At 38.4% G+C, this 72,089-nt stretch overlaps 1 protein-coding gene across 2 annotated transcripts; it reads right to left on the reverse strand.

The window, feature by feature from the left end:
- Positions 1-5,260: 5,260 nt before the first annotated feature.
- LOC149151593 (voltage-dependent chloride channel 1, chloroplastic-like) lies at positions 5,261-37,857 on the reverse strand. 2 transcript variants are annotated; one of them, XM_089445960.1, is made up of 4 exons: positions 36,947-37,852; positions 6,516-6,683; positions 6,081-6,287; positions 5,261-5,981 (listed from the first exon to the last, which is right to left on the reverse strand). In XM_089445960.1, the coding sequence occupies exons 1-4, from the start codon at positions 37,625-37,627 to the stop codon at positions 5,793-5,795; spliced, it is 1,245 nt and encodes a 414-aa protein (XP_089302086.1). In that variant the 5' UTR covers positions 37,628-37,852; the 3' UTR covers positions 5,261-5,792. The 2 variants fall into 2 exon arrangements, with proteins under 2 accessions (XP_089302086.1, XP_089302087.1); XM_089445961.1 differs by lacking the exon at positions 6,081-6,287 and having other exon boundaries at positions 36,947-37,857.
- Positions 37,858-72,089: the final 34,232 nt, after the last annotated feature.

Genomic DNA, 72,089 nt, shown 5'->3' on the forward strand with positions numbered 1-72,089 from the left:
TGAGATCTGAGAGTTACCCAGTTGAGATTGGAGTTCAAGGGGAGTGTATTATCAGTTGTATAATCATCCAAATTTTACAAGTGGTGCATGCATTCAGAGGAAGAGCCTAAAGGAACAACACAATCCAATGGAGTAAATTTCCTATTAAATAGGGGCCTAATTTGTCATTGAACAACGCAGGGAAATAGGGGCTTGGAGGCTCGAAATTTTGGCTAAGTATTGGCCAAGGTCAGTCAATGAAGCAGGGATAGAAAATACTTGTGCAGGTTAAGCTCAAGGTTGAGCAGAGCATATTTTATTCATCCAGATTTTTTCATTAATGCAATACAGATAGTAAGGGGTTTTGAGCAATTATTTTCCCCTAGATAAATCTCTGAGCATATCTGATTGAATCTTGTCTCATGTTTATGTTTTGATTTCTCTATCGATTAATTGTTTCCGTTAATGAGTAGAGTAGATTCAGTCTTTTGTTTTAGCAAATTCCATAAGCAGTTTGAATCTACAAAGAATTTCTACAGGACGGTAGAAAATTACTTATATGTTGAAAAGATTTATAGGGTCAAGTCTTCAAATGTACAATGATATCTCTCATGCAAAGTTTATGTGTTAGTTGATCTTCCAAAGGTTAGTTGTCATTAAGGAAAGAGTTGTTAGTTTATTAAATTGTTTCTTGAGTCAAATTAATCACGAGTATTTTTGTAATGGTTTGTTGTAAACCAAAAACTAGTTTGTAATGACAAAAGGTGGTTTGTGGTTGGCCAAAACCACTTGATGAAATTATTGGTTCATGGTAAGTTGAACCACTCTGACATTAAAGGTGAGCCAGGAAAACCTTGAATATGATGGAATGGTGATGGGCCTCTAAAATAGGTACATTATAAGGCTCATCAATCCACTCTAAGCACATAAAACTATGTTTGAATCCACATTTTGCACTTAATGGTATATTTTCTAACTTAATGGGTTTCTAGAAGAATTCAACGTGGCTTTCATATTTTATGTGTCTTAACATGTTTATATGCGGGCTTTACAGATATATTAAGCAGAGTTCAGAGATCCAACACTAGAGAGATTTTAGAGACTTGTTCCCTGCAATAGAAAGACTTAAACTCAGTTGGCTAAGTGCATTTAATTCCCACTCTTGTTGCTCCAAGTTGGGTCTAAAACAAGATTCCCTTTTTTAGGAATTTTGGAGGTTGCTCCCCACTTAATGTATAAATAAGAGGCTCGAATTAGTCTAATTATAATATGACACAAGGAAGAAGTAGAAAGCAAGATTAAACTTTTTGTATTCTCAAGAAAGTTTTCCAGTCTTGTAATGTAAGAACATTTTTTTAGTTAATGAAAGCAATGTTTTATTCCAGCTCTTAGCTTGGTTTTCCTCTAAGGACTCTGGGCACCCTTGGGTTGGACCCACCCTAGGAGCTTCAAAGCCCTCCTATAGTTTTGTTGGGATTATGCTTGGCATTCGTCTTGTTCAGCTCCTAAAACTAGCAATTCAAGAAGTTACATTTTAATGGTTTTTGTGCATGGTTAAGTAGGAGGTTCTTCGAGCAACTCTTCATTATAAGTTATTTATGCAAGTTGTCATCAATTGTAGCACTTACTAATCCAATTTCAAATCTTTCTCAATTCCATTTCTCTTATTGTTATAGGTTCTGTAGTTCACTATTTTGTTGTACAATTGGTTTCACAACTACAAGAGACAAACACTTGGTGTCATGATGGTAAGCTCGAATCAAGTTGCCTTGAGCTTTGATTAGTTGGATCACATCATTTTCTAGCATTACCACCTATTTTCCTCACCTTAGATTCACATTCTAATTATTTTGCAAGCTCATTCAACTCTTCCTATAGCAGCCTGTAAAGAGTCCCCTTTTCTCCCCTAGCATTGCAATAAACATTTGGTTTGACCTCCTTGGTGTATTACAGCACATCTAGGACATAGATGATGAAACTTTGACGTATAGAGACCTCACAAAGTTGCCCTTAGATGTCTTTGCCAATTATTTTTTGTGTTATTTTCTTCAACTCAAGGTGTAGATTTTCAATTATTTATTTCTAGCAAGTGTGTTTTTTCATTCTTGCAAGTAGCAGCATAGAAGTGTGTGCCATTTCCTTTTCAGCAATTTATTTATACCAATCTACTTTTCTATAGCATAGCTTAGCCTTTTCATTCATTGCAAGTATCATAAATGTGTGTGACATTTTCTTTTTTGCAATTCATTTCTGCAAATCTACTTTCCTATAGCATACCTTAGTGCAACAACATAACTTTGTCTTTGTGAATCTAACCTTCATCCCAATATTTCCCACATGCATAAGAATTGAAAAAAGTAGTGTCTAATGCACATACAGTGTTAAACCCTCTTAATTTTGTATGAACCTCGGGTTGATAATTAAAGTTGAGATCCTTGGAGGTTGCAGCATTGTTGCAACAATATTGAGGGCCATCAAATGGTTGAAAAGCAATCCATAGAAAACCCATGGGAAGGTCAAAGGCAAGTTAAAGAAATCATTGATATGAAGATGAGGCAATCCAAAGGAATGACTCAAAATTTAGAGTATTGTAGCACAAGAAGACAATTGAATATATTGATGGAGATAAAGAACAATGAAGATGATGCAGAGTGCAAAAGACTAAAGATGGAGACAACTCAAGGCATCTGTATTGAATCAAAAGTGTTCAATAATGTAGAGTATGAAGGAATAATTCATACTTATGTTATGATAAAATTATTATAATGAAAGTAAACCTACTCTAGAAGTCTATGTATGAGGACAATGAGAGAAGTTATCGATGAAGATCATATAAAATCGACTGATATATTTGTGGGAATATTTGTGGAGATAATTCATACTTATGGAATATTTGTGGAATAATGTAGAGTATGAAGGAATAATTCATACTTATGTTATGATAAAATTATTATAATGAAAGTAAACTTACTCTAGAAGTCTATGTATGAGGACAATGAGAGAAGTTATCGACGAAGATCATATAAAATCGACTGATATATTTGTGGGAATATTTGTGGAGATATTGTGTAAATAGTTATGGAGATGGTTGAATCAATTAGCCATATTGGACATTTCATTGTAGGCACTTCCATGCTATATTTTGAGGTCTCATGTATTGTATTGATGTGAGGGTGTGTTGTATCATTATTGTGAATTACTCCATTGTGAGTTTTAGAGTATCATTTGTTTTTATGTCATTTTCTATGTGTAAATATTTGTTCATGGTTGCTAATAATATCAACAATACTACATTAATTTTGCAGGCTATCATATGCCGATACCATACTCATAAACTAAAACCTAAATCCTGAGTATATTAAAACTTTAAAAGTCGATCAAAACAATAGATTTGAACAACTTTAATATGCTAACACACGTTGCTTAAAATAAGAACAATGGAAATATGCTAAATAAAACCACTCAAATCCGCATCTATAATCTACAACTGCTATGAAAAAATAAATAATACATATGCCAAATAAATATTGCTGACCACCACAGAGATGCACCCCTTCTCCTTTTTACATTAAGAAAGAAATACAATGAATTTGGACACGTGCAAATAGTGCCCCTTATGACTCAGTCAAATCCTTACCCTAGTCACATCCATTGGTTCACCCTCTCACATGGATAAGTGTGCCTCAACTGGAAGATGCACTAGAGTTTTCAAGCATGCATCTGCTTCTTGAGATATCTGCCCTCTACCTAAAACTGGAAACTCCTCATGCATTAGTGCCCTAACTGTCTAGGGCTCTGTGCCCTCTTAACAATAAATCATACATGCTAAGACTAACAAAAGAAAACTCTGAAAATAGAAACCTCGATCTAGAACTTGGACTGCTAAATATCTGCCCTCTACCTAAAACTGGAAACTCCTCATGCATTAGTGCCCTAACTGTCTAGGGCTCTGTGCCCTCTTAACAATAAATCATACATGCTAAGACTAACAAAAGAAAACTCTGAAAATAGAAACCTCGATCTAGAACTTGGACTGCTAAATATAGAACATCTAAACTGGAATTGACAGAATTTGGCACATGCATGCCTTCAACTGTCATTCAACATGTTCATCACTGCTGTAAGGCAAAGCTGAGCATGCCATCTCTACTGTCTTTTCTGTTGCACCATCATTGGGAGAATCACTAGCTGAGCAACAGGGATAAACTAACAGTATGTGCCTGCCTTTCAAAAAACCCATCTGCTCTTGCAAGATGACCCCAAACACTATTGGCTTTAGCTTCATTGCTGTTGTCCTGGCTATCAACTTGTAAATGCAATTGCAAAGTGAGATAGGGCAGCACTGGTCGAAATTGGTCAAGTCATTTTCTTAGGGACGACATGATATCTTTGTATCAAGATGATATCATTTCATTTGATGGTGATAGAAATCCCAAAGCACAGAGCTGGTCACAAGCACAGATTACCAATAAGTAAGAGATTAGATGCACCAGATACTGACAATCCATGATGGACATTGACATCGCATAAACAATAACGAAATGAAAGGTAGATCAGCAACTTTCTGATGAGGACTTTCATGTCTGATAATTGTTGACTTAGATAGGTTGCTAACCATACAGTAGACTACTCTGATGTCCATTAGGAAGTTGTTTTCTTTGTCCTAATGTGCCTCTTTATAGCATATTAAGGCATGTACTTGAGCTGGAGGGTATTCTAGAATTACTTCATGGTACAAAGGATCTCAGTTTGTATCTATTTTCTCTTTTATGTTACAAGTTACAACAGTGTACTATATTCCAATTCAGACAGCTAACTTATCTTGAAGAACTTGTAAAGTTGCTATTAGACGATAGGTCATTTTGGATTTTAAAGAGAAACAGGGTAGAAGGAAGACGAAACCTGGGTGCCTTGTCAACTAGCAGCATCTCAGGAAAGAAAATTCATCATAAGGTTTCCTCACAAGGCAAAACAATATTGTGTGGAAACTTATCTAGTTCAGTTTCCCTCGAGGAATATACAAACGTGGGGTTATTAGTCTCAGTACATTAATATAATATGTATGTTTAAGAAATACACAAATAAGCAAGCTGAAGTACATGGCTAGGTATTTTACTGATCTCTGTTGTTCGTGTATGCACTTAAGTAGTTACCTAAGAAAATTTAAGTTGACGATTAACTGAGACATCAAGTACTATCAAATTGTACAGAAACAAATATATCCAGAAGATCTTGGTGAGACTCACAATATAATATATCTAACCATAATATACAAACATCATTGAGTAAACAAGATAATTAATAATTATATACAAGTCTGGAAAATAGTTTAGCTTTGCCAGCGCCCTCTTTGTGTTGAATCAACTCTATTTGAGTTTTGAGGCAAAGCAAAGACCAGAAATTCAAGCCAGAACTGCATAGTACTTCTATATGCTATTTACAATAGTGGAGCTGATTCTTTATAAATGTTTTTCCTAAATCCATGTATCACCCAAAAATGAAGCTCCACTGAGTTGGGTGACGGATCTAACCTTCACTTAAGAAGTCTTAATTCTGCATTGATAGGTAACTCCTATCCCTAAATGTTTGTCCTGTTTAAAAATTTATAAATTGCTACTACACATTTGTGGTTCATAGTGAGTGAACATAACTTACAGCCATACTTATTTCTGCCCAGAATTTCATTTCTAGGTACCAAAATCTCAGAGCCCTTGAACTTACAATACAGAACCCATAATAAAAATGGCTTATGAGGTGCTTCTTGACATTCCTTCTCGAGCTGTACTTATTTCTGGCATATTTTACAGTTTCATTTATTTTCCTCTGTTCCTCCATCCAGTGCCATTTGAACCAACTCTGTATGAAAGGATCTTTTTCTCTGTGTACATGTTATCATCAATTGAATTATGGAGATTAATCATTTCCCTAATATTGTCATGTGCTAATGTACACATTTGCTGTAATGCAAGCATAGGGAAAGGCTCCTCGATTAAAACTCCAACCTACAGAAGAAGGCACAAGCATCAATGCAGGAAAGAATACACAATAGCCATCAAGTAGTAGCATAAACAAGATTCTCCAAAGGTAAATCAAGGGCGTACTTCTTCAATGCAAAACAAAGATGCTGCACTGACAAATGTAGCTGGTACGACTATCCACTCACATTCATCCCAAAGGATGATAGGAAGAGTGAGATGCCAAAGGACTAGAAATCTTGAAGTCAGCCGAGTATAGGACAATGGAATTGGGATTCCAATGAGCCTTTCACACACACCGATGCTGTCATTGAATTGACATATATGTGAATCCTGTCCAGTTCACGTTGGAGTACAGCAGATATAAATGTCTAAAACTTTAGTTTGGAAAGAAAATAAATTTCTGGTAAGTTTCACTTTTATCATTTTGCATTCTGCAAGACGCATGCCCACATTGGAAAAATGTCATCAAGAAAATTTAGTTCAAGAATAAAAATGCCATTTATAAGAGTATAGCATGCAATGAATGAAGCTAGAGTTCAAATGCACAATTTTGCTTACCAAAATATTTTGTTTGGAATCAACCAGTTGTAACCGCTCCAAACATTCAGACATTAACTGAAGGATGCAAGAAGGTGGATGCTGCGAACTAAACACAGTTTGTAGGTCGTCTTCTTGGAGCAGGGTTCCTAAATCATGCCTCATATCTGATCCATGAGTAATGTGGCACTGAAAGACAAGAAGATGTTGGTTTCTTTTCTATATACCATAGTTCAGAAAAGAGCTCAAAAAGACAGAACTATAGATAAAACAAGGGAAATGCAGTAATTTTGAGTTTTCCATAGTCATAATGGATTCAGATTCCTGATACAGCAGTACATTCACACATGGTATTACATCTCATACTGTGTTAGCAAATAATAACCCCAGAATATCAAACTTTTGGGCACCATGAATTGCCAATTAATGAACTGTACTAGCTGATAATTTCCACCTGCTAACCATGTAATAAATTCTACTCGGTCTCAGATGAATGTCAAATGTTGAGGAAAATTTCAAACGGAACTAAATTCGAGGCAGCTGCTGTATCAGGAAAGACAGAATAAAAGTTGTGAGAACACATACAGAGATATAACAGCATGTGTGTGACATTAAACTCAAGATAAATATCCACAATTCTCTTGGAATATGGTGAGATAAAGAAACTGGCAATTGACTGAGTCTGCAAGTTCACCCTAATTACCTAGATTGGGATAACATTTGAACAAGAAACCCTAAAATACAAGGAAATTAAAATGTCCAGTAAATGCTGGAAAGCCCCAGAAATACAGTGCTTCAGAAAAACTAATAAATGAGTTATGATTAAGGGGAAGTCTGTAGGGTCGATAGTGATATCTTATTCTAAATGAACAGAGGAAACTTGGCCTCTTCCACCTGAGAAAACAGATAAGGGTAAAGGAAAATTCCACTGTTTGAATAGTTACACAGGCATTCAAAATGCTCATTATTTACATCCAGAGAGCTTGGGTAGTTGGTCATCGTGGAAAGCCTGGGATCAAATATAGACTTCATTGCACAGAATTTACAAATGACTTTTGTTTGATCTATGAGAACTCAGAAACAACCAAACATCTGTTGTGAGAATGCAAGGGGCCCCCGAATCTTCAGGTAATGGATACCTATGGACTATCAAATTCTATTTCTTGTGCCCCTTCATTCGAAACAGATGGATGATTAGGTAGGTAGCTAGAAATATTCATGCAAAACAAAGATTGAGTGGCATTTCTTTCTTCTGGAGAATGCAATGTTTGTTAAAAATAAAAATGGACCCATATGCTCCCACACCATATTACAGTATATTGTGAAAGAAAAAAGGAACATGCAATTACACCGCATGGTGAACACACATATCCAGAAGGTAACTGAGACATTTTTAAATCATTACTAGCAGTATGTGATAGAATAATAACGATTCTATAATGCGGAATAAACACTTAAAAAGAATCGAAAACTTTAATGCCCAATGAATCATACCTCCGGCCATTGATGCTACTCACACTCCGATATCGGACTTTCCGCTACGCTTGAGGCAACCCACTTCCCTTTTGTCTTCCACGTAGCAATTCAGTCCTGAGCTGAAGCAGCTACAGATTAGCAGATACTCACGATATATGTATCTCTTGGCTAAAATTTACTATGAGAGTAAATTTTGTGAGACTTGTTGATAATGTGTCAGGACTTGAAACTTGGCTAGCTTGGGAGTTGACAAAACAAAACAACGCATGAAAACATGGACTCGGCAAAACTGTGCAAAAAGAAAATTTCAAAACATATGAAATTTTGTGCAGGGAAACTAATAATGTGTGGTTCTGAGTGTAAGAAAAACACCGCCCAAAACAACCCAAACGCAAATCGGATAATGCGAAGCAGCACAGATCTGGATGGCGAATTTAGGAAAAAGATATATCTGGAAGGGAAACTTCCCACGAATTGAGACTCTAAATTTCAATGTCAATATTTGATTAATGAACTCCGTAATTAGAAATGCCTCGTGGAGACCAATGCAGTGATGACATATATCTGGCACATCCAAGCTCTACTCGCTCTAGCTTGATGGTGTAAAACTGAAGGGGATTGAGTTAGTGAGCTTGGGGACCAAACAGAAGCATTTATAGCCAAGCTTCCATCAAGCTTCTGTTGGCTATGTGTCAAGTGTTCCACAGATCATGGTAGAGAACTGCAGAGGGAGTAATGGACCACTCCAGGAGCTCCCAACAAGAAATTAATTTCACTGCAATTGGTTTCCGTAATTTAAGGAAATCACTGCAGTTGGTTTCCATAATTTGAGGAAATGACTGCAGTTGGTTTCTAGAATATTGGCAGCCGTTGGGAGAGGGAGCTTAACATTCTCCCACTTGGTACATACTTCCAATCTTAATGTCTCATCTTAAAACCCATTGAAAATCTGTATTAAGTAATAGATACATGAATCATGGCGATAAGTCCTCTAATGACGAGTATTATCTTCCATGTATTACTATGTATTTATTTCTATTATAATTTATGTGGCAACAATTTCTTAATGAATAAACCTTATGTTTATTCTTGGTCCTACACAGATGAATTCTCTCAAATCAAATTAAGGTGCACATAAATATGAGAAAAACATCACAATAATTAAGAATTTCATTAAAATAACATTGTCCATACAATGAGAAACTACATAATGGAACCAAGTCCCATATTCATTACATGATCCTTGAATTTAAACGGTGGCATGCCCTTAGTCAAAGGATCAGCGATCATCAACTCAGTGCTGACGTGCTCAATGACCACTTTCTTTTCTTTAACACGTTCCCTTATAGCTAAATACTTAATGTCGATGTGTTTATTTCGACTCCCACTTTTGTTGTTTTTAGCCATAAAAACAGCAGCTGAATTGTCACAATACATTCTCAATGGCTTAGAGATAGAATCCATAATTCTAAGTCCAGAAATGAAACTCTTAAGCCATATACCATGTAAAGTAGCCTCAAAACAAGAGAAGAACTCGGCTTCCATAGTGGAAGTGGCAATCAAGGTCTGCTTGGCAATCCTCCATGATACAGCTCCACCGGCCATCATAAAAATGTATCCTGATGTTGATTTGCGTGAATCAACACATCCAGCAAAGTCAGAATCTGAGTAGCCAATTACTTCCAAATTGTTCGTTCGTCTATACATAAGCATGTAGTTTTTGGTTCCTTGAAGGTACCTCATTACTTTCTTTGCAGCTCTCCAGTGGTCTAAACCTGGATCACTCTGATATAGTCCCAACATTCCCACAACCAATGCAATGTCAGGTCTTGTGCAAACCTGAGCATACATTAGGCTTCCGACAGCAGAAGCATATGGAATGTTGTTCATTTGTTCCCTTTCAAAGTCGTTCTTCGAGCATTGGTTCAAATTGAACCTATCACCCTTCACAATGGGAGCTACACTTGGTGAACAATCCTTCATCCGAAATCTCTCTAAAATTTTATTAATATAGGTTTCCTGAGACAGACCCAAGATGCCTCGAAATTTGTCTCTATGGATCTTAATGCCAATGACATAAGATGCCTCACCCATATCCTTCATATCGAAATTTTTAGAGAGGAATTGTTTCACCTCATGCAGCAAACCCTTATCATTGGTTGCTAGCAAAATGTCATCCACATATAAAACAAGAAAACAGATTTTACTCCCACTGACTTTCAGGTATATACATTGATCCATAATGTTTTCTACAAAACCGAAAGAAGAAATTAGATTATGGAATTTCAAATACCATTGGCGGGATGCTTGTTTCAAACTGTATAATGATTTCTTGAGCTTGCAAACCAATTGCTGACAATCACTAGAGGGGAATCCTTCAGGTTGTTTCATGTAAACCTCTTCCTCTAGATATCCATTGAGAAATGTCGTTTTCACATCCATTTATTGCAACTCCAAGTCAAAATGGGCTACTAATGCCATAATAACGCGTAAGGATTCTTTCTTAGATACAGGAGAAAAAGTCTCCGTGTAGTCGATTCCTTCTTTCTGAGTGAATCCCTTAGCAACAAGTCTTGTCTTGGATCTCTCAATGTTGCCCAATGAGTCTTTCTTTGCCTTAAAGACCCATTTACATCCAATGGCTTTTGCACCATTAGGCAACTCAACAAGATCCCAAACTTCGTTACTCTTTATAGAATTCATCTCTTCCTTCATGGCATCATACCATAATTCTGATTCTTTGCAACTCATGGCTTGTGAAAAAGACTCAGGATCATTTTCGGCTCCAATGTTGTAGTCAAATTCTTGCAGATACACAACATAATCATCAGGAATTGCTGATCTCTTTGGTCTAGTAGATCTTCTTAATGTTGTACCATCATCTTCCTGAGAAGTATGTGGTTCAACTCGTTGTTCAAAAGTTCTTGGCAACTCTTGAACTACCTGATCTACTGAAATGCCCTCAGCAGCTTGTGGAACTTCAACAATTGGTTGTTCAACACCAGTTTGTACTTGAGGGGTTCTGTGAACAATAACCAATCTATCACTTGAGGTGAAAGGTTGAGATTCTGAATGATCCTTCACAGAAATTATGTTCCTGGTTTGATCGCTCCCACTGATCAAGTCATTTTCAAGAAACTTTGCATTTCTTGATTCCACAATCCTAGTGTTGTGAGATGGACAATAAAATCTGTAACCTTTAGACCTTTCAGCATATCCAATGAAATAGCCACTAATGGTCCTTGGGTCCAGCTTCTTCTCTTGTGGATTATAAATTCTCACTTCAGACGGGCATCCCCAAACGCGCATATGTCGCAAACTCGGTTTCCAACCTTTCCATAATTCCAATGGCGTTTTAGGAACAGCCTTGGTTGGAACTCGGTTTAATATATACACTGTTGTCTTAAATGCTTCAGTCCACAAGGATTTAGGAAGATTGGAGCTGCTAAGCATACTCTGCACCATGTCCAATAATGTTCGATTTCTTCTTTCTACTACACCATTCTGGTCGGGTGAACCAGGCATGGTGTATTGGGCAACAATCCCATGCTCTTGAAGAAATGTTGCGAATAGCCCAAGTGCTTGTCCATCTTCTGTGTATCTACCATAATATTCTCCATCTCTATCTGATCTCACGATCTTAATTTGCTTGCCGCATGGTTTCTCTACTTCAGCCTTAAAGATCTAACAGGCATCTAATGCTTCATTCTTTTTATGAAGCATGTAGAGATACATATGTCATGAGTAATAATCTATAAAATAGATGAAGTATCTCTAACCGTGTGAGTCCATGTCTGGACTACATATATCAGTATGTATGATCTCTAATATGTGCAAACTCCTATTGGCACCTTTCTTTGACTTGTTGGTTTGCTTTCCCTTTATGCAGTTCACACAAGTCTCAAAATCAGTAAAATCCAAAGTATTAAGTACCCCTTCATTTACTAATCTTTTAATTCTTTCTATGGAGATATGACCTAGTCTCCATGCCATAATTTAGAGGAATCTTCATTAATAACACATCTTTTAGTGCCAGTGTGAACACACATTGAATCATAAGTGCCATTGTTTTGTAAATTAATGCAGTAAAGACCATTAGACAAAATACCATTCCCAACACAATTAGAATTATAAAATAAACCAAACGATGTTTCTGAAAAGTTAAAGGAATATCCAAAAGGTACAAGCCTTGAAACTGAAACCAAGTTTCTAGAAAAACTTGGAACATAAAAGGTCTTTTCTAATTCTAAAACAAAGCCACTACTTAAAGTTAAATAGCATGTTCCTATAGCTTCCACATGCGAGCCCATCTTGTTTCCTGATAAGATGCTTTGCTCACTTCCCACTGGCTTCCTTAGGTTTTGCAAACCCTGCAAGGAATTCGAAATGTGAATTGTTGATCCACAATCAATCCACCAGGTGTTAATATTGACGTTAACCATAATAGATTCATAACAAACAAACGAGATTGGATTACCTTTGTCTGCAAGCCATTTCTGAAATTTGGCACATTCCTTCTTCATGTGTCCCTTCTTTTTACAGAAGAAACACTTGGAATCCTTCTTGATATCGGCTTGGGGAGGTACTTTACCTTTCCCTTTCCGATTGGCTTGAGATTTTCCCTTTCCTTGCGTTGCCAGCATTGCACTTTCTCCCAGTTCCATCACCAGTCTCCCTTCCTCTTGAACACACATGGTCATAAGTTCATTAATTGACCATTTATCCTTATGTGTGTTGTATGAGATTTTGAAGGGTTCGTATTGTTGCAGAAGAGTGTTCAGGATGTAGTGCACCAGGAAGGACTCCGATATTTCAACCTCGAGTTTCTTCAATTGAGCCACAGTGTCCCTCATTTGCATGATGTGCTCGCGTACACCTTTCACACTGGTGAGCCTTAGGGATGAGAACTTCATGATTAGGGTGCTTGCTAGTGCCTTGTCTGAAGTGACGAATTGATCATCAATGGCTTTCAACAAGTCTCGGACCTTTTCATGCTGATCAACGGAACCACGAATACCAGCTGAAATTTTAGTCTTAATGAACATCATGCTTAGGCGATTAGATCGTTCCCATCGTTCATAAAGCGTGATGTCCGCTGCAGTGCTGGTATTAGTGAGTGCTGGTGGTTCATCTTTCCTAATAGCATAGTCTATGTCCATCCACCCCAAATGAAGGAGAACTCTCTCCTTCCAGACCTTATAGTTATCTCCCTTAAGTTCAGGGATATCACGACGAATTTCAGAGAAATTTGCAGGTTGTACAACAACATAAAATTAAAGATCACATGCTTATGTTAAAATTAAGGCCTAAAAATAAAATTTCATGCTTTACCAATGTAAATCATGCTTAAAATTGAATCTAATGACATAAAAATTGTCTGTGGACTAAATTTTCAATTCAAGCAATTTCAATTATTCTTTATGATAGAATTTATCAAATTATTTACTTAATTCATAATCCTAAAGGGTATATTATGATTATAATTTGATATAAATTCTATATTAGATTTGAACTTGATGATAAAACTATTAATTCATAATTCCTGTGGGTAAGTTATGAATAATTTAATATTTTATCCTAATTAATTATATAAATATAATAAAAATTCATGTAGGATAAAATTTATTATATTTAGTATAATTAATTACAACTAATGTCTAATTATTCTTTATGTGATCCTAATCAATAATAATATATAATATTATTCAATTAAAGATGTTGTGGCTATTCTCTAATCAATTAAAAATTATATGGATCACTATACATTATTTCTTTTATGCATAAAAATTAGCTTGATATGAGAATAATGATAATTTGCATAAATAAAACTATAATATTCATGCATAACATTTAACGATGGGTCTCGTATACTCATCAAAAATAGCATGTTTTAATTTATAGCAGAAATAATCAATTCATGCAAATTAAATGTGAGCATAGTTAATAAATTCAGAAAATTCTCAAAATATGGCATTGAGCCAAATCGAGCATGTCTATAAACACCAAGGCAGAGATAAAAATTGCTCTGATACCAAATGATAGAATAATAATGATTCTATAATGCGGAATAAACACTTAAAAACAATCAAAAACTTTAATGCCCAATGAATCATACCTCTGGCCATTGATGCTACTCACACTCCGATATCGGACTTTCCACTACGCTTGAGGCAATCCACTTCCCTTTTGTCTTCCACGTAGCAATTCAGTCCTGCACTGAAGCAGCTACAGATTAGCAGATACTCACGATATATGTATCTCTTGGCTAAAATTTACTATGAGAGTAAATTTTGTGAGACTTGTTGATAATGCGTCAGGACTTGAAACTTGGCTAGCTTGGGAGTTGACAAAACAAAACAACGCATGAAAACATGGACTCGGCAAAACTGTGCAAAAAGAAAATTTCAAAACATATGAAATTTTGTGCAGGGAAACTAATAATGTGTGGTTCTAAGCATAAGAACAACACTGCCCAAAACAACCCAAACGCAAATCGGATAATGCGAAGCAGCACAGATCTGGATGGCAAATTCAGGAGAAAGATATATCTGGAAGGGAAACTGCCCACGAATCGAGACTCTAAATTTCAATGTCAATATTTGATTAATGAACTCCGTAATTAGAAATGCCTCGTGGAGATCAATGCAATGATGACATATATCTAGCACTTCCAAGCTCTTCTCACTCTAGCTTGATGGTGTAAAACTGAAGGGGATTGACTTAGTGAGCTTGGGGACCAAACAGAAGTATTTATAGCCAAGCTTCCATCAAGCTTCTGTTGGCTATGTGTCAAATGTTCCACAGATCATGGTAGAGAACTACAGAGGGAGTAATGGACCACTCCAGGAGCTCCCAACGAGAAATTAATTTAACTGCAATTGGTTTCCATAATTTAAGGAAATGACTGCAGTTGGTTTCCATAATTTAAGGAAATGACTGCAGTTGGTTTCCAGAATGTCGGCGACCGTTGGGAGAGGGAGCTTATCAGTATGTACAAGGAATGACATCTGCCCACAAGGGATATTCCTACCCCACCTCTTACGACGCAACTACATTCCTTTTATAGATTCCTTGGGGCCCACACCTCTATGCCAGTGAAAACACAAGTAACCTTTGGTTATAATGGTTCCATATACTGCCCGTTATGAAGCTTTTTACAAAACTTTAACCATATCGCAATTCTTGCAAAGCTCCTCAATAAATTAAATATGCTACAGTATTACAAAGATATCTTGAAATCACTCCATGTCAAGTTTTTTTTTTTCCAAATCCCCATGTTGTTGTCATCCAATCTCCATGTTCGGCATGTTAAGTTTCTTATTTGTCTTGCACATACACACCAAATGCCCTGAAGATATATTCTATCAACTCCAGCAACTCCCACTGAAGAATCTCTTCCAATAGTTCTACACCAACATCCATGTAAGTCCACTTGCAACAATGGGACGGGTTGCGGGGGGGCGCCCCTGCTCCAAATTCACGCTCTGAGCAGGAGCGACTCGGGAGCTAGCCGAGAGCACACTCCCGAAATTGCTCCATCTTCTAGAGCAATTTTGGGAGATCGCTCTCGGCAAAACAAAATGCTCCCTAGTTTTTCAGGAGCGTTTAGTCTTTTTTGCAAAAAAAATTGCAATAATATTCCATAGGCAATTTTTTTTCAAAGAAACAAATAAGTTTTGAGTAGGGCAGCCTAACGATCAAGCCTATGGCCCTAGTATTGATATGCGATTCATGGTAATGCTAAATTTTTAAAGTAAAAGGATGAAAATGAAGATTAAGGAGAATGTCACTGACATTCTCCTTAATCTTCATTTTCATCCTTTTACTTAAATTTTTAACATTACCATGAAATGGCTCAAGATGTTTGAGAGTGATTCCGACCTCATCGGATTTCATATGAAGAAAGTAGAATTTTAGATTTCATTCAAAAACCAACAAACTTATCAGTTTTTCAAGATTTTAGGATTGAGGGGATTGCAATGTTTCCATTGGATTTTGTCATGTATTAGGGTATGGAACTCGTATTTAATCAAGAGCACCAATCCCTCTATGTACCTTGATGCTAGTGACATTGGTTGTCGAACTCCTCTATCATGACCCTCCTAAAAATGTATGCATCACTCAAACAAAATCTTGACTTGACATGCTATGCTTTTTCTATCTTATGTTAATGCTTAGAGGGTGATATTGATGACAAAGATCCCTATACATATCCAAAGGTAATGACAAAGATACCTCTGGGTATTAATGCTTAGAGGGTGATATTAATGACAAAGCTCCTGATAATCCAACAAGACTAAAAAATTAGACATTTCTCATGGCGGCAAGAGGCCCAAGCATTTAGACATTTCTCGTGGCTGCAAGAGACCCAAGCATTAGCAATAGATAATAGATTTACTTGTCTTTTCTAGTTTCTAGTAGTTTTTATAACTATTGACTCTTTCATATTTATTATGATATTTTTTGCAAACAATATATGACAATTTAAGTTTGAAGTTTGAAGTTGGCAATTATAACTCATTAGTAATGAATTATGAATATGATGCTTCGTGAAAGTTGAAAGTTGTTTCATTTCATTTCATGTTAGACATTATTTGTTGTAATGGTTACACTTGGCTTACAAGTACAACTTTGGTGATCAATGATGACAAATGTTATATATTGAATTTTGTAAGTTTGAAACTTTAAGCTTGATGAATCATGAGACTCAATATGTTGTATGTTACTATGTTACTAACTTGTGGACATGGTTGATGAAGATTATAACTTCTAGATGATTGTTGTTATATGGTTCAATCCATGTTTTTTTATGTTTTTTATATCCAATTCATCATTCTACATGCTTTTGTTGACATATATGCATCAAAATATAAAAAATATAAAAATACATATTATATAAAAAACGCTCCCAGAATCACTCCCAAACCAGGAGCTTGTGAAAATGTCGTTCCCGCTCCCAAGTAACCTTGGGACAAACACCCAACACCCATGCAGTTCCACCTACAATGTCGGGACAGACACCCAAGTTACCAACACCCTATTAAGAAATCTATAGGGCAATAGTTAGAATGATTTCTCTTATACTTGATAACTGCTTATGATGTCTTTTTACTTTTTCTTACTTATTAACTTCTTCTCTTATTATTATGTTGTCCTTATCATCAAATAGCTACCAAAACAAGAAAATCAACAATTACACAAGAACACTAGATATAGGTTGCAAGCTAGGGCCAAAACCTCTCCACTTGAGAGGAAAACCCACAAATCTCTTCTCTTCTTATAGATTCTTCAATTGACGAATTCCAAGACCTCTAGACCAAGACCAATACCCTTCCAAGACCAAGTCCAGCCTCCTTGATGATGTGCTTTCCTTGTCCAAGACAAACCCAGTCAAATCTCTTCCAACAACACAACTTCGACCCCCAGCAACAAAATTTCGGCCTCTACTGCAGGTCTGAAATTTTCGGCCCTCCCAGCAGCAGTTGCTTCCACACGTGTGAGCTTATTTAGGGCTTCCAAGACTTCTTCATACCTTCGCTTGACTTTCTCCTTCTTCTAGGGCTTGAGGATGACCTAATGAGCCTTCCTTCGACCTTCTTTCTACACTTTTTCCAAGTTCGATCCTGCAGCAGCAAAACCCTAACCCAACAGCAGAAACCCTAGCTTCCTTTCTTTGCACGTGTGAAGAGAGAGAGAGAAAATAGCCCAAACACTTAATCTTCATCCTTCTTCTTTCTTCACTAGCCTCTTTCTTCTTCTCCTTCGCTTGCTTAATGAGAGAATGAATTATGTCTCTAGGAGGTCAAGTTCCCTCCTATATATAGGCTTCCAAGGTGGACGAAGTTCCTCAAATTAGGTCGACTTCTTAGCTGGCAGGCCGACTTGGTCTTGGAGGGTATTTTGACACTTTTAAATATAAAAATAATTCTTTTTACAAGTTACAATGTGCCTGGTGGGGTCTTCAACATATGAAAATGAATCTTTTGACTTCTTGACCTAGGAAAAACCCCAAAAGCACTCAATGGGTGCTTGACCTCTAAAACAAGAGACCTTGAGCATGAAACCCATGCTTCAAAATAGCAATAATACTTTTTCTTTCATTTTACAATATACAAGAATCAAAACTACATTCCAAATTTATGAAGATCGTACCTAGTTACACATTTTTCAACACACCCACGCAGTTCCACCTACAACATCGGGACAGACATCCAACACACATTCAAGTAGCCTAAAACATTGTGATAGACACAAGCACATGAAGTCCACCTACAACACTTGACAGACACCCAAAGGGTCAAAATCCATGTGAGGCAACTTGTAACATTGGGATAGACACCAAACAATTGAAACAACCAAATTGCATTCTAATATGTTTCTCTGATACAATGTCTCTGATTTGCTTGTTCTGACACCTTTCCTCACTGTCCTATATTCATTAATTAACATATGAAGGCACCATAATGTAGGCTTATGGAATCATAATTAAATGATTCCAAGGATAATGACACCATAATTTGTAGATGTGGGCTTAAACATGCAAATAGAACTGAACAAATTAAAAACTTAATTGTGAAAATTTCACTACTGAAATCCTATTGCAACAACTGGTATTATTTCTTCTAATTGTTAATTATTTTAAAAATTTATCTGATACGACAAATATCGAAATAAACACACTGCAACCTTCACAAATAAAACCTGCAGAAATAATATTGCTGGAAATTGAGAAAATACTAGCACACACATAAAATTTGACATAATTATTTTTGGACAAATGTCCTCAGAAAAAACCTAACCTGGGAAAACCAGTGCAGTAGTGAAAATTTTAGCACAATCTGTGTTATGAAACCAGCTCAAGAAAAGATAGAAAAGAAAGATCAACGCCTTAGAATTCAGCCTCTTTGAGGGGGCAACCTCCTTTACATTACATAAATGAACAATTCTTGGATGATACAAATGACAAAACCTCCTTTCTATATATAGGAGTCTAAGGAGTCACAATATAATCCAGCTGACCTAACAATAATAATATAAAGCCACAAAAATAACAATAGAGGGATTCTATGGGGCACAGAAATAACAATATGGGGGTAATAGGGGCACAACAATATAAATAAGGGGTATAACTACAATAGTAATGGGGTAATCACTAGTATTATAGGGACCCAACATGCCCCTCTCCTTCAAAAAAGTGTTGTCCTCAACGCTTGAGCAGTTCTGAATACTTCTGCATAAAATTCTCATCCTCCCATGTGGAATCTTCAGCGGATAAGTTCTTCCACTTGATAAGATACTCTGAAATTGATCGATTTCGTAGCTGTCGAGTTCTTGTTTCTGTGACTGCTTCCGGTTCCAATATAATTTTTCCTTCCTCATCAAGTTCTGGCAATATTGTTTGAATTGGGAGCTTGTCGCCTATAACCTTCTTTAAACATGAAACATAGAAAACTGGGTGCAATCGAGAAGCTGCAGGAAGCTCCAATTTGTATGCCATAGTACCAATCTTTTCCAACACCTTGTACGGACCATAATACTTTGGTGATAATTTATTATCCTTCTTAGCTTGCTTTAGGGACATTTGCTTATATGGTTGTAGCCGTAGGAATACCCAATCACCTACATCAAAACTTCTTTCACTGCGATGTTGATCTGCCTGTTGTTTCATTCTATTTTGTGCCAACACGAGGTTATCCTTTAAGAGTTGGAGGACTTGTTGTTGATGTTCGATGTGATGTTCCACTGCCTGAACCTTAGAATTTTCTCTTAAATATGATGTGATTGATGGTGGTTGGTACCCATAAAGTGCCATAAATGGGTTCATTTTTGTTGCTGTATGGAAGGAAGTGTTATACCACCATTCGGCCAGAGGCAACCATTTGACCCATTGTGTCTGTTTATCAGATACAAAGCAACGAAGATATCCTTCCAAACATTTGTTTACTATCTCAATTTGCCCATCAGACTGAGGATGATAAGATGAGCTATGAGCTAACTGAGTACCAAGACAAGAAAATAATTCTGTCCAAAAATTTCCAGTGAAAATGGGATCTCTGTCACTTACAATAATCTTTGGGTTTCCATGTAGCTTTTGAACTGTTTCCATAAATGCAGTAGAAACTGTACTGGCTTTAAATGGATGTGATAATGCACAAAAGTGTGCATACTTGGTAAGTCTGTCAACTACCACCATGATGACACTCTTTCCCTCAGACTTGGGTAAACCTGTGATAAAATCCATTGAAACCTCCTCCCAACGTTGGCTTGGAATGGATAAAGGTTGTAATAGACCCGGTGTCTTAATTGTTTCAACTTTATTTTGTTGGCAAACCAAACATTCCGCCACAAACTTTTGAATATCTGATTTAAGGCCATCCCAAAAAAATTCCTTCTTAACCCTGTGGTAAGTTTTTAAAAATCCTGAGTGCCCTCCTAAGGGAGAAGTGTGCAATTCCAGAAGAATCTTTTGTTTTAGCTGGGAATTCTTACAGAGGTATAAGCGATCTTTGTACCATAACGAATCATTTTGCCAGCTAAATGTATCAGAAGTACTGGAATCTTGTTGTAGCTTTTGAATAAGTGCCCACACTTCTTCGTCATTCTTCCATTCCTCCTTTGCTTCGTTTATCCAATCTGGTTGGATAATAGAAATGGCACACAACAATGCTTCCATATCCTCATCTTTTCTTGAGAGTGCATCTGCCACCACATTTTGCTTCCCTTTTTTGTAGATGATTTCAAAGTCATAACCCAACATCTTTGTGACCCACTTTTGTTGCTCTTCAGAGGATAATCTTTGTTCTAAAAAGTATTTAAGGCTATCATGATCCGTTTTTACCTTGAAGTGTCTTCCCATTAGGTAGGGTCGCCATTTCTTAAGTGCATGGAGTATTGCCAACATTTCCTTCTCATAAATAGCTTTGCTTAAAAACTTTCCCTTGATTGGACGACTTTCAAAAGCAATGGGTCTTTCATCTTGCATTAGAACAGCACCAATTCCATTTCCTGAAGCATCACATTCCACAATAAAGGTTTTTGTGAAGTCCGGTGTAGCTAAGACCGGTGCTTGGCACATTGCCTCTTTAAGATGTTTAAAGGCCTTTGTTGCTTCCGGAGTCCATGAAAATGAATCTTTCTTCAATAATGTTGTTAGAGGTGCTGTTATTCTCCCATAATTCTTAACGAACTTGCGATAATACCCTGTCAACCCAAGAAATCCTCGCAGATGCTTTATGGATGTGGGGATTTTCCATTCCTTAATGGCTTTAATTTTGCTAGGGTCTACCTTAACTCCTTCATGAGATACAATATGACCCAAATATTCCACCTCCTGGACTCCAAAGAAACATTTGGATCTTTTTGCATATAATTGTTTCTCCTCCAATAGTTGTAGCACCTTGTCAACATGTTCAACATGATCCTTCCAAGACTTGCTGTAGATTAGTATATCATCAAAAAATACCAACACAAATTTTCTAAGGAATGGTTTGAAAATTGAATTCATCAAACCTTGAAATGTTGAAGGTGCATTGGTAAGGCCAAAAGGCATGACCAAAAATTCATAATGACCCTCATGAGTTCTAAATGCCGTTTTCGGAATGTCTTCAATCTTCATTCTGATTTGATGATATCCCGAACGAAGATCCAACTTGGTGAAGTAAATTGATCCATGCAATTCATCCAGTAATTCATCAATGACAGGAATGGGGAACTTATCTTTAATAGTGAGCTTGTTGAGCTCCCTATAATCTGGACACATGCGCCATGATCCATCCTTCTTGTGCACCAATACTACTGGAGCTGAGAAAGAACTTTGACTCGGTTGAATTATACCAGCCTCTAGCATTTCTGCAACCATACGTTCAATTTCACTTTTTTGGACATGGATATCTGTACGGCCTGATGTTTGGAGGAACACTTCCTGGAATCAGATGAATAGCATGATCATGATCACGCATAGGTGGGAGGCCTTTGGGAGTCTCAAATACCTTGGAATGATTGTCCAGGACTTTTTGGAGATCTGGAGAAATAGATGATTCCAATGTGGAAACATCTAGCGAACATAATTGTGCAATTACACCTCTTTGCTCCTTTTTTAGAAGCTTTGTCATGCCATTAGAGCTGATTATCTTTCCTGGTTTCCCTGCAATACCCCTTAATTCAACTTCCTTTCCTTCCACAGAAAATTTCATGAAAAGTTCTTGAAAATTAAAAGCTATTGTACCCAAGGATTGTAGCCATTGGACTCCTAGTACAACATCAGCACCTCCCATTGGAATGGAAAGCATTGGGCTAGTCAATACATATTCTCCCATGGATAGCTTGATATTATGGCACTTTCCAGAACAATTTATTGTTCCTCCATTTGCAATCATCACTTGACACTCTGGTGCTGGATATAGGAAGCAATTCAATTCTTTTGCTACCCTACAATTAATAAAATTGTGGGTGCTTCCTGAATCAATCAACACTATTACCTTTTTCTTCTTGATTTGTCCTTCTATCTTGATGGTTTGAGGAGTGGTAATTCCCGCCAATGCATTACAAGATATGGTCGGATTTATTTGTTCTTCATCTAGGCTTTGTTCCTGGAATATATCCTATTCTTTTGACCTTTCTTGCTCCTTTTCTTCTTCCTCTTCACAATCTATGTAGAATAATTTTTTCTCAACACACTTATGACCTTTTGTGTATTTGCTATCACAATTGTAACAAAGCCCTTTTGCTCTTTTTTCTTCCAATTGTTGTGGTGTCAACCTTGTAGGTTGTGGAAGACTATGGGCAACAACACTTCCATCTTTATAGTTGTGAATGGTATGCTTCCTAGTTGCCATAATTTTGCTTTCCATTTTTCTTGCTAACCTGAATGCCTTCTCTAATGAATCAGGTTCCCAAAGGCGCACATCATGTTGGATATTATCCTTTAAAGACCCTATGAACATATCAATCCTATGCTCCTCTGGAATATCTTTTACCCTTATGTTCAATTTTTGGAACTCCTCAATGTGCTCCATTATTGAACCCTTTTGTTTGAGACTTATCAATTGGCTAAAAAAAGTGTTGCTTTTTGTATCCTCATAATGTGCTATCAATTCTTCCGTAAAAATTGCCCAAGTGATAAATTGTTTACGAGAACAAAGCCATTGATACCATACAAACTGATTTGGTTCCAAATATAAAGTTGTCATACGTACCTTTTGTGTGTTTTGCACATTATTGAGATCGAAGAATTGCTCCATCTGTAATATCCATGTGGCGGGATCCTTGCCATCAAACTTCCTCATATCGATTTTTGGAACATGGTGAGTCTTCGATCCAACATTAGAGTCTATGGAATCATGATTAACATTTCTTTTGTTCTCATCATGAGTTTCCTTTAGTACTCTTTCACCCTTAGTGACCATTTCTTGTAGCAACTTATTCATATTTATCTTCAATTCTTCCATCTTATCATCCATGCCATCAATTTTAGCGTCCATGCCATTCACCTTAGCTTCCATGCCATCCATCTTAGCTTCTACGCCTTTCTTTAAACAGTCCATCTTAGCTTCTACATCTTTCTTTAAACCATCCATCTTAGATTCTGTTCCTTTTTGTGCAAGGGACAGTTGTTGCACTTGGTCTTGTAATTTTGATATATCATGTTGCATTTCTTCCTCTTCTTCATGAGTCATGCTAGAGCTTTCAGGTTCCTTACTAGGTGTTTGCATTTTCTTTCCTCGGGGCATCAGTTACCGATAATAATGCTCTACTATGCCCTTTGAATTCCTTCAAAATAAATTTTCAAACCAAGATTAAGCAAAAATTTAAAAAAATCTACACACCTTTTCTCACTTTGTAGGAGCTTGATATTGCCTCTGATGTATCTCTGTATTTTCCAATCATCTAGTTCTGAAATTGTGACCTGTAGTAGCTCTCTGTGTCCTCTTTCCAATGCCACCAGTCTGATCCAAATTGGATTCTCCAAGAAAGAGTTATGCACAATCTCCCAAGATGACCTGATTATAGACCTTTTCAGAAGAGTGAACTTGTATGAAGTGCCACGTGTACAATTTTCGACCTTTGGTTCTGAAAAAGATATACAAGAAACTACAGTCCGTCCTCTTTCTGTACCTTCTTACGAAATTTCAATCCGATCCCCAGAGAGAAAGTTATGACGATTTTCCCTAGGTCACATGTTTTGAATGTAATTCAGGAGTCTGCAAAAAGACCAACTTCCTCAGAGCATATCTCCGCAAATATCGCGCGAAAAGATCTGAAATTCAAACCAAGGTTCAGCGTTATTTCTTCTCAAATGGGTTTTAGTTATGACGATTTTCCCTAGGTCAACTGTTTTGAATGTAATTCAGGAGTCTGCAAAAAGACCAACTTCCTCAGAGCATATCTCCGCAAATATCGCGCGATAAGATCTGAAATTCGGACCCAAGGTTCAGCGCTATTTCTTCTCAAATGGTTTTTTTTTGCGACTTCTGAAACGTCACAGAAAAAAAGTTATAGCGAAAATGCCACGATGACCTTTTTGGAGCAGCGAAACCCTAGAATCCAAAGCTCTGATACCAAATGTTATGAAACCAGCTCAAGAAAAGATAGAAAAGAAAGATCAACGCCTTAGAATTCAGCCTCTTCGAGGGGGCAACCTCCTTTACATTACATAAATGAACAATTCTTGGATGATACAAATGACAAAACCTCCTTTCTATATATAGAAGTCTAAGGAGTCACAATATAATCCAGCTGACCTAACAATAATAATATAAAGCCACAAAAATAACAATAGAGGGATTCTATGGGGCACAGAAATAACAATATGGGGGTAATAGGGGCACAACAATATAAATAAGGGGTATAACTACAATAGTAATGGGGTAATCACTAGTATTATAGGGACCCAACAATCTGGATGCCTGAAACTGGCAATCCACAGCAAGAAAAATCTAGGAAAAATTATTGAAGGGAATTACCCTTCCTCCACAAGCAATCCCAAAACAACCTGCCTACAGAAAACTCGGCCTCCTGAAGCCTCTACGCAGTCACTATAACGTCAAGCCTCCAACCAGTTTATGATGAAGTCGTTTTGCTTGCTACTGTTGAGGAAACCGTCTCTCCGACACTCTGGACCCTTTGCCCGGCCTCTGGAATTGAGAATGCATTTCTCTCTAGTTAATCGAACTGTCGTCTCTAAAGCAACTGCACAGTCCTCTGCGCTGCCTCACTAGGAATAACTCAACCCTCTTGCTACTACCTCTTTGAAACTGGAAAAACTTCCTCCAGATCACTGTCCCTACCGCTCACTATCTATGCTGCTTCAATGAAGCTCGAACTCTCTGGCAACTGACTACTGCTAGTCTGGAAAAGCGAATTCTCCAAGTGACTCTGGTGTTCTGGACCCTGGTGTATCTTCTCCAAGTGCCCATTGACTTCCTCTTATAATCCACTATTGGAGCACCAACGACCAAGATTAAAACTTAATCAATGGCTAGGATCATCTTGGAGTCGATTTGTGTGAGTTTCTAGATTATTCTCGCCTTATCTCAATTAATATTGATTAATTAACCATATTCCCTAAGTTTAGACTTAGGAAATATTTTAAAAACAGTTAATAATCTAATTGAGACACTTCTAGGCAGAATTTCTAGAAACGATTTTCAGGTTTTGGAGATCTCATGTATTCTAGCCTTTCCACCAAATTTCGTGGCTAGAACACATCCAATGCTACAAAAACTAACACTCCCTCTTGGTGAGGAATGTGTTCTAGTGGTGCACACCCTGCTACGACACCCTATCTCTATATCATCTCCTGCCACGCTGTTGAAGTTCGAAGTTGAGTTGTGATTGACAAGTTAATTGATTCGAACTGGTTCTCTCTTCAATCAACACTGGAGTTCTTAACTCGTCCTTCCTTCAAGCAAGATTGAAGACTAACTTGTTCTAATTGAACATGTAACTACCACCCAATCCTGTAGTCAAACTAATGAAGGTTTCCTTTTAACCGAAGTTCCAACACTAGGCATGTTAACTTGATGATTATTCCAGTAAACTAGAAATAGCTCATCCTAACTAAAGTCTAACCTATGAGGACAACTCGACGTCTTCATTGGCTAAGGCACAAGCCAGAAGACCTTACTTGCTACATTTTCAACACTCCCTCTTAGTGAGGAAGGTACATTTGGAAGAACCTCGTCCACCTAGATCTGTCTCCTTCACTACCACGTTCTCCGTTGCTACAGTTGCTCCCTCAAAACTAGAATACTTCCCTGCTTTCTTCTGCGGAATCTGATCTAAAGGCCTATCCTTTCCAACCATACTCCTAGGCTAAGTCATTGGGTTCGACGATTTTATCCTTGGGATTCGAATTCGCCGAACCTCAAACGAATTCAAACAAGTTCGATTATGTACGCCAAACATAATGCCAAATTCGAACTCGAACACAATGTCGAATTCGAACCTGAACAAAATGTCGAATTCCAACCAAAAAAAAAATTGGTAAAAAAATCGATTAAGTTCGGTTAAAAAAAATTAAATTCTTGCTTAGGTTTTTCCGTGGGTAAAGCCACCCGAGGTAAAGTAGCCCGAGGTTTTAACTGCTCAACACTTGACCGATGCTTGACTCACTGCTTGACCCTCACTACTCTACCCTCACTACGCAGCTCGACCCTCACCTTGTATACTATGTATGGCAGTCGGTTCTTTATTGGCACTTGCTTTTATGGTTTATAAAATTATATGTGGAAATGATTTAAATGTTTGAGCAATAATCTTGTGTTTGTAATGTGCATTATGGACTTTGAAAATTGACTTTAAATTGATATATATATATATATATATATATATATTTCACATTTCTATATGTCAAATTTTATGCCGAACTTTAGCAACAAAATTTTAGGTGTCGAACTTTATTCGAATTTCAACGTCGTCGGACTCGAACACAAACACGAACGTGGTGACTTAGCTGCTAGGATCCTCATCCTAAGCATCCATCAATGTTAGCTCATACCAACTAGTCTTGACAAATCAGGAAGAGGCCTCCTGCCCAATCTTCGTCACTAACATCGATCCTGTGCTAAGTCCTAGCACGGCTATGAGTCTGTCTCCCTTTGAGACACCCACAAATTATGTCGCCAATCCTCTTATTGGTACAGTCTCCCTATCTCCCTCTGAGGGCTGACTTTCGCCAATCTTGTTGGTTGTTGGTATCCATCTCTGCCAGCGATTGTTGCCCAGGCCTGTCGCGGCAGATTCCTTGCCCAACAACTCTTGCTAGCCACTACATCTTGTAGTTTCACCAATCATGCCTAGCATGGCACCCTGCCCGCGGCACAATTCCCTGCAGCCATCCTTGGTTGCTCTCATTGTTGGCTTAGTTGTTTGTCGGCCTATTGGCTGGCAAAAATCAACCTGGATTATCTTTCGTATTTCCCACACACAACACCTTGCTGGTGACTTTGACTTTTTACTATGTGCTTTGACAACTCTATCCCCGCTCTTTGCCAACCCTAGATCCTCATCTAATCGGCTTGATCTGCCCCCCAAGCCCTTCTCTCAGCCCTGTGGTACTCTATGTCAATGCAGCAACTCTGCACCTGCACTCCCTACCGCATTCGAATCTGGAGGTGAGCATCGCAATCTGATACCTCAACCAAGCCCGTGCCTCCGACTAAGAAACTCTCGAGTCTCCACGACATGGACCTGTGCATCGACACCCTACTGTAACTTTCATGTCACTCGGATTTGTTCACCTTCATGACCATCACATGGTCACCTCTATGCGAGCCCTGGCGTCTTTCTCTCCGACCACTGTCAAACCCAATATTTTGTTGTGGCTTGCTTTGCAGCGGGTTCTCATCCCCCAGGATGATCTCCTCCACCCAATGCCAAAACAAAAACCAGCTTGATCTGCTCTACGACCCTGTTCATGTTCAGCCCTATTGTTGGTTGTTGGCTACTCAACCCTGTCGGCCAATTATCTACATCGTTGACCTCACATCTTCCAGACTTATGTCAGCACTGCAACTTCCACAACTTTGTTGCCTTGCTCGATCTGCTCATGTCAGCACTGCAACTTCCACAACTTTGTTGCCTTGCTCGATCTGCTCGGCCACTGGTCTAACGTGTTGTCAACCCTTAATGTTCGTTGTTAGGTGTCGCCTACAATTCCTTGGTCAACTTGTCACACACAGGCTCATGCTACCAATCCAATTTGACCAACGTCCCTACTCGGCTGGTTCGCTATTGGTGTCGCGTTGGTTGGCCAATCCGCAATCAGGCTGTGGCAGCCTGCCGACAGCTAACCTCGTTAGCTAGTGGGCTATCGGCCAATAGCTAGGCTGATCTGGTTGGTCGACCACCCACGGGCCCCCACCAAACCCCTTTTTCTGTTATTCTTTTTTTTGTCTTTAAAAAATTGGCCCTTTTCTTTTCCCTTTTTATTACGTCTGTAAAAATTTATTCTTGGCCCAAAAAAAAAAAATCGTTCAAAACTCTAGCGTTAGCCTTACTGACTAATGTGCGCACTCTTCACTCACTAATCAATTTGGTGTTGGTCTTTATGTTGATCTCTGCTCTAATACCATGTTGATTTTCCACAAAATTTTGCAACTACTATGATGAACAATCTGAAACTACTTTTCTTTTCACCAAGACATAGAATTTCTCAGCACTAGAAGCAACAGAATTAAACACAGAGATAAAGACACAATAACACAATTGGGAAACCCAATTGGGAAAATCCTCTCCTTGATGTGGTATTTTATTGACTGAGCAAATAGATAAAATACAAAGCAATATGTCTCTTGAGAGCAAAGTTGTTTTCCCGTTGATCTAGCCTAGGCATGCCCTGCCAACCCTTTATCCCGGCTCCTGAATCCTAGTGCACTTGTGATCTCCTATTACTTAGGACACAAGCTCTCTACGCTCTCCACAAACAAGGTTGTCTCACAAACTCGTGAGATCTATCTTGTCACACAAACCTTTGTGCACAAAACTTGTGAAATCCTTGTGCCTTTGTCCTCTCTTTATTGATTCAATCCATGCTAAATTAGGCAAGTACAAATTTAGAAGTTGAGTTGTGATTGACAAGTTAACTGAGTCAGACTGGTTCTCTCTTCAATCAACACAGTAGTTCTTAACTCGTCCTTCTTTCAATCAAGACTAAAGACTAACTTGTTCTAACTAAACATGTAACTGCTACCCAATCTTGTAGTCAAACTAATGAAGACTTCCTCTTAATTGAAGCTCCAACTCTACGCATGTTAACTTGATGATTATTCCAGTAAATTGAAAATAACTCATCCTAACTGAAGTATAACTTATGAGGACAACTCGAGGTCTTCAATGGCTAAGGCACAAGCCAGAAGACCTTACTTGCAACATTTTCAATATCAAATGCAACATACCCAAAGCTCAAATTCAGCATTATAGTCTGCTCTACAAACAAGGGCTTCATGCTTATAGAATTCAAGGCTATTACAAAGCTGCAAGCCACAACAAGGGTTTTTAATAACAATTTTTCTACTAGAAGTAACCATATTTAGATATCATTCCAACGAAATGCCTTGCACGGCAGTTTCGAGCTCTGAAAACGATATGAAACTCATAGCTTGGCCTAGCCATTCCATGGCAAATGCTAGGCTTTGGAAGGTGCCAAACCTCAAAGGAGTTAATCATTCAATGTACCATTGTGAGCGTTTCAGGCTTTCAGCACCCAGGCCTCCACGGAGCCATCTATTTTTCATCACCTTACATCCAAACATTAATAACAACCAAATTGATCTTGTCTTAATCATGTCAATGAGACAATCACAAGTTCTATGTAGGAACAACCGCAAATTCAATAAAACAACTATTCATTTCATAATCGAATCAAATAGACCATACTTAGAATAATAGAAATAGATATATCTACACAATAGAATTTGGCAAGTTGAACCACGAATGTAGAATCAATGGCATCGGATCCTAGGTCTTCTTTCAGGGGCTAATATACCCAAGATTCATGTTGATCAAATTCACCAGATATCGGAAGTGTGTTACTTGCAATGGCCTAACCAAACTGGTTATTTACTTGATTGTTCCTTATCACAAACTTTGTGGCTCTATACGCCTAAAATGGTAACACTGAGTCACTACAGAGATTAGTGCTACATGACAACAATTTTTATGGCACTATTCCTCTAGACATGAGAAATTGCACACAGTGGAGAGCTTTATATCTTCGGAATAATTTTGTAAGTGGCATAATTCGTCTCGACTTTGGAAAGCTTTCAAAGCTAAAGGTTTTGTATGTGGATATCCAAAGCTTGGTGTGAGAAAGGCCTCCCTTGGGTATGGAGATGATATTTTTTCTAGTCATAAATCATTGATTTGGATGGTATTCTCAATCGATGGAAAAAACAGTATCTAGATACCTATGGTTGGAAGGACACCTGGTGAGGGTAGCTTTGTTCCTTGTTGGCAAGCAATTAGATTCAATGTCAACTAAATCCATACTGGATCTTTTTAGAGATCTTGAATTGCTCAATAAAAAGAAAAGTGGAAAAAATCGACCTCGAGAATAAATCGGCAAGGGTCTGGAAATTGAAAAAGTCATTAAAGTCTAGAGGTTTTTGAAAAACTCTGCAAAAATTTTAAAAGTACAAAAATATTTATTTTTTTTAAATTAGCATCTAAAGTATCCATAACATCAGATAAATGCATTGCCACATAAATATGAAAAGAAAGCTAATATATAACATGTATAAGTAGTCTAGTGCTAAATCACATATCAATAGTTAATCAAGTCCTGACTAAGTGTCAAGAGTCAAAATATCAACAAAAAATATGATAAATGTATATCATGATTCATCATCATGAGTCATCTACATGTCATAAACTAATCAATCACTGAGTTCCCCTGCCTCTTTTATGAGAATAGGGAATGGCTTTGCCTTTTCCTCTAGAGGAAGAGGCCCCGCCACTAGGGCTACAAATGGACTTTGTTGTCCTCTAGAAGAAAAAATAAGAGGTAGCTTTTACCCTCTGTTGTTGCCCATCCTTGATGGTGTCACCTCCTCCCCTCCTCCTCTACCTCTACCTTCCCTGCAGTTGCTACCTCCTCCGGCTCCAGTGCCTCCGGATCCACCTCTAACCAATCAGGGACCTAGTCCATGATAAGCCTCTTAGTCTCAACGCTCCATGTAGCAGTGGTGTTAATATGGTCCAATGAGATGGCTTCCACATCAGAGGCTTACTAAAGTTGTCTCACCCACAATCAGGTAAATCTCCTCCTCTCAGGCAGTGGAAAACACCTCCTCTCTCCACGGGCACAAATTGCAAATGTTAGAGTGCAAAATGAGTGGAAAAATCGTCCTTTTCCTATCTTATACGCCGCCTGGGACCTTACTCACGAGTTTTTGGAAAAACTCTCGATTTTATCCCGGTTTTACGATTAAATCTTGAGTTTTTCATTTTTGAAAAAATCGTGAAAAACTCAGCCGCTAAAATCGACGAGTTGAAAAAATCACAAGTTCCCAATGTTATCGCAATTTTATCGGGACTTTTTCCACAAAGATAAAAAGAATTGCCAAATTTATAAGTTTCTACGCAATTTTACAATGGAGATCCCTTTAGAGACACATTTCCTATGAGATCTACAAAAAAATGTATATTTATAATAGATAAAAATAGATTTATAGATTTGCTTTAACATCTACAAAGTTTTTTTTCAAGATTCGTAGATTTTCAATGGATTTGTAGATTTAGGGTATATTATGACATATCCATGCTTGACTGAAAATAATGACCTCTACAAAATCAATATTTTAGATAAGCAAATACTTTTCCTGATTTTAAATAACAAAAGAAATACCTCCTAGAAGATATTACTTTCTTTAGTGAAAAAATCTAGGCTTGAGCTTTGGCTTCTTCTTCTTCTTCTTCTTCTTCTTCTTCAATTATTCAATACCAAGGCGTTCTCATCACCATGGCCTCCTTATTGCTATAGAATTTTCATCACCATGGCCATCTCATTTCCATGGATTTTATACCATGTTAATTTCACCAAGTATCCTCAGAAACGATTTTGTTAATCAAGGAAATAAAACTACATAATAGGAGAGATGCATAGTGTATATATAACCTCTATAGCCTTATCTCAACATGCCAAATGTCATTGACCAAAAATGCAAGGATAATCACTATGACAAGGATGTAACAAGGCAACCTTATCTCCTAGTTGTTGGAGAATGCAGTAGAGCAGATATTAATTCAATTTCTCCTTAACCTTAATAACTGCTTGTGAACTTTATTTATCTTCTTATGTTTCTTTATTAGATCTTCTCATCGAACAATTATCAAGAACACGAACAGTAAAGACAATGGAAAAAAATATTAGGCTCCAAGCCAGGGAAAAACCCCTCCAAGGGGAAAACCCAAAAGAATCTCTTCTCGTCTTATAGAATTTGCTTCAAATGAGAAAACCAAGACCCAAAACCCTAGACCAAGTCCTCCTCCAAACAACAAGTTAGCCCTCCAAGAAGCCCTTCCAATAAGGTCAAAGGTCATCCTAGACAACAAGAGTTTGGGCCTGCTTCAACCAACTTCTAGCTTCGACTTTGGCCCCCAGCTTCGACTTGCAATTTTGGCCCTACAGTTGTTGCAGAAACCCTAACTTTCGCACGTGTCAGAGAATAGGCTCAAGTTTGTGTCTCTTTCCTTCGCTAGGGGGTCTCCTTTGCTTCTAGTCTTCTTTAGCTTCAAATCTTGACCTTCTTGCACAAACTTTCAGACTTGCAACTAGATCTGAAATTTTGGCCTTTGCTGCAACAACAGAAACCCTAAAAATCTCCACGTCTGAGAGAACAAAGCCCAAAAACAAACTTTCTTTCTTCTCTTTGAGTACCTCTTACTTTCTAGATCTTCGCTCAGTTTTCTTGATGTTCCTTGCTACAGATCGAAGTTCTTGATGATAGATCGAATTGGTGATCAAATGAGGTCGAATTTGCTTCTATTTATCAGCTTTTCATGAGGCCAAATTCTCTCCTTTAGGCCGATGTGTCACTACCAAGGCCGACTTGTGCTTGTATGCTAGTAGGATTTTCTAGACTCAAAATCATTAACTTTTACATGTTACAACTTGCCCAATAGGGTCTTATACAAATGATAATGACTCTCTTGACTCAAGAAAAATGACAAAACCTAGAAGCATGAAGAAGAAGATGCTTTACCTAGATGACTATCAAAATGGAACATGAAACCCATGCTTAAAAATACTATTTTTCTTTTTTCTTTTTCTTGTAACATAAGATATCCATAATGATATGAGTACATTGACAATTTTTAAGACTGAAACTAGTTAAATTTTCCAACACTAAGAAATACTTATCTTCTCGAATAGCTTTAATTATTATTGTTCTAGGAAAATATACCTATTTAAATAAACTCTAGAATTATTAGATTAACATTGTTGAGGATATGGAGTACTTCTTGAAACCACCTAATTTCACTCTAATTTGTTTCTTTGATACCATATCTTTGATTTGCTTTTTTCTGATACATTTCCTCATTGTCCTGATGTCAATTAATTAACATATGTCAACACTATAAAGCAGGTTTATGCAATCATAACTAAACCATTCCATGAGCAATGACCCCATAATTTGGAGACATGGGCTTAGACATGCAAACAAAATGGAAAAAACTAAAAACCAATTCCATTCATAACATAAACCATAATAACCCAACATATACGCATATAAATCAAAATCATATGTCAATTGGGTTTAGTTTAGGTGGTTGTAAGGAATGATTGTTATTCTCCCCAGCGAAGTTCAATTCTTGCAAATGATATGTTGAGCTCTAAATGAGGATATCATTGTAATGGTTTTGAGCCCTATTGTTGACCAGCCTCGAGCCCTAAATATTCTAGGGTTTACCTTGGTTACCATCCTCAAAATGAAGGGAAGTACTTGAGGGTTTCTCCTAGACATGTAACTTACAAAAAAAAAGTAAATGAAGGGCAGTTATCTTTTTGGAAGTTAACCACCAACTAGTTGTAGAAGAAGGGCATTTCACCCAATTAGAGGCCCTTTGCTACACTTAATCTCTCTACAACAAAGACCAAGGCAAATTTATTTATGGTTGGCTCTAACTCTCTTCACACAACCAAATTCATAGGTTCACTGTAATGTCCCAATGGGATTTTTGCCCTTAGGGCTCTATTTTGGCTAGGGTTGTTTTAATAAATCAGAAAGAACTATACAACAGCAGTGCACATTATCCAATAATAGGTATCCACGAATAATATAAAAGATTCTCAACAGCAATATGATTCTTCAACAAAACCACAATGAGTTAGGGTTGACCGCCCAATGAACAGTGAATGTATCCAACCAACAATTCCACCACTAAAATTAAGATTTGCAATGTCAGTATTTAGTAGACCAACATTCAAACTATAATTTATGCTAGCACTATCTAGTAATTCCGTTCACCCTACTAATTAACTCACTATCTATTGTGCTCCTACTAAATGTGTTTGTTGTTGAGGGGGCTTGTGGTAGCCTTGTCCAATCTCAGGTATATTATTGAAGCGATCTTCTTGACCTTGCCTGTATTGACCTGGTTGCTGCCTCACTAAATGACCCACTAACTGCTATCCAAATCTCACATTTGTTGTGAGCTTCAGAGCTCGATGAATCCCTTTAAACAACTTTGAGATAGGTACCCGTTGCTGCTTCAAGAAGGCAGATCATATACAAGTAGTGCCCTTACTTTAGGCTGGACCCTTAAAGAACCACAGTGAATCTGAGGAAGGACCTCTTTGTCCTTAATAGGTTTGGTGCCACAAATAAGATCAGATAGGTACCCGCAGCTGCCTCAGGAATGAAACTAGGTTTTGCCTTAAATTGCACATACGCTGCCTTCAGACCTCGAATATGAGCCAATAATGCCTTCAACTGTGCACGGAAAATCTCCTGTTCAACTGAGGATGGGGTCCTCACTGTCCCTTGCTAGACCTCAGAACTTTTGACTTTAGCTTCAGTGAGGAATTTTGGTAGGGCTTCCTTAGGAGTAGACCTTCGCTATTCTTGAAAGAACTTGTTGACTATAAGATAATCATAAAGACTGCTTCAGAACATATCTGAATTGCTTCAAGAGACTATGCTGCAACAGGAGAGAGAGAAAAAGTGTGACTAGCTAGGGTGGGATCACCTCCAACTAAACTAGACAAAGGGAAAAGGGGTCTTAAAACCCTCAAAGTCACAGCTCAAAAGAAACAGAGATATTTCAATCCAAATCAGTGATGACAAAATGATTCTAACTCTCTCCTATTTATAGATTTCCTTGTGGGGTTCTTATCCTTAATTTAATGTGAGGGGTTGCAAGTGTAGCCCCCAATTTGGGCTTTTCGCCCCAACTACCCCAAATTTACCCAATGTTGTCTCAAAATATTGGTTAATGGGTTTCCCCCTTTATCAAAGACTATAGTAGCCTACAGGGTTGGATAGGCTATTTTTTCCTCCCTTGAGCAATTAATCCATAGGGAACATTACAGTCCCCTCTTCTTGACATTGCTTGTCCTCAAGCAATTGCATGTCCGGGTCCTACAAATTTGTCCTCTGCTTTCAAAAATGAAGATTGTTCACTTGCCTTGTATCCTTCCTTTTAGTCACTTTCAAATTCTTCACCAACATAGCTCCTTCTCCGCCCTAATTTGGGAAATTTTGGGCAGGTAAGAGGTATCTTCTTTAGCTCAACCTTCGATGGAGTTGCTTCATGATAGAATGATGGCATGGGAGAAGCTTTGAATGTCAAACTTTTCGCACGCATCTTTATCTTAGCTTCTTGCAACTCCTTTGTTTTAACTTGTAACTGATTTTTCAGTGAGTTTATGATCGTGATTAGACAATAAACCTGATGTACTAGGAAAAATTAACACTCACATCCCTCCAAGGCTCCAACACAGGCTGGTCAAGAAATCTCACTTCTAGGACGCCAGGGATTCCCACTTCTATTTCCGTTCTTCTCAATAACATCAATTACTTTTACACAATCAGTGATGGTTGCTGCTTAGTATTATTCAATTACAATAACCTCGTGGCAGTTCCCTCAAAGAGAAGTTTTCAAGTTTCCCACAACTGAATAGTTATTCCCTTCATTCACTTGCATGGCAAAAAGGTATAGCATAACTTTGCACGGCATGAAGGGGGCACATATTTCTATGGAGAGCCCACTTACCTCCCTGCAATTAATCCAAAGCTTGGGATAAAATAAAACATGGACTAAAAAGCACCACTTAAACGAGGTTTAAGACCTATAATAAAATTAAAAATAATATTATCTTCCCCACTTTGACCTTGGCTAAGCCCCCTTGTCTTTTCCCTCTTATAAAGTTGTAGCCCCCAATTCTTCGTCCTTCCTTTTCTGCAACCTGTGATGTATTTATTAACATCCATTATACAAGTACAAGTCACAATTGTCTGGCTTATAGCTATTCATCATGTACACATATACATTACTAGTCTGGAGATGAAAACTAAGGTATTAGAGATATTATACAAGTACAAGTTACAATTGTCTGGCTTATAGCTATTCATCGTGTACACATATACATTACTAGTTTGGAGATGAAAACTAAGGTATTAGAGATGTCAATTCAAAATTCTGGGTTATAGCTACTAATCATCATGTACACATATACATTACTAGTCTGGAGATGAAAACTGGGCTATTAGAGAAGTCAACCAAGACTAATTACTTGTGGATGTGAATATTTAACCAAAATTATTTGTGAATATGAATATTTAACCAAAATTATTTGTGAATATGAATCTTTAACCAAAATTCCGGATGGAGGCATTTGACATAGTACCTAGTTATTCATAAAATTTCAACACATCAAACTGTATGTATGTAGGGTGTAGCAATGCACAGACACCTCAAGTGTTCTCACTCAAATCAGCTACCTATAAAAATGGATCCTAAAGATTATTACTGACCTTGAGAACCACAGGAAAGGCCATAATATACTGCAAAAGCTTATCCTTCAAATGGGCATCATCGGAAACTCGGATCCACGTTATGGCCTGCCTTGCAAAATCCTTGGCACCAGAGATAACCTTAGTCCACGCTTTTCTCCCCTCGTCATAACGAGAATAGGAAGCCTCCGTCCTAAAGACGAGCAAGAGGGCCAGAGCGGGTGCCGTAAGCTGATATGGCAGAGAAGAAGCATGCAGCAGCGGCATGAACGGGGGAAATAAGTCACACACCACAGCAGTATTGTAAGCAGCAATTGCCACTGCTAAGGCCGTGAAAATGCAAACTGGCGGTATAAGCGAAAGAATAACGCGGGACGAAAGGCTGGAGGCGACATGGCGTATGTGCCTGATGGAGCTCCTGTGAATTACCCATTCTCTGTGGGTGTACAGCGACTTGGGTTTCTTCATTCGTCCCTCTTTTATGTCGTCTACCCACTGTGGGATTGAATTCAGCATTTCGAACACCGATGATACTCTGACCTCGCTTTCATTTTGCTCTTGCTGTTTGCATTGCATCATAACTGTGGGAGTGGGAATTCGAATTCTGTGGAGATGGGGGAGAGTGTGGGAATTGGCCATGGGGTGCTGGCTAAAAAACTCTGAGCTTGGGATTATCCTCCGGTGTCTCGCTGAAATTTGCATTTTCACTTCTCGTCAGCTATGTTTTTGCAATGTCTGGGTCTGGGAATTTGTTGGGGTTTGAGCTTTTGTAGTTGCAGTCGAATCAGATTTTGTCGGAACGTTCAGGGGAAAATGTGCGGGGGATGGAGCTTCACGTGTATTGTTTTGGGCAAAAGGTGTTTGTAGGTGGCTGTTTAACTTCATCCGCAACGGAGGTTTGGTTGTTCTCGAAGTTGGTTTGGTTTGTGGGGTTTTAGAGAGGTTCAGGTGTCAGGTAAGATAATATGGCTATCTGTTCTTCAAGGACTTGACTTTACCTATGGTTGAAAATTATAATCACAATTTTGGTGATTAAAAGTGAAATGTGTATGAGGTATTTTTATTTTTGTTGACTTGATTCACCGGTATTTGACTTTAATATCTTATGATTTATAACATGGTGATCATCATCAATTAAAGTGACTTGGTTTAAGATTATTATTGTTAATAAATTTTCTATAAATATCTTTTATTTTATATTAATTTTTTCACTATTTTTTTAGATTTACCATCTTTTTTAAATACTTGCAATCTCATCATATTCAAAATGCAATCTTTTCAATTTAAAATTATAATTTAATGATATCTTTAATCATTAAATAAATTTCATAATTTTTAAATGTAATTTTAATATATGGTTTAGAGATCAAAATTATATTATATCAATTTTTTTATAAAATATAAAATAATTACTTTAAATTTTATTTTAAAATAAGAAAATTATTTAACTATATATAATGGAGTGTTTTTTCTCATCTTTTAATTCTATTTCCAAAATTTTATGTAATAAATTCTTTTTTTAAATTAATATTATGAATTTAATTAATTTTAATATTAATCATTATTAAAATTTAATGTTATATTAGTAAATTGAGTGTATCCCAAGGGGTTAGGAGTGTTTAATGATAACCTCCCACGTGTTCAAGTGTTATTGAGATGACTATCATTATTTTAAAATATGTTATACTATGTAACTCTTTTTTAAATTAAAGAGGAAAATATGTTGTACTATGTAATTGTTTCTTGAATTAAAGAGGAATAAGGAATCTACCAAATAATAATAATAATAATAATTTACCTCATATCAACCAAAAATTTAAAAAAAAAAAATCTAAATGGATGTCTTTTACTTTACATTTAACATTATTAGTCTCTCAAAGATTATTATTTTCACTTTTTATATTATGTTGTTATACACTACAATGAAAAGGTATAAACATAGTGTTTATAAATATTTTAAAATACAATTTTATTTTTTATTTTTTGTTTTAAATAAATTTATATTTATAATTTTTTAATTAAAATTTTCAATAAACAAACTAAAATTAAAAATGCACATTGTAATTTATGTTACTTGTTGTACCTATTTCATTTGTCTTCCATGGCTATGTACATTTGTGAAACCATTAATCTGTATAATTACATCGATAGGTGTTTCTCTACAGGTTAGGGTGGGCAGACATTGTTCAACCCAGCCAATTGCAAAGCTTCATTTTCGTCTGCCTCCCTCCAATTAAAATCTGACATGTGTTATTCCACCAAAGGACTGAAAATTGGGGTTGGAATGTGGAAAGGATGCAGCGATTAAGCGCTGAGAATCTTAGCCATCAATCCAATGGGTTCCCTCGACACACAAATCCATAGGTCAAAGAACATATTGTTGAACCAAGTCCTCGCTGATCTTCCCACACGTGTGACGCAGAATTGTGTTCTGGATATTACCAAAACTCGAAACCTTTACAACGCACTGCAAGTAGAATTGTCGTTGCATCCACTAATGTAATACCAACCTCAATGCCATTGGAACGTAGACAGAATTTCCTATGAGAATGGGCCCTATACCATCGACGAGAATACAATTATTCACGAGGTTAGCAATCTTATTGTTGCAGATAATGGTTCTTTGTCATTCAACATGGATAGCATAAATATTTTTTATTATGATCGGAGTCCTCGGACGCCTCTTGAACACCCGATTGAAAATCAAAGCTTCTGTGGGACCTCAAGAGATACAAAGTGGGCACACTTGTCCAAAAGATCAAGGTTTTATTCCAAAAGGAAATCCTCATACCGCACAAATAACCAAAAAATGTTGCCTAATTCTTCTTCTATGAAGGATGTGGCCACAATTGATGGTAAAAAATCTTGCGTACACTTTGGCAAACCTTCTGAATGCAATCGACCACCACCAAAGGAAGACCTAATCTCTAAAGGAGCATGTGATGGCCTACCTCAACAAATCATAAAGTAGTATAAGGTAGGCCCTTAGGAGGGGGGGTGTTAGCCTAGTGTTATCACCAAAAAACTGATCATATAGCCTAATTTACTAGATGGATCAAATTACACCATGTAAAGTCAGCTTTACCATAGTAAAATTGCTTTCATAGTGAGAAATTTGTTAAGTAATTTATAGTTAAACCCATGAAGAATAATAAAATATTCCAAGTGGTTATTCCAAGAATGGGATCAATAATATTTTGTTATTTCTCATTATTCAAGGATGACTCAATATTTTGTTATAAATAGAAGGGTTTTCCATTCATTTTCACTTTTGATTATTTTGATTGTTGCACTCATTGTTGTAACTCTGATTATTTTCATTATCGCACACCATATTTTGTTGGGTTTATGCATTATAGAGGAGAGAGACTCTACACAAGCTGAAGACGTTTTAGGATAGCCAAGAACCCATCCCATAGAGGGGGACTGGTAACATTTATTTGTTCTCTTCACATGTGTTATAATAAAATTATTCTTTACATATATGGTTTTCATTAGATGATTAGAGTTATTACTCTTTCTTTTTGTTGTTTAACTATGATTGTGGCATAGATCCAGACTTTGGCAGGTTTTGTTTCTATCAGTTGCTGCAGATCTACAATATTTAGCAACCATTTATATTGTTGAGATTGTTTATCATCCACAATCTTAAGTGGGTTCTTTTCGTACATCATTGAGAAGAAAACACTATAACGAAATTGGTGACTCTACTGGGGAATAATTATGATTCATAAACCTGGGTCTCCACAACAAAATTGGCGACTCCGCTGGGTTTTATACTTCAAATCTAGAAACCTGGGTGACCTTTGGTTTTCAGCTTAGGGTTTCTTCATTTTTCAATTATCTTAATGTTTCCTAGTTTTTTAACCCTAGATCTAATAAATTTCTGACTTCTGCAAGCTTTCTGGTCTTTTCCACAGGTCACAGGAACCAGCCGCGACAAAGGTGGCGCTTTTTTCTGAGATTTGTAGACCGAGATCCACGAAATAGAAATTGCAATTTTTAGCCCAACAAGTGCGATCTGGGCTTCAGAACACACCTTTCAGCCCAAAAAGTGTGATCCCAGCAGAGAAACAGGTTAGTACCTGTGATTTCTGGGTTTTAGGGTTTTTCTCATATTGGTTTCTGGGTTTTGTAGAGAGCTATCTGCTAGGTGTCTAACCTTTGTCTCATCCCGCTTAGGCCTTGATCCACTTTGTTGTACTCGTTGAAGTCAAATTTAGCCTCCCCTATGGCTTCAAGTACACTTCCACCTTTCTAGGAGGAGTTTAGCTGAGTGAGTAGTCTGAGTTTCTGCGGCGCTTTCAGCCACATTTTCCATATCTGTACCTTTCTGTTTCAGATCTGTTAAGATAGTTTGTTACCATCCATAGTGTCACATTTCCACTTATTTGGTCCTTTGCCTTAGGGTCCCATCGGTTTCCCTAGGTGTTGCACCCATCTCCCTATTTTTTTGCAGCGATCTTACTCTCTGGTTTTTTGTTGTTACTGCACCACTTTCCAACAGCTTAGTGTCATTTGATCCCAATCACAGCGACATTTAGATCTCTTGATTGTTTCAGTGAATTTCCCATCGGTTTAGCCACCAAGCAGCACAGTGTTTGCAAACCCAGTTTGGGTGGGGTTTAGTTAATTGTTTTGTTTTTCATTTTCTGTTATTTATTTTAGTTTATTTTTGGAAAGCTTTTTTCTTTTTTACAAATACGATCTGGGCTTAATCAATTAATACACTTGCACACACAAGCACACCTTAAGAGAAGGGCACTTGGTTTACTCCGCCAAACCAAGGCTTAACATAATAAATTTGTCTCCCCGCATCGAGACAAAGTTATATTGCTAATATCCCTTCACCATTTTCGTGTTTTGCGTGTCCTATCATCATTGCACCACCAAGGCGTGTGTCGTGGAGACTATTAGGCCTTCACCCCCAGTTTCCACTTGGGCGTATTACTCCTCCCCGTTGAGTTCAAGTTCATAGCCCTCTGAGTCCCCATACCGACTCTTCTCCTGGTTCTTCTGATTCCTCATCTGATTCTAAGCCTCCTTCACCGCATATCATCACCATGTTTGGACCCACAACTGGTGCAGGAACCCAACCTGGTGTTGGCTCCGGTTCTATACGATGGTCACATCAAGCAGAATAGTCTCAGGAACCGTTCCGGCAACCCCCATGCTCCCCTTTATGGCTGGGTTAAGTCTACCAGATCTTAACCAGTTAATAAACGACCCCATACACCATGATGCTGGTTGGCCCTCTATGCCGACTAAGCTTCCCTCAGACATCCCAAAGTTTTAGGGTATTATTAGAGAGGATCCTACCAACCATGTTCGATCCTTCCACATGTGGTGTTCGTCCAACTCCATAACTGATGACTCCATTCGTCTTGGGCTCTTCAAACGAACGCTCACTAGAGACGTTGCAAAATGGTATGTAGTCCAGTCCTCCACATCTCATTCTGTTTTCACAACGCTTGCTAAAGCGTTCCTTTCATATTTCCAGTTACCTCTCTGGTACGACATTGGTATAGAGCTATTGACCACATTCCGTCAGTCCTCCGCCACTCGCCTTTCTGACCATGTTCAAGAGTGGCATCAAAGGAGGAGCACATGTCATGCCCCGCCTTTCAAAGATCGTGTCTATCTAGATTGGTTTCTTAAGAACCTTTTATCCCCCATTAGAAAAGATGTCGCGTCCCATTTTCCTCAGACCGAGGAAGAAGCTCTCCAAACCGCTTTGAGATATGATCTGATTTATGCACAATCTGGTTATGTCTATACCATCATTCCAGACCTCCCTCGTCCTAGAAGTGCCAATGCACCAGGGGCATCTCACGCCGCCGACGGTATCATTGGATCCCTTTCACACTCTTCGCCATATACTCAACAGAGTTATGGCTACATGTAGGGGGGCACCAGTTCCTCCAACACTTATGCCCCTCCTGCTAGTAGCATGTTTCCTAGACCCCAACCCGTCTACCAAACTGTTGCTCCTCCTTATGCACAACCAAGGGCTCCAGCCCCTCAAGCATTAGTGTCATAGCCTCCCATGCATCATCAGCCCTAGCAACCACCACCCCCTCAAGGTCAAGTGTTGCGTAGCAAAGTGCTACCAATCCCCCAAATTCGAAGAAAAAGAATAAGGGGAAGGGTAACAAGGGTGGCCAGGGTAACCAAGGTAACCAGCCTAGTAAACCCCAGGGGAACCATCCTAACACTAACAACCAACATCAGGGCATCCAACCTAAGCAAAACAAGGCTATCCGTATGAACAATCCTTGTGCATGTTGTGGTGTACATGGCCATTATACACATGAGTGTCCCCTTTTACCCCAGATGCACCAAATGTGGGAAGCTCAAGCAGCTTCTAGAGGTCAACAATCACCTCAGAATCTTGTGCCATCTCAGTCGACAGTGCTCACTAATCCTTTCCCTCAGCAAGGATTTGTTGCTGCTCAACCTTAGTCAAGTGAAGTAGCCCATCTCCCCCAACCTTCTGGTCCCGGTGACTACCAGATTCTTATGATGAACTCTGATGAGGTTAACCCTTCCAATATCAACCTACAAACTCGGTCGCGTCAATATGACAAGCCCTCCACTTCGTTAGCTACCAAGTCCAAAACCAAAGTATCTGATGAGCCTCTTACGACACCAACTGGTCCTTTACAGATGCCTCAGCCTAAAGTTGAGGCCATTTCCAACATCCCAAAAGGGCCATTACACCGTAATGCGGCTTCTAACAGAGTTGCCCATACATACAGTATAGTAGACGACTTGGCACAATCACATGTCGCCATGTCAACACTGGAAGTCCTCTAGTTGTGCCCTTCCCAAAAGAAAGCTCTACTAACTGCCTTGGATGCAGTGGATCCTTCTGACAATCGTTTGATTATCTTCCTGGTTGATACATCAGTGCATCCCCCATTTCCTTCATCAGTTGCTTTCTAGATACCAGTTAGAGTCTATAATGCCATCATCTCCAGATGCATTATTGATGAAGGTGCATCCACCTATGTGATGTCCACTGCTGTTTGGAAACAGCTTAAGTCACCCGAGTTGTCCCCCTCCACCATCACCTTGCGTGGTTAGGATGGACACCCCTACCAACCCCTTGGCATGTAAAAAATTGTCCAGTGACTCTTGCGGGCAAGACTGTCCATGTCAACATTGAAGTCATTGATGCTCCTTTGGATTACAACATTCTCTTAGGTCGTAGTTACACATATGCTATGTCAGCCATCGCATCTGCAGTGTTCCGCAAGATGTGCTTCCCCCATGAAGGGAAGATGTTACCATTGATCAGTTGACTTACTAAGAGTCGACATCCATGACCTCCCTCGAGTCTATTATCTCATCAATGTCTGACAAACAATCTTCAACTTCTTCCACCAGTGTCATCCCCGGAGTCTATAAATATTCCTCATTGTTGGGTGCCTTCCCTGGTCCTCCCCCTCCCATTTCTGAACCTACTTCCATGAGTGTTTGCATGTTACAAGTGTCACGGGCTACCCTTAAGCAGTCTGGTACACCTGATCAACAACCAGCTCCTCAACATCCTATTGTTGCTCTTCCAGTTGAACCCTCTAGACCCACTCCCCCAGGACCTCCTCCATTTGTGGGTGCCTCTCCTATGTTCCCACCAAGAACTGTTCCTCCAGGTCTCAACTAGGAACTATTCTGCCGAGACATTATCTTGTCAGCCAGATACCTTTCTTATTCCCCCCTCCGGGAATTTTTTCTGTACCTGTCATGGCTTCGTTGGTCCTTCCTAACATGACTCTAGGGATCCCAGTATGGTACATCGATCCCCCTGCAAACATTCTGCCTGGTCAGCCAAGACCATATCACGCTTTGACCCTGGTTCAACTAGTCCCCATGACCCCTACCGCTGCTTCAGTTCCATTACAACCTCAACAGGAACCAACTCCTGTTGCGAAGGCATTTGGCCAAGGGGCAAAGACAAAAGGAAAGATTTGAAGGACAAGGCACCCCAAGCTCCTCCAGCCCCTAAGGCCCCAAAGTTGTCACCCCCATGCACTTTGTGTCAAGTTGTTAGGCACGCCACCAACAATTGTCCTGAGCTTCCTCAACTTAAACCTTTGGTTCATGAGGCATTCCCTGAGTCAAATATTCCAGAAGTCCATGTTAACTTACCAGTCCCACCTAAAAAACTCAAAACGCTTCACACAAACCACCCTTGTGCCCTGTGTGATCTTCATGGTCACTATTCCCATTGTTTCCCTCGTCTCGATGAATTTCGTGATTGCCTCGAGGTGATTCGTGAATATGAGGCCACTCGTAGTGGAGCCTCTACTCCTCTACCTATGGATTTTGGTACCACCAATCAACCAGAATAGGGAAACTCTGGCCCTACTATTGTGATCCCTCCCCTCGATGTCAAGATGACGGACACCACATGCCCCATTCTTTACATGTCGTCATCCTTGAGTTCCTCGCAGGCAAACCTTTCTGAGGTTTCTACGCGCGCTTTTATCAAACCTCTTTCGATAGAATCCCAAATATCAACATCTGTAGATCCTCCATCTACTAGTCTGTCGTCTACCATTCAAGACGATGCATATGTGAACCTTATTTCTCAGGTTGATGCACCAGGTAATCCCGCCGCATCATGTAGTCAGTTTTCCTCCCATCCTCCCATCGCCCAGCCTGATGAGGACACCATGGAAGCTAGGTCTACCCTTGATTACCCCTACCCTTAAGTAAGGGGCCATTTATTTAGAGGATTTTAAAGACCATTTCCTTCCTAATTCTCCCAATGCGCTCTACCTCAAAAAATTTCGCTCATAGCTCATTCCTTCGATTTTTGTGTCTTTATTTCTGCCATGAAATTAGGTAGATTGCATCATCTTATCCTTTCTCTTTTGCACCTTTCAAATGGATCCATCATCCACACCATATATCAGTCATTCCAGTGGTGCAAGTCGCTTTTCTCGGAACCTAGCCTCGGCAGCCTAGGCCACTTTTACCTCCTTGCATATGTTAGTCCTTTCAAACGGCATGTGCATTGGATCTGCCACCAATAATCAGGCTGAATATGATGCAGTGATAGGTTTGTTAGTCGATGCCCTTGCTCATCACATCCTTCATCTTCATGTTCGTTTAGATTCCTTGCTACTTGTCATGCAATTGAATGGTGTGTATCATGTGCATAACCAAGTCCTATTTAGAAAATATCTACAAGTGAAGCTATTGGTACATGAATTTGAAACCATTACATTCAGTCATGTTCCTAGAGCCCAAAATCATTATGTAGATACCATTGCAAACAACATTCTAGATTGGCATTTATCACATGTATACCACATAAGACAACCATAAACAAAACAAATGGTGAACCATCATCGTCATACAAAATGCATAATCATATTATGTATCATATAAATGTTTGGAGTCCGTCACTCTAAATACATCTGGTATGCCCATAGCATACTGGGGGGGAACATAGGCCCCTACTTCTCCTTATCATCCTTTGGAGGATCTCGTACCAAGTTGGGCTGATATGCTTGAATCCCTTTTTCGAGCACTCGAAACACAATGGCGCTCCACAAACTCCTCTTGCTAGGGGGCATCATTCCCATATTTGCATACCAGATCAGTATCCCATGCTTGGGGGCATGATGCTTTTTTTTGTCATCTTCTCAATTAAATCTCGACCTAGATCCCACTGAATCTAGGTATGGTCGATTATCCTCCCATTCCTTGGACAGCTTTTCCTACCGGCCTCCCAGGTGAGCCATATGCACATCGCATATCATAGACGTTTGATACCATATCTTCAAATTTTCTACTCCTTTACCACCTATTCCCCATGTTTGACTTCGTGGGTGAGGATGATTCTAGACCTCCTCTAGTAGTTCATTCTCGCTTTCCTCTTCCCTTAATTCTTCACCAGGAACCATCGTTCCAAGAAGCATTAAGGCCATCTTTAGACAAGTAAGGCCACTTGCCTGAAAGTTGTAGATCCCAATTCCAATGGTTGTTTTATGTGCTACGATCTTCGTATTTTAGTTTGACAAGCCGTCAGCACCGTTGGAAAGCTCTCATCGAGTACTATAATGGGTCTTCCTCAGTTTTTGATGATTTGACACTTCACCATGAAGCCTTTTTTTCCAAGAAACGTCACTTCGTTGCCTCTCAAAATCGAATTTTGTCATAAAGCGACACTTGTACTTTGAGGTCCACCTCCTCTTAATACTTGTCATACCATATGTTGATTTTCATCATGAGTAACCATCATTTACTCATGTTTTGATGGTCCCCACCGGGCCTAGTCTGTGTGGCAGCATCATCGAGTCACCCTTGTTCAAAGCATCTGCGATGAGTCACCCTTGCATTCTTGGAGTCTATTTCATGTCCCATCATCTCATGTCACAGTATTCCATCCATATTTGCATACCGTTCATCCTGTGTTGCCCATTTTGGCCTCCAGTCATACTGTCCCCATCCCCTCTGGAGTTGAGTCAGTTGCTGCCAGGTCAACCATGCACTTTATGCTCTGACAAGGGTAGTCGTTTGTTTGTCCCTCAGTCCCATTTCCCCATTATCCCTGGTGTCAGTCCATCAATCACATTACTATTTTCCCTCATGCTTTAGTTGAGGATCCTCATTGCCTCATTTATCGCAGGCCCTATTATGTCGACATCAGCTCATTTATTCTAGAAGAACGACCTAAAGGGTTGTGTATCTCAGTTCCAGCTTCCATTCCTGTTCGGCGCCTTGGATAGAGCAGAGGGTCTCATTATTTCCCTTTGACTAGGTCGTTTCATGTTCATGATCCATACACTTGATGGTTCAATGATGTAGCAGATTGTACGAGTGATTCCCGGGTGTGTGTGAGATGTTTTAGACCTCATGAGAGGGTGGCCCTTCAAGTAGCCCCCCACATGCCCGGATGCATACCTATTGTGCTACAACCTCAGATGCAGTTCCATAGAGTTGATGGGTTTAGTTCCTACCGATCACAGTTTTCATAGCATGCACGTCTCCTCCAGATGATCCATTCAGTTTTGCAGAGCCCTTCCTTGTTCAGTAGGGCTTCTCTGGTTGTTCTACCCTCCCTCCCACCCATTTTTTTAGGGAAGGGGCTTTGTATCTCATGTACTCATATATTATTATATTCAGTCTTGGCTCATGTTTTTACCATGTGCATTATGTATATGGGACACATTATATTATTTTTTGGCTCTGTTATGCCAACATGTCATGTACCATTCAGCATGTACTTCATTGCTTAGTTTTATATTTATGGGCGAACCATTATTTTTTGTACTAAGTTATATCGATGGGTATGGGTATGCCTCCCCTGCCTCATTGAGATCTGGTACCACAACATAACAAGACACTTGCATTAGTCTTGCCCCCTTTATCCCTATCCTCTTTCAAATTCAGCTTCATTGGTCTCTCTCTCTCTCTCCTTGACTCCCCTATGTGGTCTAAGTGATTGTGTCTTTACAACGTACTTCGGTCATACGTTTTTCTCCTAACACTCTTACATTGGGGGGCAATCTATTATCACCAAAAAATTGATCATCTAATCCAATTTACTAGATGGATCAAATTACACCATGTAAAGCCAATTTTACCATAGTAAAATTGCTTTCATTGTGAGAAATTACCTAATAAACCACCTTTATTAAGTAATTTATAGTTAAACCCATGAAGAATAATTAAATAATCACTATTTATTTGATTTTCTAGGAATAATTAATTAAACCATTGTTTTATTATTATTCCTTGTCAAATTTGACCCAATCATGAAAAATAAATAGACAAATCATTATTTATCTTATTTTCTATAAGAATAATTAATTAATCACTTATTAATTATTATTCTTTGTTAAATTTGACTAAATCCCTTAAGAATAATTAAATAAATCCTTATTTGTTTATTATTACGTAACTAGTTCCTTGAGATAATAAATAAATCATTTAATATTTATTATTTCTAAATAAAAGTTTAGATATTTTTTCCCTCCTAAACAAATATAATAAAATATTCCAAGTGGTTATTCCAAGTATAGGATCAATAATATTTTATTATTGCTCATTATTCGAGGATAACTCAATATTTTGTTATAAATTATAGGGTTTTCCATTCATATTCACTTTTGATTATTTTCATTGTTGCACTTACTGTTGTAACTCTGATTATTTTCATTGTCGCACACCATATTTTTTGCTAGGTTTATGCATTATAGAGTAGAGAGACTCTACACAAGCTAAAGACGTTTGAGGATAGCCAAGAACCCATCCCATAGAGGGGGACTGGTAACATTTATCTGTTCTCTTCACAAGTGTTATAATAAAATTATTCTTTACATATTTGGTTTCCATTGGATGATTGGAGTTATTACTCTTTCTTTTTGTTGTTTAACTATGATTGTGGCATAGATCTGGACTTTGGCAGGTTTTGTTTCTATCAGTTGCTGTAGATCTACAATGTTTAGCAGCCATTTATATTGTTGAGATTGTTTGTCATCCACAATCTTAAGTGGGTTATTTTCGTACATCATTGAGAAGAAAACACTACAACACCTAGAGAGAAGGAAAGAGGACCATGGTCCGCAAGGGGTATGGGGGAGACAAATATGTGACAAATAAAGGGGAGAAAATTCTAATTAGAAAGGACATAATCAACAATATTTGCACCTTTTTTATGAGATTCACATGTGAAAAATCAAGAACTTTGGAAACATGAGATCACATTTATAATCAACAACTCTTATATTCCACTAGTTGCACAAGGTTCCAACCACAGGTTGGGAAAGGCACCAACTCATTGTTGGACATCTAGTGGAGCACCACTAACTTTGGATCTATCTCCTAGATGCAAAACATGTTATCTGATAAGTTGTGGAGAGGAATCTAGAGGGATTGGGTGTGGGTGTTGAAGTCACCTAGAAGGATAACTTCCCCAACCACAAAGTATTAGGTGATGTTGGCATACAAATATATAAAGGGGTCCTCGTCGGGGTCATTATGAATAGAATACGATGAAGATACTAGAGGGAAGTAATAGATTGCAATGTAAATGTTCATGGGAGAGGGGAAATACCTCTAACCTAAACCCACATAAACCTAGCAAAATTATACGCTACCACTAAAGACTTCCTGCTCTAAAGGCAGTCCCTAATAAAATAAGAAGTTCCACCTAAACCCCTAATACCACCCGAGCTCCTTGTGTCTTGATTGCATGTTGAGAACTAATGGTACCCTATGATGTTTGAGAGACATTGAATAGAGCTCTCATGATCCTTAATGATGACTAGGATGTTAAACAACCTCGTAGGATCATGCATAAGACTTTCTAATGACCAAAAATACTCATTTCCATTCCAACAATCGATGGAAATTCCTATACCCTATCACCTCTCCCAACGAGCCTGTCATTTGGAAGCCCTAGATCGAGATTCCCACCTTGGTGGGAAAATGTTTAGAATGATTGCTCTGAGGTTCTTGATGACTTCTCATATCCCTATCTGGCATGTTGTTGTAACTAGCTCTCTAGAGCATTGAACTTAACAGCTTGTGATTTGGTAAGTTCTTTGTCAAGGAAGATCTTATTGGGAAGAGAGAATAACTTTCACTTAACACTAAGGGCCCTAAGCCAATCAATGACAGATCCAGTCCAAACTCTATTGAGGGGCACATCAAGGAGATCCATATTATCCCTCAAAATAAGGTTCAAACCACATCGAGGTTCGAGGATGGAAGAGGTAGAGGGAGCCCCCTCATACCCAAACCTCTTTCTGACGTCTGCATGAAACTTCTCGCTTTTAGAAATTTTGATGCAATATTGATTGTAAGCACATAACTATTTCATTCTCTACTACTTGATTTGTCTCACAGTCATGACAACTCTATTTTTGTAAGCTTATTTTTAAAAACATTTTACTATTTCTAGTGTTTGATACTTGAAGGAGTCTTTAGATAGCATCAACCATAGAGAATTTTGGTATGTTGAAGGATCTAAAACCATAATAAATGAAATTGGTCATAGGAATAAAGTGCGAGGGAAGAAATTGTGGTTGTCAATTCCAATAGTACTTCAAAATGTCCTTTCAAATCAAACAAGTAAAAAGTTGCTTTACCAAAGAGATTGTATAACTCAGATCTTTAAACTTGCAAAATCCATAAATGAGCATGTTATTTCTTAAATCAAAGTTATTGATGTGTACTAGGAAACTCTTCCCAAGGTAAATAATCATTGTTGTAAAAGAGTTTCACAAACAATGAAACTACATTTTGATTCACAATGGTTGCAAACAACATTTTCAAAAAAAAAAAATCTTTATTTTTGAGTTGTTGAAGCTTAGATGTCAAATATAATTGCATGCTTCCAAATATTAATATACATATGGTTTCTAAATATTAATATAGGTATGGTTTCTATTATTATTTCTGAATTCCAAATTTGTTAATTTTCTTTTTTCACAATATTTTTGTGCATTTTGTAGTGAATATTATGTTTCCATGAACAAGGAACACCACACATACACAAAATATTGCAAAGTTTTTCATTATATTGAAGTATGGAAATTTCTGTATCAAGATTTGTTTATTGTATCTCAATAATTCTTGCAGAAAACATAAATGACATAAGCAACTATGCCACAAAAGTGTTTCTTCAAACTAAGAGTGTAAGATAGAATATTGGGCACCATGATTCTTGGAGATCAATTTAATTGAATAAATGCCTCATTTATTACTTTTTAAAGATGATGAACCATTTGTGGATTTCAGGAGAGCCATCTCAACCAATATTTCAATTATTTTATAAATAACTATTGTATATATATGACATATTCATCCAACAACCCTTCCATGAAGATGCTAATGTAAGCTTCTTTTTTTTAAAGGCACTCCCGACTTAGTTGTTCTGATCACAGAGATCTTCACAAGTACTTTCACAACATTCATTGATACAACACTTCTATCTGTAATCCAATTTTTGCTCATCTTCACAACAACTTACTGATAAAAGTTGTTTCTCCCAAGTGTCAGTGATATCTTTAGCTAATATATACCTCATAATTTCCATATTCAAAATTTATTTCATGCTATTTAAAAAAAAAAAAACCCAAAGAAATTGAATTTCTTTGCTATGTACCTTTTATGTGCAAGGATTTCCATTGCTTTGAGACATTTATGTTGGTGTGACTTTTTTTCTTAAATTTAGCCTCCTACTTTTTTTCCCAGGAAAAAACTGCAATTTTCATTAACATATTAGAAAATTACATGTTGTATCTTTAGCATGTATGAGATGCAGTCACTAGTGATCAGTTCAGTCATAGTTCAATATTTACAGAAATGAGCATAATATTTACATAAAGATAAATTGATATTAACAATAGTCCATAAAGTGTCCAAAATAGTGAAAACAAAACAAAAAGTAAAAAAGTGTGGAATGATCATGTGGATGATTCCGATAAGTTACCATCCAAATCAATGAATGGACGATGATAAAACTGGAAGAAAGCACCATCTCTGAATTCATGTATCAGCCACTGCCCCCTGATCTGTTGCGCGACCTCTTGGGTAGACGATCAACGATCTCATTCCTTTCCCTGTATATATGAGAGCATATAATAAAATCAAATTGCGATTTTAGAGTGATGACATCATCCAGTAAATCCCTGAGTATCTGCAAGTGACAATGACATGCAAAGTTGATCCAATTTATAACAAGTTGTGAATCCCCAAAAATCTGAATCATGTGGTAGTTTTGCGTAGTGAAAAATAGAGAAGGTGTCTTAGGCTGCTGAGTTCTGCAAAATTATTTGTTAATCCCACTTTGGTTTTGAAAAAGAGGTGCTCATTTATACGAAGTATTACCGCCCCCCCCCCCCCCCCCCCACAGCCCACAGTTTGTGTTGAACTGTCAAAAAAATCCCAAGGAGTGCTTTTATCAATAATCTCAGGTGTGATGACCTGAGTATGTTGGTGATCTAGATCATCTAGTATCAGGTTGTAAGTGGCCACAATATTCTTACAAGTGGTAGGCCAGTGGATCTGTGTATCATGAAAGATATAACAGTTCCTATTCAACCATATGCCCCAATTGAAAATCAAGGGGAGATTCCTGGCTTTTTGTATGGCAACCCCAGTCCACCAACTGTGCCATGCATAAGAAATGTTTTGTCCCTCCCATTTTTTTTATGTTAAAGTTGTTTGTAATGTGAGACCATTCTTGTGCAGTAACCGAACATTTGAGGAATAAATGATCAATATCCTCAGCTTCTTTATTGCAGAGGCAACATCTGGAAGGGCCGTGAAAATCATGTCTCATAAGTTTAACCTTTGTGGGAACCTTGTTCGATAGGTGTTTCTGGGAAAACTAGTGTCTTGTCGAACGACTAGCCCTCTAAGTTTGGTAGCTACCCTAGAAACAACAGTTTAAAGCAATTCAATGATTTCTTCTATGTGTAACAGATAAGAGAAAGATAATGGAACCAACCTGGAACTTCCGCTTAATCCCTTACTTGATCTCTCTCCCCCTTGATAGAGCTTGCAACTCCTCTCCATACTTAACCCGCTTGGAGAGTACCTGCACAAGTACAGCAACAAAGAACCGTCAAAGCATCGTGATCTATTACAACATAAACATTACAGAATCAGATATATAATGAACAAATGATAGCATTCACAAATGATAACATTCACAATTTCACAATCGTATGGAAGAAAATTTGAAGAACTTTATTAATAGAAGGGAGAATTACAACCCAGTTGTTTGATCCAGCATCATCCTCCCAGCTTCAATCCCTCTTCACCTCATGAAATAGCAAGATCACACCAACAATACAATGCTCCTTCCTCAATTACAAACTATCAACACTTCCTTGCAATTCACAATATTCCAGCCTCTGGATCTCTTAGATGAGGGATCCATTTATAGATGTGTGCAAGGGTGTGAGTCATCTCTGGGGTTTGATTAGTGTCATTCCACTTGTTACAATTGGTTCCACTTGGAGATTTCTTGGATCTCTTACTCATCCTTGGGTGAATTCAGAGAGGCAAGTGGCATAGGAGAAAGAACCATAAGTATTCAACCCAATGGTGCACTCACCACTGGATTTATATCATTTATCGCTGGCCGATAGGGATTACAAGATCCATGAAATCCTCTCAGAATTTAATCTGTTTAATATATATTGCTAGTGGGAGGACAAATTCATGGAGGAAATGGATGACATAGGACTTTGGGACACCAACTTGCCTTTCTATATCTTCCCTAAAACACATAGTTGTCCAGAATTGATCAGAAAGTGTCATTCATGTTATAATCCACAACAAAGAGCAGTGATGGCCCCAACAGGACATATTTTATTCACAATTGATGCTCAATCCATCATGCAGATGATGCAAGCCCTGGTTATTGAAGGAGTTGTTCCTTTTTCACATGAAGTTCTGATTGAAATGTACCAAAAGTTGGATTTCTCCAAGAGAGCTAAAACATTAGAACTTTTCATGGCTGAGAACACACCTTTGCCAAGCAAAAAACCTCCTTTATCTCCTCCGTTTTCCCTGATAGAACCAAACATATTGCCACAATTCTTTCCTATTTACTTGGCTATTATTCTGATCAATGGATTGATGAAGCTATTATAGCTTTCCTATCTATCCTCTCAACTGAATCCAAGCCTTCTATCCTTTTCAACTTCAACCAGTTTCTAGCAGATGCAATCCATGAACAACTGGTCAATTTCTTCACAGATGAAGTTTTTCATTACTCCTCGGTGTTGGTTTACATGTTTTTGTATTTTCAGGTAGACAGGTTCTAGTTCTCATTCACCAAAATGAATGAGGAAGGTGAACCTCAATCAATAATATTTAGACAACATTGGTAATGAAAGATCAAAAGGACTTGAGTTACAAGACATTTGTGGAAATATTTGTCCACACAGTAATGAGCCTCCCCAGTGGGAAAACAAAACCAAGGATAAATGAAGATATAAAGATAATTATGCAACTGTCTGATCAAGCCAAAATTGTTGATTGGTACTTGTACCAAAACTACACTGAAATAAGAGTGTATGGTTTTGAGTTAACCCCCTACAAGCTGCCAAAGTTCCTCCCCATGAGGATATTTGCATTGGATTACATCATACAGATGATTAGTGTAGATGAGATGCATTGTGTATCAGCCAAGAAGAAATCCCAATTCAGGATCAAGTCCCAAATTGGTCCTTTCATTTGTAACAGCAGAGCTGCAGGAGAGGAGGCAGAAAAAAGATTAAGAGAGATGAATTTCACCCATAGCTTCACATGGTCTTATGACCCATGGGGCATTATTTCCAAGAAGAGGGTGGAAAATAAGTCCACTGCCTACATCCATACTCAAAGGCCTGAAATCGAGAAATATATGAATTAGATAGAATGGATGCCTGATACATTACAGGAGGTCGAGGAGAAAGTAATCTCCTCTTCCAGTGCACAGAATCCAAGACAACAAGAGAAACAAATTACTGAAGAAAGGACTAAAAAAGGAAAAGAGCAAGAGCACGGGATAATAGGAAAGAGGTCTAGAGAAGATCAGTCACCAAGAACTGATATTTCCATGAAAGAATTTAGGTTGAAGTACAGGAAGAAGCCTAGGAAACATATGGACATAGATAAAGGGTCACCATAGTAAAAGGTGATCAACATAATTGATATTCCAGATTCCTCCCCAGCTGGAGGACAATCATTTCCTTCTACTCTGATTTCAAAGAGACAACAATCTCTTTAAATGTCCTCATCTTCAAAGGTTAATGAAGAGAAAGAAGAGACAATTTTTTATGCCTTTAGAGAAATCAAAATCAGAAATGAAATACTAAAGAAGAGCACCTATGCTCAGTTTTGGAAGCAGAGTGCAATTGCACAAGGCAGACTTCTCTCTCCCTTTGACTTAGAGAAGGGAAAAATGCATATGGCATTTTTGGAGGCACAAACATCAGAGCCAAAAACTCCAGAAGGCTACAAGAAAACTTCCTTTGAGTTTGATGTCAAGAATATCCATCCAATAGATCAGCTGGATATGCACAAGAAAACAGGGGAAATGATTTCATCTACTTTAACCAACAATTCCATGAATGTATTCAAAATGCAAGTGGCCCTCTCAAACGCTCTGTCTTAGTTGAAGATGGAGAGAATTTCATCATTGTCAAAGGACACCAGGATTAAGTCTTTGGAAGACTTAGTAATAAAAATTGGATATGATCCCTCAGATACAAAAGTAGCTAAAGAAGTAATAAAGAAAAAAGAGTTAGACATTGCAGCTTTGAAGAAGAATCTCAAGTTTCCTACTACACATGACCCACTGACCAAGGAAATAGAGGAAACAGAGAGAATAAAGGCTGACATGATGAAACTAATAGTGGAGAAATCCATCCAAATCAAACATATGGAGACAAAGATGGAAAAGATGGTGTAGGAGAAAGAAAAAGCATCACAGATGGCTAGCACAATAGTGGAGGCCCTTCCAGGCTTCCTCTAACATCCCTACCCATGACTACTCCAGTAGGTGCAGCCACAGGAGCAAGAAGCAGTGTAGAAGAGTTGGCAAGATCTATGGAAGGAATGAATCTATAGTAATGATTCATGCCATAGTGTCCATAATAAATCGAAAATGAATTCCCTTCTAGTGGTATATCTATAGGAGTTTACAGATCAACATGTTTTGCAGTAATTCAGTATCCCTATTTGGGCCCCACCATGCATTAGTTGAAGAAATTGACTACAAAAATAAAAACAAATTGTTAGGGTTGGTACTTACCAAGTACAAGTGGGAATCTATCAATTGTTTACACATAGAAAATCAAGCCAATGTCAAATTGAATGAAAAAATGCTTTAGATTTGCTACGATAGTAGTAGCCATGGGTTTATAGTCCATAATTTGTAATCTCTTCAAAATCTCAATCACATACTTACTTTATTTGAGGAAACCCACATGTGGATTTTTCCACCTCGCTAGACCCAAGAATGAGTGCATCATGCTAGTGCCCTTTATTAAATCCAATCAATTTTTTTTTTTTAACTTTCTATAAGGTTATCTAAACACATACCTAAAACAAGCAAATTAGAATAATCAAACAAATAATAAAGATTGGACTTTTCTCTACTTCATAGAATCCCAATACTAAAAAGAATTCAGTGATCCTAGAGTACCGTGCACTTGCTTCCTGCTTTAACCCATAAAGGACCTTATTTGACTTGCAAACATTAGTTTCGTATCCATGCGCCTCAAATCACTTTGGATGATTTATGTACATCTCACCCTCTATCAATGCATTAAGAAATGATGTCATTACATCCATTTGATATAAAAGCCATCTAGACACTCATGCTAAATACATAATGAATTTGATGGAAGGATACTTAGCAATAGGAGTGAAAGTCTTCTTATATTGAACTCCCTCTTTATGGGAGAACCCTTTAGCCGCAAAGCATTAGAGGAAATTTCAGCCTAAAATTAGCCTCCTAAGGATAAATAATAAAATAATAAGAAAATAATAAAATAAGAGCTATGAATTTTGGAGGAAAGAGAAGAATTTTTTTTTTTTTTTTCATTGTACTTTTGGCTTATCTCCTTATAGGTTTACTCAAATTTCAAGTGTAGACACTCATTGAATGCATAACTAAATTCGATGTCCAACGAGCACCCATTATGCACACTTTTCAGAAGACCCACATTGATAAAAAATGAAGATACATTTTAAAAACATGTTGAACACGTTTTTTAATGTATATTCAATTTTTATCAACGTGGTTCTTCTCAAAAGCATGCATAATGAGTACTCATTAGATGCATAATTTAATTCCATATCCAACGAGTGTCTACACTTGAAATTTTAGTAAACCTACAAGGAGATAAGCCAAAAATACAATTAAAAAAAAACAATTTTTTTTTTTTTTTTTTTTTATCTTCTCTCCAAAATATTTACATGTATCTATTTTTAAATTTAAAGGATTTTGATTGGTTTACATATTATGTACACAAAAATTTCATGGGCACTTTTAGGCTAAAATTTCCTCTAATGCATGCTTTGAAATTGTCAATCTTATCATATGTTGCATGTTTAACCTTGTACAACCCTTGGAGTCTATCACTAACATCTCCTTTGGGCTAGGCATAATCTTCGACACATAATTTTTCATGATGGAGTTGCACTCCTCTATCATGGCAGACTACGAAACTTGTCGACTCACTGTGCCTTCAAAACTAGGATGATTTACATCAATGATGGTAGGTAGTGATGCCACATAATATATAGACTTATTATTATGGTGATTTAATTGTAATGAGGTTTTAGGAGCTTCAACCTACTTTGGTTATCCTTTAAAATTTGGGTAAACCACCTAGGGTTTATTTTTGCATCGAAAGGAAAAGAGGCATACCTTACACCACTTGAATTCATTGATTTAAATTCAATTATTTTTTAAAATATGTGAACCAACCTTTGAGGAAATGAGATTCTCTACCTACTTAGTGCATACTAGAGGTTTATGAGATTTGGAGGACCATGCATCCTCATCAAACTTCAAATCTCTGCTCACAACTACTTTTCACAAAGACATATTATAGACTCTATAAGCTTTAAAAGTCTCATAGCAACCCAAAAAATGTACTCTTAAAATTAGAAGGTTATATTGTCGCCCTTCTCTCATTAGGAATATGGATATAATAGGATAATATAAAGCATGAAGGTGTGCTACTCGAGGTGTCTTCCTTGTGAATTCCTCCTTTGGTATTTATTTTTCAAAACTTTGTGAGGACCTCCCTTTAGAATACAAATCATTGTAAGGCATGGTTCTACCTAGAGACACATGGAAAATCCTAGACCGTTAATAATATATTTAACTATGTTTATGATGGATATGTTCTTCCTCTTTGCAACTCTATTTTGTTTAGGGATGTAGGGCATTATTAGTGCTTTCTTGATTCATGTGTGCCTACAAACATTGTAAAAATCCTTAGGCATATTCTCTTATATTATTAGATATCAACACCTTCATATTCTTTCGTATCTAATTTTCCACAAGAGCTCCAAAGTCTTGAAAATTTCTTGAAGACCTCATCCTTATTAATCTTGAAGTAAATAGAGGGTTCCTAGGGAAATCAACAATAAATGAAACATAATTATTGTTCCCAGATAAAGAGATTGAAGTCATGGGTTTGCACACATTTAGGTGGATTTGGTCAAGTTTCTCTCTTGACCTATTCTCACTGCTAGGAAAAGCAACATTGACATGCTTCTTGAGTGGAAAACCCTTGTCCACTCCTTTTATTCTGAAACTTAAAATTCAATGATTATTTCACTACATCTTACAAGATTGACAACATTTCATAGTGCAAGTGACCTTGTCTCTCACGTTGAAGCTCACACATTTTGTCATTGCCATGCATTAGGACTCCCAAAAATGATCTTTGCAACTTGTAAAACCACCCTCTCAAATACCCCTTGCCAAAACTTGACTAGGTTCTAGGAAACTCTTTTGGATGAGGACCCACTGATAAATAAACTTAGTGATATATCTAAGATTTATCATCACTAAGATAAAAGGGGGATTCTTAGTTAAATATACATTAGAACACTATTGAGATAAAGGATATCCCTTGATGACATTTGGATTAAAATAAATCCCACTGGATATGTGGCTTCATCACTAAAATCTACCTTTATCCATGCATCATGTATATAAAGTTTGTTCAAGGCACTCAAAGTAAAGGTCATATGTTTGGAGGCTCCATTATCCACATCCATCTACCATTAGTGACAATTTTAGATGAAAGGCACGAGAATATGGAGAAGTTTTTCTCTAGCTTGGATAAAAGCTCATCCAATCCAATAGAGGATTTTCCTCTCTTTGCACACTACTTTTCTCACCACTATTTATTTCCCTTCACATTCTTCTCATGACACTAAGAAGAATAATGACCAATATTCTGACACTTGAAATATTTGATGTGGCTCAATGTTGGGCGCGGGATCGCCCAAGGGAAGTTTTGGGGCTTAAAGCCCAGGTTTTGACTAAATCCAATGTAAAGACTCCGCGTTTTGTGGGCGCAAAGCGCGAACTTGCAAATGAGTCATAGGGTTGTTTGCCCTCATTTTTGTAAATGTAATGTCGGATTTAGAGGGATTGTATAAATAGAGCGAGGCTCTAAGTTGTAAAGAAGTAATAGAAGAAGAAGCAATATAGATGAAGAATTGAGTCTTATCGAAGTGTAGAGTCGAGTCTTGGGTCATAGAGTAGGAGAAGGCTCTACAGCTGAGTGCGTAGAGGCCTAGTAGTCCACAACTGAGTGCGCAGACCCCTGTAGCTGAGTGCGCAGGGAGGGTCAAGTATGTAAGCTTTGGAGAAGTAATAAAGAGAAGTTTCATATCATTTCTATGTATCTTTTCCTATTTTATGCACTGAGTATATTGGGTATGAATTGCATTTTATTGTTTATATGTGTGAAGTTATATGATTATGTTGACTAAGAGAATATAAGACAAAGTATCTGTTTACGTGAAGTTAACTAACAAGTATAAGAAGATAAGTAAGATCTGTGGTGTAACTTGGGGAATTAGCGCAGATCGTTGCCTTAGTAGCGCGAAAGCATCCCAGTCCCTGGTTAGGGCTGCGCAAAGATGATTATAATAGATCGTGAAGGCCTCGCAGGCCAGGGTGGTGCGCGAAGTAACATGCGCGAAGGTATTCATAGTTGGAATAAATCGACCCCTCAAACATCTCAAGGGTGCGAAAACTTAGTTCCAGCATCTCCCCATACTGCTTCGGGTGAGACCTTAGTCCGCTCTCCGTGGGCTGTTGCCGAAAGGGCCAGTAGTACAGGGATTTGTTTGGCTAATTAACTCTGAACCTGGGTCAGGCCCCCTCAAGCCAACAAATGGTTTCGTTGTTGAGACTGGAATCTGCATAGAGATTTTTGATGTCGTGTCATTGGAATCCAACTAAGAAGGAAATTGAAGGTTGGTTGGACAGGAGAATTCACGAGTTCGCGGCGCAGGAGAACAGGAATCCACGACTATCAAAGGAAGAGTGGTTAGACTGCTACCTGTACATAGAGATCCATGAAATCTTCTTCACATCTTTCCTACTGAGCTGTACGAGTGGATCGCGAAGCTAGCAGATAGCCAAGGAAGGTAGAAGCTTGACAGTCCTATTATGTGGACCCCAGAGTTGGTGTGCAAATTGGAAGCATCGGAAAATAAGATCATGCACGCTATTGATCACTGGCTCAATCAAATTATAGGAGGATTCATTACTGAGTTCGTGTTAGATACTTCAGTTAGCTATAGCGAGGCAAAGCAACACTTCCTCAGAGGACCGCAAGGTAAGTACGTAAAGTCTCTGAATACTTGGATTAAAATGTTATTGTGTGAAAAGAGGGTTATGCAATTACCTTGATATTCGGAGCTACGTGGAGTGGAAAAACCTACAGAAATGAAGGAAGTAAGGGACCAGAGAATATCCCTTTGATTTCACCTTCGCGCGGGGACGAGGAAGAGCTCACGAAGGTCTCTCCATGAAGTGCAATCCATTTGATAAGGCAAAGGATTCCATGCATACCATCCCGACCCACACCGCCACTAGCTTCACTGCCTTCACCTCTATCTTCACCTGTACCGCCTTCGCCACCACCGCGAGTCAACATGGCAAGTGTGATAAAATTTCATGTGTTCAAGGGAGTAGGAAATGAGGATCCAGACCAGTTTTGGTTCGTGATAAGTGCCGTATGGGAAGCACAGGGAGTTACAGATGACAATATAAAGAAAGCAACGTTGTTTAGCGCCCTGTAGGACCGCGCACTAACCTGGTATATTAAGCATTCTAATGACAATCTGAATGTGGGGATTGCGGATATCCAAACTGCGCTAAATAAGGAATTTAGCAAGCCGAAGTCAAAAGTATAGTCGATCATTAGGTTCAAAGAGATCACAATGCTACCAGGCAAGACTCCTTGGGAGTTGGACCAGAGGCTAAAGTGCATAATTCGCGAAGCTAATATGACTTTGACGGATGGAAAGCACCATGAATGGTTTGTAGCATTGGTAATGCCATATTTGAGGAACGTGCTATCGCAACAGAGGTTAATGACTCAGGCAGAGGCCTTAGAGATCGTGATGAGGTTGCATGAAACCCCAATGCAGGATCCTAACTTGGGAGTTCAGCAGATCCACGCACAGTTGAAAAACTTATGCCTTGAGATGCAGAGTCTGAAACAGGACAAGAAAACCCGACCAGAAGTGCGCGAAGAGGTATGGTGCATTAAATGTAAGGGTCAGGATCATGGCAAGGACCACTACCCGGTGTTCGCGAATTACCTCACGGGAGGAGGACCGATGCTATTAAGGCCGAAAGTGCAAGCGGGACCTAGTGCAACACCTACTTTGTGGTGTGCAATTTGTCAAATAGGAGGGAAACATACTACAGACAACTGCCATTTGCTACAAAAGTATACACAAAATTTGTAGCAATTGTTCTGTAACTTTTGTAGGTTAGTAGGACATGATGAGCGCACTTGTAGAAGCTATGAGTTAATGATGGATAGAACTCCCACCTACAAAGTTCAGGCCAAATCGCGGCCCCTAGACCCGAGTGCAGGGATGGCGCGAACAGGATTTCAGGGACACAGACGAGGCTGAGGTGGAGGAGGACCTGGAAGAGGTCGCGGACAACTGATATGCTACAATTGCGGAGGGCCGGGACATTATGCTCGCGATTATACGAATCCAACACGCCCATCATGTCTGTATTGTACCTTGTTTAATCATGAGACAGAGGATTGTCCTACGCTGATAGCTAGGATACGCGACAAGGGAGCGCTACCACCTCCCCTGACTCAGAACATGCAGATGATGAGGTTTGAGTCGCACGAGGAAGATCTGAATGTGAATATTGTGCTACGAAGTGGAATTATGATGAGAGATGATAAAGGCAAACAACCCGAAGATAGCACTTGTGTTCGCAAAGCTCTGGTGAAGAAAGCGGAGTTTGTTTTGGAGCACACTAAGGAAGCCTTCATGGAAGCTAAGAAGAGCTTCGCTGATGCCTCCACTTCAGAAAGAAAAGATAGATCGGAGCTAGAAATGGACCCATCTATGCTTACAACGTTCCTGGAAACATGCATGAAGCTACTGCACGATAGTAAGGCTATAAAAGGATTGTAGGAACTCATTAACAGATGCACTGGGACCGCACCAGGAGAACTATGCATAGTCCGGAAGATTGGAAATCATAAGACAAGGGCGAGGAGATAAATGAGGCTAACCATGCAGATTGGAGACTATGAGATGGACCAAGTAATTCTGGACTTAGGATTGGATGCGAACGTTGTACCGAAGCGGACATGGGAGCGCATGGGGAGGCCTACACTGCAGTGGTATCCTATTCAGCTGTGAATGTTGAAACAACAAAAGATAATACCCCTGGGGCGATTGTAGGGAATCACCGTGGATATTGATGGAGCAAGCGCACTAACAGACTCTGAGGTGATAGAGATTGTTGATGGTAGCAATCACTACCCCGCACTCTTAGGAATTGATTGGGCCATTGACATGAATGGGGTGATTAATCTGAAGAAGCGCAAGATGATTTTTGAGAAGAAGTCTCTACGCGTATTTATACTCTTAACCCTACTGAGGGATCACACTACACTGAGCCGGTGCGTGACTATGAAAGCGACGATGATTTGGACTGCATCTACAAGATAACCGCGCAAGAGCAAGACTAGGTAAATCCCACCACGGATGGACGAATATCATGGGAGCGCGAAAGCTCCTGCACTTTAGATTCAGATGAGGAGATAGAACGATGGCAGAACTGGTTACATGAGGTAACCACGCTTAATTGTAACATGATGACAAGGTCATTGCGCTGTGTATCAACAGAAGTGAGAGATCTCCCTACTTATGATGGATTAGCTGAGGTAGATGCTTTCTTGGATAGATTCGAAAGGGAGGTGCTGGAAAAGCAACGTTTCTAGGCCTTGAATTGGGTAATGCGCGCTACGCCCGCAAGGTGGTGGGGTATGCACAAAGGGAGCTTTGAGGACTGGCACACATGTAGAAAAATGTTGCGCTCACGGTTTGGGAAACCTATAGTGCGATTGGCGGATAAATACAATGGACGGGATGGTCCACGCGCGCATCTATCCAGGTGGGTACAGGCATATGGTAAAAAACCTGCGCAGATACACATGAACTGTGCATTGGGAAATACGGTCAATAAGCATGTGTTGGGGGGGGAATTTGCGAACGGTTCCTCAAGTTGGAACGACAGAATGTGGAGAGAACGATCGCGCAGAAGGTTATCCACATGGAAGCATTTAACGAAGTGTGCGAAGCACTGAACAAGGTATGTAATGCGCAACGAAGTGATTGGGACCTACGCGTACTAGTAGTCTTATGAGCTTATAGGACAATGTGCAAGAAATTGACGAAACAGACGCCTTCTAGGCTGGCCTATGGAGTGAATTCTATAATGCCGATGGAATATATCATGCCTAGTCCACGCATAGCAGCGCCCACAGATATGACGGTTCACGGAGTCTTAGAAGAAGGGATCGCACAGTTGGAAGAACTCGAAGAAGAATGATTGGGACCTGATGAAGAGATTTCACAGGGTAATCTTAGGCTCTAAGAACTCATGAATGAAAGAGTTCAGTTGAGGGAGAAAAGCGCCATGGTGGAAGCAGAAGTCAAGAAGATTGAGGAAGGAATAAAGAAGGACTTTCTTGATAAGAAAATTGTGGTGATAAAATAGGATGCGCACGATTACGTTGAAAAAATTGGGGACTACTGTCGAGAGTTGATCAGTTTAATGCCTTGGATTGGACCATATGTTACTAAGGGGATCACAGATGGTGATGTGATGTAGTTGGTAAAATGCATGATGTTGTTGTTGAAGTTAAATGGTGAACCCTTCCTAGGAGAAGTAAGCGATAGTTGGTTGAAGCTTTATATAGGTGGCCCGACCACTTGACTAGCCATGGGAAGCATAGTCTTAGTGCCCCAGGCATTTGAAAGGAGGTGCGGAACTATAAACTACCCTTCCTGGGAGCCACATGATGTCAAGGCTGCACGTAGGAGCGAAGTGTCCCAGGGTTCGCGACAGTGCAAGGGTAGCTGCACTGGCATGCGGGTTGGCTGGAAAGTGACCATTATAGTCATTATTCACGATGTGATGCTTGGTTTGAGACCAAATGGAGTGGGCGACAGGCATTTAAGGCAGGCTTTATGGGCTAGATTTGGGAAAATATACTGCCAAGGGAGCATTAATGAACCAGATTTGGGGGGAACAGTCGAATTCAAATTCAAAAGGTGTTATAAATTGCAAAGGGCTGCCCCAGTAAACAACACTTGGCCATTTGAGAATTGAGATATTGCGTGCCTAAAGATCTATGAACCCAGATTTGATTTTTTGAAGTCGAAGGCGTTGTTTGAGCACTTACCTGAGCCGATGTCACATTCTGCTAGAACGATGACTGTAAGAAAAGCCTATATGTATTGAAAGAAAATATGGTCACTGCGTCGATCCTGGTCTTCCTGAACTAGGATAAGGAGTTTCATGTCCATGTTGACGCATCGTGTATAGCACTAGGAGTGGTACTAACACAGGATGGTGGCGAGGGCTTGGACCACCCTATCGCGTTCACGAGTCGTAGATTGTCTAAAGCAGAAAAGAACTATTCCACACCGAATGCGATGGACTAGCTATGGTGTATGCGCTCCCGAAATATCGACACTACTTGTTAGGAGGTATAGCAGGCAGCTGCTTAGTGCGCTGTCGACCTTGCAGGGGTCCGATCAGATTTGGGAGGTCTCCACGCGAAGATCTTCGTACCGATAGAGTGACTTGAGGGTGAGTCATGATGTTTGTGTTGGGGGCCTGTTGGGTGTGGGATCCCCCAAGGGAAGTTTTGGGGCTTAAAGTCCAAGTTTTGACTAAATCCAATGTAAAGACTCCGAATTTTGTGGGCGCGGAGCGCGAAATTGTAAATGAGTCATCGGGTTGTCGGCCCTCATTTTTGTAAATGTAATGTCAGCTTTAGAGATCCACCCATGGTCCGTGGACCATGGGATTGTATAAATAGAGCAAGGCTTGAAGTTGTAAAGAAGTAAGAGAAGAAGAAGCAATATAGATGAAGAATTGGGTCTTATCGAAGTGTAGAGTTGAGTCTTGGGTCATAGAGTAGGAGAAGGCTCTGCAGCTGAGTGCGCAGAGGCCTAGTAGTCCGCAGCTGAGTGCGCAGACCCCTGCAACTGAGTGCGTAGGGCGAGTCGAGTCTGTAACCTTTGGAGAAGTAATAAAGAGAAGTTTCATATCATTTTTGTGTATCTTTTCCTGTTTTATGCATTGAGTATATTGGGTATGAATTGCATTTTTACTATTTATATGCGCGAACTTATATGATTATGTTGACTAAGAGAATATAAGACAAAGTATCTGTTTACGCAAAGTTAACTAACAAGTATAAGAAGATAAGTAAGATTCGTGGTGTACCTTGGGGAATTAGCACAGATCGCTGCCTTAGCAGCGCAGAAGCATCCCAGTCCCTGGTTAGGGCTGCGTAATGGAGATCGTGAAGGCCTCGCAGGCCAGGGTGGTGCGCGAAGTAACCTGCGCGAAGGTATTCACAGTTGGACTAAACTGACCCCTCAAACATCTCAAGGGTGCAGAAACTTGGTTCTAGCATCCCCCTATACTGCTTCGGGTGAGACCTCAGTCTGCGCTCCGTGGGCTGTTGTCGAAAGGGCCAATAGTACAGGTATTTTTTTGGCTAATTAACTCCAAACCTGGGTCAGGCCCCCTCAAGCCAACACTCAAGCCATTCTTACCCCTTTAATAGAGGAAATTAAATCCTATTTTTCCCTCTTAAAACTTCTTGAGTCCTAATTTCTTTTGGATTATCATCTTCTTTATTATTTATAGATTCTATGCTTCCTTATATATACCTACAAGATTCATTTGTTTGGTCTCCTCAGACGAAACCACCCCATATTTTCCCAAATGTAGGAAGCTTTTCTCAGGCACAAATTCCATGAACAAAACTCTACCAAGAAGATGGAAAAACATTGGAGGGTATGGATATTAACTCTTCACTCTTGACCTCTTCTCTAAGAAATGGAAGATTATCACATAGTGGAATGATCTTCATCAACTAAGTGGATATGGGCATGGCTTTAATCTTATAAATTAGAAGCATCCTCTGATTGATGTTTTGGATTTAATATAGAGCGACTAGAGCATCAAACATTTTGTTACAAAATGTCTTCTTAATGATCAAGGGATGAAGTTATCCTTTACAAAGTTGAGGATGAATTGATTTGTCTTGGACATATTCCTTTTATATTATACCAGTTTCCAATATCAGTGGGTTCTTGTTATGCAACCAGCTCAAAGAACAAAAGAAAAGATAGATCAACGACTTAAAAATTTTCCTCTTCGAGGGGAAACCTCATTTACATTACATAAATGAACAATTCTTGGATGATACAAATGATAAAACCTCCTTGGTATATATAGGAATCTAAGGGGTCACAATATGATCAGAGCCTACATAACAATAATAATGTAACAAAATAATAATAACAATAGTGGACTTCTATGGGGCACAACAATAACAACATGGGGGATACATGGGCACAACAATAAAAATAGGGGGCTACACTAATAATAACAATAAGCGGAATACACTAGTATTAAAGGGACCTAACATGCCCCTCTCCTTCAAAAAAGTGTTTTCCTCAACGCTTGAGTAGTTTCAGATGATTTTGTATAAAATTTTCATCCTCCCATGTGGAGTCTTCACTGAGTAAGTTCTTCCACTTAATAAGATACTATGAAATTAATCGATTCCGTAGGTTTCAGGTTCTTGTTTTGGTGATTGTTTTAGGCTCAAATATGATTTTTCCTTATTTGTCAAGTTCTGGAAACACTATTTGAACTGGGAGGTTGTCACCAATAACCTTCTTTAAGCATGAAACATGGAAAACGGGTGTACTCAGGAAGAAGCAGGAAGCTCAATTTGTATGCCATAGTAGCAATATTTTGCAACACTTTGTAAGGACCATATTACTTGGGTGATAATTTATTATCCTTCTTAACTTTATTGATGGACATTTGTTTGTATGGTTGTATCCGTAAAAATACCCAGTCACATACATCAAAACTTCTTTCACTGCGATGCTACTATGCCTGTTGTTTCATTTGATACTATGCTAGGGTGAGGTTATCCTTTAAGAGTTGGAGAATTTTTTGTTGATGCTCAATGTGATCGTCCACTGCTTGAACCTTGGAATTTTCTCTTAAAGATGATGTGATGGATGGTGGATGATATCCATAAAGTGCCATAAATGGGGTCATTTTTACTGCAGTATGGAAAAAAGTGTTATACTAGCATTCAACTAGAGGTGACCACTTGACCCATTGTGTTTGTTTATTAGATACAAAGCAAAAAAGATATCCTTACAAACATTTGTTCGCTATCTCAATTTTCCCGTCATATTGAGGATGATAAGATGAGCTATGAGCTAATTGAGTACCAAGACAAGGAAACAATTTCGTCCAAAAAATTCCAGTGAAAATGGGATCTATGTCACTTAGAATAACCTTTTGATTTCCATGTAGCTTTTGAATTGTTTCCATAAATGCAGTAGCAACTGTACTGGATTTAAAAGGATGAGATAATGCACAAAAGTGTGCATACTTAGTAAGTCTATCAACTACTACCATGATGGCACTCTTTTCTTTAGACTTGGGTAAACTTGTGATAAAATCCATTGAGACCTCCTCCCAACATTGACTTGGAATGACTAAAGGTTGTAACAGACCTGGGGTCTTAATTGTCTCAACTTTATTTTTTTGGTAAACCAAACATTCTTCCATAAACTTTTGAATATCAGATTTAAGGCCATCCCAAAAAATTTCCTTCTTGACCCTGTGGTAAGTTTTTAAAAATACTGAGTGCCCTGCTAAGGGGGATGTGTGCAATTCCAAAAGAATATTTTGCTTGAGTTGGGAATTCTTACAAAGATAAATGATATTTGTACCATAATGAATCATTTTTCCAGCTAAATGTATCATATGTACTAGGATATTGTTGCAACTTTTGAATGAATTTCCACACCTCTTCGTCATTCTTCCATTCATCCCTTGCTTCGGTTATCCAGTCAAGTTGGATAATATAAATGGAACAAAGAAATGCTTCCACATCCTCATCCTTTCTTGAGAGTGCATTTGCAACAACATTTTGCTTCCCTTTTTTGTAGATGATTTCAAAGTCATAACCCAACATCTTTGTGACCCATTTTTGCTGCTCTTCTGAAGATAATATTTGTTTCAAAAATTATTTAAGGCTATGATGATTTGTTTTTACCTTAAAGTGTCTTCCCATTAGGTGAGGTTTCCATTGCTTTAGTGCATGTAGTATTGTGAACATTTCCTTCTCATAAATATGTTTGTGTAAATACTTTCCTTTGATTGGACGACTTTAAAAAACAATGGGTCTTCCTTATCGGGTTAAAACAACACCAATTCCATCTCTTGAGGCATCACATTCCACAATAAAGGTTTTTGTGAAGTCAGGCATAGCTAAGACTAGTGCTTGGCACATTGCCTCTTTAAGATGTTTAAAGGCCTTAGAGCGTTCTAGAGTCCATGAAAATGCATCTTTCTTCAACAATGTTGTTATAGGTGCTACTATTCTCCCATAATTCTTAATAAACTTGCGATAATAACCTATCAACTCGAGAAATCCTTGAAGATGCTTTATGGTTGTGGGGATATTCGATTCCTTACTGGCTTTAATTTTGTTAGGGTCTACCTTAACACACTCATGAGATACAATATGACCCAAATATTCCACCTCATGTACTCCAAAGAAATATTTGGAGGTTTTTGCATATAATTATTTCCCCTCCAATATTTTGAGCACCGTGTCAACATGTTGAACATGATCCTTCCAACACTTGCTGTAGATTAGTATATCATAAAAAAATACTAACAAATGTTTCCTAAGGGTTTGAAAATGGAATTCATCAAACCTTAAAATGTTGAAGGTGCATTAGTAAGGCCAAAGGGCATGACCAAAAATTCATAATGATCCTCATGAGTTCTAAATGATGTTCTCAGAATGTATTTAGTCTTCATTCTAATTTGATAATATCTTGAATGAAGATCTAGCTTTTTGAAGTAAATTGGTCCATGTAATTCATCAATGACAGGAATGGGAAATATATATTTAATAATGTGCTTGTTGAGCTCTCTATAATCTGGACACATACGCCATGATCCGCCCTTCTTGTACACCAATACTACCAGAGCAGAGAAATAACTTTGACTAGGTTGAATTATCCCAGCCTCTAGCATTTTTGTAACCATACATTCAATTTCACTCTTTTGGGCATAGGGATATCTGTAAGGATTGATTTTTTTCAAGGTGGTTCGCAGACACCTAGTGGCCGCTACATCCACGAGAAAATCTAGGTAGATCAACCCGAAGGGATCTACCAGCCACCCAAACTAGAAAGGCCTAACCCCAAGGGTGTTGAGGAGATTTGACCATGTGACCTCTCGATAGGCGAGGCACTTAGCAACATGAACTCAACCAATTGAGCTATCCCTTGGGGCTATATCTGTAAGGTCTGATGTTTGGAGGAACGATTCCTAGAATCAAATGAATAACATGACCATGATCACAAATAGGTGGGAGGCCTTTGGGAATCTCAAATACCTTGTAATGATTGTCTAATACTTTTGGAGATCTGGAGAATAGATGATTTTGATGTTTGAAACTATAGGGAGCATAATTGTGCAATTACACTCGATTGTTCTTTCTTCAGAAGCTTTGTCATGCCATTAGAGATGATTATCTTTCTTGGTTTCCCTGCGATACCCCTGAATTCAACTTCCTTTCCTTCCCAAAAAAAATTCAAGAAAATTTCTTGAAAATTAAAATCTATCGTCCCTAAATATTGTAACCATTGGACTCCTAGTACAACATTAGCACCACCCATTGGAATGAAAAGAATTGTAATATTCAATACATATTCCCCCATGGTTAGCTTGATATCATGACTATAGTTCCTCCATTTGCAACCATCACTTGACATTATAGTGATAGATATAGGAAGAAATTCAATTCCTTGGCTATCTTACAATAAATAAAATTATGAGTATCACTTGAATCAATCATCACTATTATCTTTTTCTTCTTGATATATCCTTTTATATTGAGCATTTGAGGAGCGGTAATTCCTGCCAATGCATTGTAAGATATGGTCATATTCATTTATTATTTCTAAAGGGTTGGTTCCTGGTGTATATCCTCCTCTTTTGATGTTTTTTGTTCCTTTTCTTCCTTCTCTTCACAATCTATGTAGAATAATTTCTTCTCAGCACACTTATGATCTTTAGTGTACTTTCTATCACAATTGTAACAAAGCCCTTTTGCTTTTTTTTTTCCTCTAATTTTTATGGCATCAACCTTGTAGGTTGTGGAAGGCTAGGAGCAACAACACTTCCATCTTTATAGCTGTGAGTGGTAGCCTTCGTTTTTGCCATGAATTTGCTTTCAACTTTTCTTGCCACCCTGAATGCCTTATGCAATGAATTAGGTTCCCAAATGCGAATCTTATGTTGGATGTTATCCATCAAAGTCCCTATGAAGACATCAATCCTATTCTCATCTGGAATATCTGTTACCATGATATTTAATTTTTGGAAGTCCTCCATGTGCTTCGCCATTGAACCCTTTTGTTTGAGATTTATCAATTGGCTAAAGAAGGTGTTTATCTTTGTATCCTCATAATGTGCTATCATTTCCTCCATAAAAATTGACCAAGTGACAAGTGGTTTACGAGAAAAAAAGCCATCGATACCATACAAACTGATTGGGTTCTAAATATAAAGTTGTAATGCATACCTTTTGTGAGTGTTGCACATCATGGAGATCAAAATATTGCTCCATATGTAGTATCCATGTTACTGGATCCTGGCCATCAAACTTCTTCATATCGATATTTAGAATGTGGTGGTTATTAAGATCAACATTGGAGTCTCTAAAATCATAATTCATATTCTTTTTTTCCTCATCATGATTTTCATGGATTACCTTGTCACCACTGGGAAGCCTTTCTTCTAGCAACTTTTCCA

This window comes from Pinus tabuliformis, chromosome 9 (assembly GCF_031772625.1).
Source record: "Pinus tabuliformis cultivar Carrire ecotype Pingquan chromosome 9, CPIR1, whole genome shotgun sequence".
Classification (NCBI taxonomy): Eukaryota; Viridiplantae; Streptophyta; class Pinopsida; order Pinales; family Pinaceae; genus Pinus; species Pinus tabuliformis.

What these genes read in the sequence shown, in the direction of transcription:
- LOC149151593 (XM_089445960.1), bottom strand. Translation starts at nt 37,627, where the DNA reads ATGCAAATTTCAGCGAGACACCGGAGGATAATCCCAAGCTCAGAGTTT. An exon ending in CCTTTCCTGTGGTTCTCAAG is followed by an intron (nt 6,684 to 36,946) that starts GTCAGTAATAAT and finishes CTTGTCTTTCAG; the next exon opens with TGCCACATTACTCATGGATC. An exon ending in ATTCCAAACAAAATATTTTG is followed by an intron (nt 6,288 to 6,515) that starts GTAAGCAAAATT and finishes TGAACTGGACAG; the next exon opens with GATTCACATATATGTCAATT.